General features: G+C 42.7%; 1 protein-coding gene across 2 annotated transcripts; it reads right to left on the reverse strand.

Annotated features, from left to right (window-relative positions):
* Positions 1-4621: 4621 nt before the first annotated feature.
* bcl11aa (BCL11 transcription factor A a) lies at positions 4622-59574 on the reverse strand. 2 transcript variants are annotated; one of them, XM_084376356.1, is made up of 3 exons: positions 59232-59574; positions 54722-55171; positions 4622-10489 (listed from the first exon to the last, which is right to left on the reverse strand). In XM_084376356.1, the coding sequence occupies exons 1-3, from the start codon at positions 59284-59286 to the stop codon at positions 8238-8240; spliced, it is 2757 nt and encodes a 918-aa protein (XP_084232482.1). In that variant the 5' UTR covers positions 59287-59574; the 3' UTR covers positions 4622-8237. The 2 variants fall into 2 exon arrangements, with proteins under 2 accessions (XP_084232482.1, XP_084232481.1); XM_084376355.1 differs by having other exon boundaries at positions 54722-55174.
* Between the last annotated feature and the right edge of the window lie 1374 nt (positions 59575-60948).

Below are 60948 nucleotides of genomic sequence, written 5' to 3' on the forward strand. Positions count from 1 at the left end.
ATTTTTTATAACGGTAATGAAGACATGTGACTCAGTTTATTTGGTCCAAGTCTCAAGAAAGTCCCAGGTCAAGTCCCAGGTCAAGTCAAATCATAAAATTAAGCGACGTGATTGTTTTGGGTCTGAATGCTAAGTTAGCAAGACTTGTTCGGAAGGGAAAACAAAGGCAAATGGTAATATTGTTACCGAATCCATCACAGTTTGTATGTTCAGCTTTGACCTACCATATTTGCCATAGTTTTCTGCACAAGCTTAACGAGCTTAACACAAACTGTTGGCTTGTTTGTGATTTGTCTCATTAGATTTTATAGCAGTGGTGTCACTATGCTGTAGATCTCAGCTGTTACTGTGGTGAGTTGTAGCATCTCCAACAGAAATAATGGCCAAGAGCAGCAGTTGCATTGTGGGTAATGTAGGCACCAGGTTTTGATAAGGAGGAAGAACGTGTGGAGAAAAAAAAGCTGGTATCTTTCATTCTGCTGTTTTGATTTTGATTTTAATTTTTAAACTGTCCATAATGACTCCTCAGTGTTAGGGGAGTAAAGGGCTAGACCAGTGGACTGCTTTTCAAAACCTGTTGCCTACACTACCCACAATACAACTTACCCACTGAATTCCTCCAGTGACATAACTGGAGGGAATTTCTCAGACTAAAAGCAGTTTCCTTTGGAGCCACAAAAGGCTTTATACTATTTTTTTTTCAAACCTTAAGAAAGCTTTTTCAAATCTTGTGGCAGGCAAACTTTGGCCCGCAGGCCCCCCTTTGGAGTATAAAGAATTACTTAAGCTAACAAGAAGTATCATTGCAGGAGCGCTGCAGATTTATTTTTTTTGTTATTTGTGTGTTTGTTATTTGTGTGTTTGTTCCTTACATGTTTCGACTAATCATATTTTTGCCAGTATTGTAGGCCTTCTTAGTATACAAACATCAAGCTTTTTCAAGTTAAACGGCCTTGCCACCATGAATTAATACCAGGTCAGAGATAAACTTTTCTTTCACCTCGAGTGATTGCACAGAGTTTCAGTCCGTGGTTCTGAAGTCAGTGTCTTACACTGCAACTCCTACGCAGGGGCATTAAGTGCGTTGCGGGCAAAGGCAGTCAATGTCCGTGCATTATTCCTTTACTAGCTTTGACTGAATTTTTTTACATCCTTGACTGGCCTTGTGGCCATTATATGTGCTAAGTAATGTTCAGTGATTGTCCATTACAATAAGAGGCATTTACTTTGCATCCCCGTTCCTATAGACCGCCGTGGTCAGTGTGCATCAAACCACTCAATATATATAGAAGTAGCTACTCCTCTGTATAGCAGACGGAGGCTGGCCAAGACAAAATGCACTTCTGTGGCATTGCACAGTATGTACACAGATACCAAAGTACACTCAGAAGGAAGAAAGACAGACAAAACACACAGGCTCGCACACACATACATTCCTTTCCTTTATCTAGATTCCATTGGAACAGTGTTGCGTCAAGGCCATACGGTGACAAAAGCAGTGTGAAAACATGCTTTCTTCTGGAGAATCTTTTATTGTTAAAACCCTGCAGGCCAAAGACAAATCTATGGGAGTTTATGGCGGACTCCAGGTCATGGTTGTATAGATTTTATAACGGTGACAAATGCATTATGCTTTTCACATAAACCAGCACAGGAGAGCCACAGTAAAGCAGAAAAGGCCCGAATGCTTCACGAGTTTATAACACAATGAATTTATCACAGAAAGAGAGAGAGAGAGAGAGAGAGAGAAAGGGGGAAGAGGCAGAAAGAGAGAGTGAGAGAGAGGAAGTGAAAAAATATGGTGCTGATTTGTTTTATTTGCCCAGGCGGTGCTGCTGGTGGCTGGTCACATTGTTTAACAGGGAGTAAAGAGGAAACTGCTGCCACTTGTGGGTCCTAAGGTGGGAAATAAAGTCTTGCAGTCCTCCCATGTCAAACACACCTGAACCTCTCGCAACACTGAAGCTCCTCAAAGTCAGTAGCTCTCGGGGCATCAAGGTAGTTTGGCAGTCGCTTAAATGAAAAGTCACCGCTTTGAATTTGGATTATACGTGTCCTTTGTGATCTTTTTATAGCCTTTATTCTTGCAGGGTAAATTTGAGTTCTGTGCTCTTTTTAACTTGAGGTTTAAATTCAAATGTGCATCAAATTCACGTCTGGCAGTCGCCCATTACACTCTCTGTACGGCTACAAACCTGCTCCTCGGCCCATCTAATCTCTCTGTACTGTGTCGTCAAGTAAATATGCCATTTGGAGTTGAAGTTTGAAGTGACAACAGAAATGATTTTAAAAGTAAAAAAAAAAAAAAAAACACCACTTGAAAATATGGCAGCTGTGAGCATAGTGTATAAGCAGATAGTAGCGCATCTGAAGTTGTGTATTGTGCTGTTTCATGCACCCGCATGAGAATGTGCATTCATGTCAGGTGAATACAGAGCAAAGCTTTGAAGGTTTTGTAAAATGTTCACTCATGCACTTCTTGTTATTGGCCACTTGCCACAATCTAACACACAGTAGTGCTATTTTTGAAGGTATTGTTGAAGGTTGAAGCACATATAGCTCATGTTTTTGTCCCAACATGGATGGATTATTACCAAACAGAGATACCAGGCGCAGGCCCAGTGGCTTAAAGGTCCCATATTATGCTCATTTTCAGGTACTTTTATTTGTGGTGTCTACTAGAACATATTTACATGCTTTAATGTTCAAAAAACACGTTGTTTTTCTCATACTGTCCGATGCTGCAGCACCTCTACACATCCTCTGTCTGAACGCTTCATTTTAGTGCCTGTCTCCTTAGAGACTGTGAAGGCACAGTTTCTGAATACAGGCTGTGTGCATTTCTCTGTGGATTGAGCATTTTAATACTTTCACAGCTGTTATGTAGCACCTAGACCTGCTTTATAATTGAAAAAGACATGGAAAACTCACTTTCTACAATGTGGGACCTTTAAGTTGTTGGGAGGGGGGCCCTGAACTAGAGCACGCGTTTAACCTTTCTTTTTGCCTTTTTCTTTGAAAAGTCAAGTTCACTTCTGAGCTTCTAACAAAGAGTCTGATCTGACATTCATTGTATTATATTTCTGTTGCTGCTATAAAACAGCTGCACTGTGCATACTTACACAAAGCCTGCATTCAAAATGGTAAGGTAATTTCAATATGTTTTACAGCAAAGTAGCTCTGCTTTGTGAAAATTTAGCACACTCGTTTCTTTTGTTGTATTTCTACAATATGGTGTATATGCTGTAATAGTTTGCCTAATATTTATGGAGTGGAGAGTCTGTTTGGATCCGTTGTGACTGGAAAGGAGTCCAGCATGAACAAAATACTCAAGGTCAGGTGCAGTTTTTTTTTTTTTGTTTTTTTTTTGCCATGAAAGTTAAAAATACCAGATTAGATTTTAGATTTCTGTGTTATGTTTTTAATCTCAATCCAAGTGATGGTACTTCACATTCTTTATGTTCTTAATTACATCCACATATGTCTTACAATTTGGACCCATGGCAGGTGTATTGATGCTTCCTGAAAGGACTTAAGAGTGCGTGAGAGAGCTGAACAGAAGGGCGCAGTGGTTGGAGGACATGGTGCTGATTGATCTTGACAGCTTTATGAGGCTTTGTGACTACTGAGCAAACAGAGGGACATAATGATATTTACTTAAGTACATTCTGTGAGAGGAGCAGCATATATGTCCATATACTCTGTGTGTGTGTGTGTGTGTGTGTGTGTGTGTGTGTGTGTGTGTGTGTGTGTGTGTGTGTGTGTGTGTGTGTGTGTGTGTGTGCGTGCACGTGTGTGTGTGTGTGTGTGTGTGTGTGTGTGTGTGTGTGTGTGTGTGTGTGAGACTGAAAGACTGATAGAGAACTTTTCAGGGCTATTATCAGCAACAGATACTGTACTGTACTTTGAGGAGTGACATGTGTAGTGCACATATGTGCTCTGAGATAGCATGCAAGCTAAGTAAAAATGGTGTGATGCACGCACACACGCCTACACACACAAACAGTCATACGCTAAAACCAGCTGAGCTGTCCGGATCAACAGGTAGGATGACACTGCAGACACACAGGTGTCAGGAGTTTTAGAAGTTTTCATGGACTTGAGCCCTCCCACTCCTCCTGGGCAAGACAATAACCGCTGACATACACACACACATATATACAAGTCATAAAGTACATATAGTACAGGGCCAAAGGCTAGGGTGGGGTTGGGGGTGGAGGTCTGAGTTCATTGGGTTCAAGCAACAGTGCGAGACACTGAGGCCTCATTAGAGAAAGCATGTTAAGAACACGCCCTGAGCAGGTCACCACTGACACCTAAAACACACATATATACACTTAGGGGGGAGAACCATGCCCTCTGAACTACATGTCTGTACATGCTGACTTGTGAAAACTCCTCCATTTGAAGTGGTTTATGAGAAATACATATTTTTATGAGAAATATATTTAGATAAAAAAAGAAAATGTAATGATAATTATAAAAAGGTGAGGCCGACAGCTGTGCAGGTTAAAGATACCAGTGAGCTCTAGGATGGGAGTTAACTACACACACACATACCCATGCACACACACTTGAGTCAACTTGACACACACAGAGTGGAGATAAGCGACAAGTGCCATTATACTTTCATTTTTTTTATTAATTGTTTTTCGATAAAGGGACAAAATGGGTGTGTGAACAGGATTATGCAGACATCTGCCAGAAAACACAGACAGTGGTTTTCCCAATACAACTGAACAGAGACCCCAAACAAGTACAACAGAAATTAAAGAGCTCGGTTTGTCCAATGACCATCGGCCACCATTACAAAAGAAAAACAAAAATCAAAATTATATAATAACCGAAAATAAAAAACAAAATAAAAAGAAACCAAAAATAAGGATCCATTCCATGTCTCTGTTTTGAACAGAGCATATAGGTAATAATAAATAGTAACTCCCATAGTAAAAGATAAAGTTCAAGTTCAAGTTACAACAAACAGCTCTCAGAATAGGAATAGAAAAGGCTGATAACAAAATATTCCGCATTGCCATTTACAAAAAAGTCTCAACTCAAGCAGGCTTCTCCACATCCCCCGGGTCATTTTTAAATATGCTTTGCATATGAAAGTATACCCAATCTAAATATAAAGCACCATTTAGTATTTGGCAATGAAAAAAAACTGCAAAACATTTAATTTCTTTTTTAAATGTATTTATTTTGACGCTTTTTTTTTTTTCTCGTAATCCATGTACTGCATATGAAGTTTTTTTTTTCTTTTTTTCCTCTCTTCTTGATGTTGGAATGTAGTCAGGTGGGAGGGGTGAGAGAGACAGAAGCACACAACAGAACAGGCCGACGTCAGCTTGCATTACTGCATACAAGAATGGCAGCAGGGGGGAAGGAGGTCCGAACCAAAAACCAAAGAAGATATGTACAACCATCTCTGTGGACAGGAAACAGAGCGGCGGCCATCTGATGGCCTGTGACGCCTCCCAATGCCACATACTTTAGCTGCTTTTTTATGGGGTTTTTCCTTTTATTTCTTTAAACATACAAATAATTCGCACTATATTATCCTGCCAAATTAAAAAAATATACCGTGGCAGCTTGGGATTTTTTTCCACTACCAAAAAAAGGTATGGTAAATACCTTTAGAGAGAACAAGCAACAGTTAAAAATACGAGCCTCAATATAAATACTATAGTGCCTACTCTAAGTGAACATTGAATTCAAATACAATTCTAGAAATACAGAAAAAGTAGACCATAAATGTGTTTAAGCATAGGAATCGACATGAGTGTGCATTTTCCTATATTTTAAGTTCTTTATTATATATTCATATATAATCTTAATCCTTTCCCCAATGCAAATTGTATTTCAACCTGAAGAGCTGTGAAGAGCCAAGGCAAAAAAAAAGAAAGAAATACAAAACCATCACAGAAATTTTTTTTGCTTTTTTCGTCTTTTTTTTTTATCATTTCATATATACTGTGATCGGAGTCTTGAACACCACCAAGACGCTGAGGAAAAGAGAAACGACAACAAAACTTAAATACAGTTTCCCCTTCGAGATAGTGGAGTGTTATTTGCAAAAAAAAGGACGTTTATTTTCATATCTATAATGAAAGGAAGATTTATACAAAAACTGATTCTTGCAGTGTGAGCAACAAGATTTGAGTGTCTGTTGTCGAGGCAGCAAGGTCTATAGATTATTCCGGTGTCAATGACAATAATGTTACAGTACAGCTCCTTGTAAATGTGGATGTTTGGTGCTGCAGTGGTCAATGAAAGCTGCATCAATTTTGTGACCATGAAGGAGCTGTGTTTACTTACGTAACTCACATCAAACATTGTAATTTACAGACCTTGCCGACAGGATGAATTTTTCGCCCAGGCAAAGCACTGGGGTTTCTCGGGGTAACAAATTGACAAATGGTCAAAGGTGAAACGGCAAGGGTACAAAGGTCAAGGTTCATGAGGCTGGAGTTGCTGGCAACAGATTATGTGTCTCATCTTTTACTGCTTTTAACAATGGGAACCTCGTCATCTGACAGCATTTCAACAACGTTTTCCCTTCAGCGTAAATTTGTAAACTGGGAAAATTGAACAGTGCACTTCATGTCCTCTATACGACAATCTAGCTTTTAGACTCAACACATGTACCAACATTGCATCAGTGTGGGAAAATGCAAGCAAAACGTCGGTACTTACTCTCAGTGACAAGTGCTATACTATGAACAGCTTGAATGGGAAAAAAAACTCTATTGGGTTCAAAGGCAACAGAAAACAAAGAAAAAAATGTGCCCTGCATTAGCCTATGCATACTGATTCAAATTAATGCATTTTACTCTTTTTAAGAGCCTTGGAGTACAGGTATTTTTTGCAATTCTTTCTTCCTTTTCCCTCTGCAATTCATATTTAATGACCCTGTTTTGATATTAGAAATGTAAAATGAAAGAGATTGCCTCTTATCCCCATATTACATACGTAGCTTTGAGTTCTGTGTAGCTTTCTGTCTGTCTAGCTTGTAGTTATTTCAATGCTCTCAAATAAAGTTAGCCTTACTTGGAGCTCATATATTACTTTATGCATTGTTCCACACACTGACATATCGAAGCAGCGTTGTAGGTTTGTGCTAACGCAGATGCATGACACTTCTCAGCCATGCGCTGTATCCCTCAAGTTCAGGATTGTACATTACAGATTACCTTTATCTCAAAAGTACCTCCTTACCAGAAAAAAACTACAAATAATTCAGATATACACAATACTGCTTGTACCATGCTTGCCATGAAATCCACATATTAAAGAGATAGCCTATTGAACATGTAATAGGTAGCTAAATGATGATTAACAAGAACTCTCTGATCTTTCATCATGAGTTGTCACAGTCTATTTTGAGCAGTCAGGTGCTTGATGCAAGGACCTTTCCTGGGTGGCTTAAACCTTCTAGCTTTATCTAATGTGACCCCAAACTTATACCAGATAAGATTATGGCCAATGCAGTCTTGAGATATCAAAGGCACTCTTTCTTATTCTACCAAATGATAGTACAAATTCAATTCTAGCACACCCTTGTCTTTTTGAAAGAAATTTGAAGGCTGTCGTTACTTTAAGTTTAGTCATCAAGCCAATGCAATTTTTATTTTATTTTTTAACCCTGTGTGAACATGGCATCTTTTAGAAAGATCAAGATAAGTGCATTTCCAGGGTTGTAAGAATTGGGTCAAATCAAAGACTGTTCACTTTCCATGTTACAAAACAAAACTGTACATGATATGTGTTACAGAATGTATGCAGCATGGTATATCTTTCTTGTCTTTTCTCTTTTTGAAGAATAAAAAGAAAAAACAGAACAAGAGAAAAACAGCAACACATTTACTCAACAACTAACCAACCAGGGACAAGTTCTTTTCTTTTTTTGATTAGCAAAAACATACTATGCATGCTGACTAATTCTTAAAAATGGAAAAGGAAAACTCAAAAAAGAAAATAGTACACAACATGTAAATTATTGCACAAGAGAAAGGCTCGAAGTTTTGCGTCAATGCAAGAGTATTGCCCCGATACAGATCATGCATTCAATGGGTAATGGAAACGGGGTGTGCTGGTGCAGAGCACATGGTCTTAAGCCTTCGCCAGACTGACGAAAGTTGAGTGTTAGGATTGGGGCAAATCTACAAGGGGCTGGGAATAAACAGGGGACTAATGGCGGACATAGCTGCGGGGAAAAGGTCCCATAGTTCGGCCTTCTACTCTGACTTTATTTCGGCACTCAACGGACGGTCACTGTGCCATTTTTTCATGTGTTTCTCCAAGGTGCTGTAGACACTGAAGGGCATCTGACAAATTTCACACTTGTACACGTCTTTGCCGATCTGACCGTGGGTCTTCATGTGGCGAGTAAGTTTGGAGCTCTGGGCACAAGCATAATTGCACAGCTCACACTTGTATGGTCTCTCCCCTGTGTGGCTGCGCCGGTGCACTGTCAGGTTACTGCAGTTCTTGAACACCTTGCCGCAATACTCACAAGTATCACTCCTGCGGCTTTCCTTGGAACTGGGCCGTCCAGGACCCCCGAGGTGTGGTGTGCTGCCTCCACTGCCTGTGCCACTGCGGCCTGACATCCCACCATCCAGTTCCCCAGGAGGGGTCGAGAAACGCAGACTACCATTCTCTGAAGAATGCTCGGACGAGGAGGCGAAGGGCGATTGTCTGGAATCCCCAAAGTTCAGAAAAGGGTCCTTGAGTTGTCGGGAGGCGGCATAGCCAGCCAGCCATTGGGAGTAGACGTTTTCCGTGTTAGGGATTGTTGGAGTGGGCAGGTCAAACTCTTTTTCCAGCTTGATGCGTTTGGAGAAAGGACTGAGTGGACTGGGGCTACCCAGAAGCAGTTTCTTAGAGAGGCCAACAGAGGCAGATTCATTAGGGGATGCTCCTCGCCCATTGACTGTTGAGACAGAGCCCTCCTCCCCACGATCTGTTTCCAACACCGAGTTTCCATCACACATCTCACGATTGTGGTGATGGTCTCGGTTGAGGTGGTGATGCAGGTGGTTCTCCTGGGCCATGGCATTCCGTTTGTGTGCATGGAGGGCTTCACTGAAGTGCTGCATGCTGGCAGCCAGACCCATCCCCTGCATCACCTCAGGGAGTGAGCGGGGGATGGACCCCTCATCAGCTACTGCTCCCAGTCGGCTTCCTATACCACCGTTGTTTTCATGCTGACGTGTCGTTTCAAGGTTCAAACCAAAGTGATGACCAAAGCTGTTGTTTCTTCTGGCTGTCCTCTCTCCATTATGCTCTTCTTCCTCCTCTACTTCCTCTTCCTCCTCCTCCTCCTCTTCTTCCTCCTCCTCTTCCTCTTCTTCTTCCTCCTCTTCTTCTTCCTCCTCCTCCCCGTTCTCACGTAGCATACGGTTATTCTCACTTTTCAGCTTGGCCACAACTGACTTAAGGGCATTGCTTGCACTGGCCATGTGCTCACTGGTACCAGGCTCCGGAGAGGAGGCTGTTGAGAGCCCATCTTCTGACTTGCCAGTGTTTGGCGAGGAGGATTTGTGCATGTGTGTCTTCATGTGGCGTTTCAGTTTGCTAGCCTGTGTACAAGCATGGTCACACAGGTTACATTTGTACGGCTTCTCTCCTGTGTGGCTGCGCCGGTGCACTATTAGATTACTCTGAAACTTGAAGGCCTTGCCACAAAACTCACAACACTTTGATTTCAAGGGGGTGGTGGAGGAGGGTGTGGCTCCTGCTGAGGGGAGAGGGGTGGTAGGAGTGGTCTGAGAACCTACAGGTGACTGCATGGATCCTGGAAGAGGGGGTGGGGTGGCAAGATATGGAGGTTTGCTGCCCCCTGCACCGCCTGCACTTCCACTTCCTCCTCCTGTCTGGAATGGCTGGAGCAAGCGCTGCATGGGGCTTGGCCTGCTGGGGGATAGTGGGGGAGTGGACCCTGAGGTGTTGCCCGCCAGCTCCCGTAGCCGCCGTGAGAAGTCCATTGTCGGAGGGGGGTCCAGGGGCAGAGGAGGATTGAGGCGCAGCACCCTGTCAAAGGCACTCGGATGGTGGGCTGCCAGCGCCAGCTCTTCTGGGCTCAGGTGGTGGGGGTCCAGGTGGTTCCTTGGTGGGGGGCTGAAGAGGGGTGGCGTGGGAGGGAAACGCTGATGATGGCCCCCACCAACAGCACCACCGTGACCAATTCCTCCCCCTATTCCGACACTGTCCCTTCCACCTGAGCCTGAGCCAGGGATGCGGAGGAGGTTGAAGGGGCTTGCATCAGGAGGCAGATGGAGGCCGTGAAGAGGAGGCTGAGAAGGGCAGTCTGCACCCCCGCCAAGGGAGGAAGGCCCACCCATCCGTGGGGTGAGAGGGCTGCCATGTTCACTTTCCAGGTAGATACGGAAGCCATGGGTGTTCTGAGCATGCTGCAGCAGGAACCAGGCGCTGCCGTATGACTGCTTACATGTAGTGCAGGTATAGGTGGTTGGCTCCTCCTTACCTGTTGTGACAGATAAGAAAGAATTGGGTTAGGAAGAATATTTACTTAAAAAAATATTGAACACCATTAACAATATCCAGACTATATGTTAGGCATTATTTCTGAATCAATCAGACAATATAAGAGTCTGTCAAGCATTCACTGTTCATTTGGAAACATTTAAACAGTTGTACATAAACAGTGCTGTGTCCAGAATGAAATCCATGAAGGACAACTGTTTTTAACTTGGCTGAACCAATCTTTTATTTGAACCCTAGGCCTAACTCTTAAAGCTTTTAAAAGTGGTCGGCACATGGTGTTGAGGGCTTTGCAAATACAACAGTAGCTCTTATTGAGGTCATGCCCCACATGAGTAGCATGTGAGAAGTAGTGTGTGTGTGTGTGTGTGTGTGTGTGTGTGTGTGTGTGTGTGTGTGTGTGTGTGTGTGTGTGTGTGCGTGTGTGTGTGTGTGTGTGTGTGTGTGTGCATTTGTTCTTCTCCCAGACTGCTCTGGGACATAATTTCTCCCTTTAGACTGACTGTGAGTCCTCCATTGTCAGCAGCAGAACAAAGAAACAGGGCTATCCCGGCGGACTACCACTTCCCACTGATCTACCAAAACAGAGGCCCGCTGACAAACACACATACACACACACACACAGGAGAGGCAACAGAGAAGAATCCTTTAGACAAGTAAGTTACTGCTTCCTCATTACTGTAGCAACAGCATAGATACTTTAATAAATCAGGCAAATCACAAATGTTTTTGAAAATACAACTGAAAAAAGGTTTAGACTGATGAGTTACTTCTTTAAGGTATAGCCCTATCATTGAGTACAATAAAAATCAAATCTGTGCAAGTTATTTCATCTACACTGTATTTTAAAGCCATTTTCTCTTATGTACTGTTCATACTCCGAACACACCACAGACAAATGCACATACACACTTTCCATTCACGCAGACAGAGCACCCCAGCCGCCTGAGGAAAGTAAAACAGTAGGAGTGTAAAAACATTTAGGCTCAAACTGAACAAAGAAAAAACTCTTTCAGTCTGCCTCAAAGCTTCTTCCATCAGTAAAGCGTGCAGAGTCACTTTGAGATGGCAACGAGAGGAACATTTAAAACAATAATTGCCTTTGAATGGCCTCGGCGATGATGACCCGTGGTGGGACCCGCAGTGTATGTGTAATCTCATTAGGGAACCGAACGGACGGCCATCAGCTCGTTTACAAGATTAGATGACAGACGAACCCCCATTGCTGCCATTCAGAGCCTTCCACTACCAAGCACAGTGCAAAGTGGTTGCATTTGACGAAGCAGAGATTCATACACAAATGGATATACACATAATCGAACAAGAAGTTTAGACATTTATGTCACACTCCGGGCATTTAGATGACACTCTTAACTATTGCCATCAACAATGCAAATGAACTACAGATAAAGGTTACCATACATGGGCAAAAAGCTAGAAAACTGACTGAAATTAGATCTCAGTAAAAAGGTTCAAGGGTAAAATGCTGTTGTAAAGGAAGGCAACTATGGAGTTTTAATGGACAATTGTTGTAATACCCCAGACTTCCAAAAAATGTCTCCAAAATTATCTAAATGGATCAAGTTTGTAGCAAAATCTAAATATTTAGGTTTATTTTACTATCACATTTCAAATTCTAGTTAAAGCTGGCACAGTATGTGACAATGCAAGGTTATGTTTTAGGTGAGGATAGAAATCCAGTTATTTGTGGGATAGCAACCACAACAATTATAAACAACATCCAAAAATGTCAAAAGTTGCCACACATAATAAACTGAAACATGCTGTAATATTGTTGCAAAATCAGAATAAATAAACAGGTGTCATTCTAGGGGTCGTAACATTGATGCTAATTATCTCCGATGACTTTTCGGTAAAAAGCTATTTTGCTGTAACGTGTCCGGACAATAAATCCCAAAACATCCCATTAACATGTAAACAGGTAAAGTGGTTTGTAAAAATAGACACAGATTGGGATGTATAACCTGCTAATTACCGGCAGAATGAATATGACAAATTAGCAGTGAAGCTAAAAGGATGTCATGGTTTACAGGGAAGCTTTTATACATCCACACGTTGCAATTTGGTTCTAATAGCCAGAAAGAGCGAGTCAAAGAGGTTGCAGTGAAAAAAACATATTCAACACATATCTGTGAGGGGAACATTTTGTGTACATGCTCGTGGGAGTGTGTGTATTTTAAAGAGATGTAATTTTCCACACACTACGAGACTTACTTCACAACATACATAAATGCACATTTATGATGCTGAAGTGTGAAAGACAGGCGTTGTGCCTGTGTGTAGAAAGGGTCCGTGTCAGTGTGTAGGGGAACATTCTTCCCCCTCTTTTATGTCCTTCCTCCTTCTTATTGACCATCCCTCCCTTCCTCCCCGTCTCTTCTTCTGTACACACACACTCATCCCACATGACCAACAGTTTGGAAAGGCAGCTAAATTATGGATCATTAAAATCGGCACAAATTACCACTAATTGTGGCCACCTGCATAGGATCTAACCTGTGAATATCATTTGCATTATCAAGACCAGGGAGGCTTCATTTATTTATTCATCTTTTTTCCCTCTCTAATCCTGGACACAGCATTCACAATAACACTGCACTTGTTCCCTCCTTGGTCGATCTAGGAGGTGGTTTATCCTTTTGTACACATTACTTCCCATATGGGAAACAAATTTATCCAGCATGGGGACAGTTCTTTCCTTCATTGACTAGGGGTGTGAGTTCTGCCTCTGTATTTTTGATTATGAAAAATGTCTCTTTCACTAAGGTGACAGTCTGATAGTGACAGTCTTGTACACACAATTTAGACAGGTCAAGCAAGCATTTGTGGGACATAAATGTGAAGATGGAAAAATATCACAAGATTGTTTTTCCCTTTGAAAAGCCACAAAATGTAAGTTGGTATTGTAAGCACCCTAAAAGATTTCTCTCAGTAGGCATTCATTTGGGGTAAATCGTTAACTAACTAACCACAGAAGAAGCCCAGATTAATTATATTAGTATTGTTGTTTGCCAAATAAAGTTTGACAAGCTTTTCTTTAAAAAAAATACATATATATTGGAGCCTCTCAGGAGCCCTATCTCCCTTGAATGGTGCACATGGTTTTATAAAATAGTTCCCAAATTGGGGCCAGGACCTCTACAAGGGGTCACAAAGAAAATACGATGAACACAAGATTATCAACAAGATAAGGAAGCAGATAAATAACATATTTCTAGTACACATAATTCTGTTCTGTATTTTTTTTTCATATTCAACTCTAATCTTTCCTGTCTTACTGGGTAATTTCAGGCTTTTTTGAAAAAAGTCCTAAATGTCTCAGGGATTCGGTCATTTATACATGCAGGAAAATTGATGTATTATAAGAGGAAGGAGACCCACTGTGGCTGCCCAGATATTTGTGCCTCAAACTCAACTACATCTGCTTTAACCAAAAAAAAAAAAAAAAAACTGCCAGCTAATGAAAACTAAGCCTGTGAGTTCGTGGAACAGCACAATGATAAAACAGTAAAAGGATTTGTGTTTTCAGACAAAGATGTGAGCAAAATATTGAGGAAAACAAGTGTGAGGCACAATAGTGTAACTCTAAAGCTAACACGCTCCTCTTTGACTCGTAGCTCAGACTTGTCTGCACGCTGATTGAAACTGTAAGGTTAATGGATTTTAGAGTAGGCGACCGCTCCACTCTGTCTCTCTGTAATATACTCCCATCAGCCACTTCATTAGGCAAACTCTCCACCACTGGGAGGTAGAAAAATGAAGAGAGAAAGCAGAATGGAGACTAGGAGATGAAGATAGATAGAGTCAGAGAGAGGGAAAGAAAGAGATGAGATGGGAGAAATAATGCCTCTGGTTTAAGTTTAGATAGAGGTGACAAATACCTGCTTCAACTTTTAAGTCCAAAGCAGGAATGTTGAAGGAGAGAAGAGGGAGGAGGGAGGGAAGAAGGGGGTAAATAATAGCATCCGGTTCTTTACCTGGGGTAAATGTCAAAGCCATACAGCCACTAGTGAGACTCCAGAGAACACACACGCACATTTCAGAAATGTCCTAACACTCAATACCAGCCATGCTACAGTGACAAGCACAGGCATTAAGCCCTATTAAGCCAAGGGCATTGCCTGGACACTTATGTGGTGCTAGATGGGAGAGGGAGGCAGTGAGGCAGCTTGGCTCATGTTTCACGACTCCTTTGTGTGTGTGCGTGTGTGTGTGTGGGTGTGTATGTGTATGCATGCGCGCGTGCATGCAGCAGCTTCCCCTAGCTCTATCTATCCCCCTCAAAAGGAAGTGTAGCACTCTGATCCAATGGCTGTCAAAGGAGCTGAATAAAGCCAGTGCACCAAACTGACGAGACACACGGTACGTCCAGAAATGGGGATTCGTTCGGGCCAAAACGCACTGGAAATATGAAGCGCAATTTTGAAAACATTATATCAATATCCAAATGCAAAGGTTTCTATCTGACTGTTTCTTGCCGTTACCCAAAACTTTAAACTTTTTTTGTTTAAAGTTTCAGTGATCCCCACTTCTTTACATAGGAGAAAAGACTTCCTTTATGATGGAAGCACTGGAGGATGACTGTCAACAACGGTCCACAAATGTCTGCTTATGTCCATAAACATCCTCACACTGCATCTGAGAAGGCTGCACATATGAAAAAAGCACAGTCGAAAAGCCGTCATTTTGATTTCTGGTGTGCATGTTCAGAACATGTCCACATATAGAGACAGTGAATATGGTATATACAGCACCGCGTGTGCATCTGCTGTGTATCAGGCCTGTTTGAGGTACCGTATGGAACACTTAAGAGTGTACATTTAAGTTGGCAGCGACACATTTACATTATAGAGACTCTCTGTAATGAGTCCACCTCAGAATGTCAGCCTGTATAACTGTCTGTTCTTCAGCCAGTCATTCTGTCCTGTAAATTAGCTGGATTGCCACCATTACATCCCTCTCTGACCAGCTGGGAAACAAAAATGGATGCCAGGTCTTGGCTACCAGCTAGAACAGACCGACCACTATCTTACTGGCCTTATATGAATTTTATCCATCCCTACATTCTCAATTTGTTCTCCTTTTATTGTTTATCCCTTTTGTTAATTTCTCTCTACAGCTTCATCCCCTCTATCTCTCCGTCCTCTTCTTTCTTATATCTCCTCTTCCATGCTTTTTTTCTTTGTACTATACAGTACTGTCTCCTTTACATCCCTCCCTCCCTACCTCCTCCATCCTCTCCCCCTCTCTTTCCACCCATCGTTGGCTCTCCGGTGGTGTCCTTGGCTGGGTCCACCTCTGGGTGAGATGATAGTAATTGAGGTAATGGAACATCGCTGAAACAGGATTAGGTACGCATACTGGGAGTGAGGGACAATGTCCCTTAATACAATTTGGGATTTCTATCCGAGCCTCAGGCTTTCAGGATCTGCTGCTTATATTTACATCTGGGCATCGCCGCTCACCCTCGATCACCTCCTGCTTTATCTATAAAGGCGTCCCTGGACATTTCACTAGAATTTTAGCCTTCTATTAAACTGCATATGTTAAAATGTCTGAAGGCATTTTGTTGCATATTTGTCACGTTAATCAAATAAATGTATGTTACAAGGAAACATAATCTTGGCCGACTTTGGGGCCAACATTGTTATTCATATCATAATAAAGTTTTTATAACGTGCCATTTCACATTTACTTTGAATGTATTTGAACTGACATACGTGACACGACATGGAGGAGAGTGTGGTGGCGTCACAGCTGGATGAGACCACTGTTCAGGATGGCATTTCATCATTTGAAGCGTGAAACCACTGGATATCAACAAGAATGTAAACAAGACGTCGGGACAATTTCCAAATGTGTTTGTGGCGACAGAACCAGGTAAGCAAAAACATTGTCTTTCCCTAACCCTAACCAAGTGTTGTTGTGCCTCAACCAAACCACACCACAAGCACAGTATTGTCATGAAATAAAACTGAACTTTAACCTAGAGAAAGTTAAAGTTCCAGCATATCCTTAGTTTGCAGAACCATACACTGGCAACATTTAGTCTCACAGTTGGTTTTAAATATCCCTTTAAAATAAGACAATTTAACAGGAATCAGACTATATGGACTACAATACCATAATCACATTTGAACCAGCAGTATTAATTTTACTGCTTTATACAAAGTGCTTAAGGCAGTTATAATGCACAGTTTTTTCTTTACTTGCCTGGTCAAAATTGGAATTAAATCTCACTTAAATGGTCGTGATATTCCTTTTAATTGAAGGCAAATTACCAGGACTTCACAGTGTGTCATGTGGGCACATTTGACAGTAATTATGCTCGGAAAATAGGTGAAACTATATAATGAATGTGATCATGGTGTGAAAATTAATTCAGTTCACTCTGTTCCACTCTCACCTTCCCTTTTCTCTCTTTTATAATCCATATGTACTTTCAGTGACAAGGAATTGCATGCAGACCAACACTCAGATACCCATATCTCGTGACTCCCATCATACATTTGTGCTGTAACTGATACACTGCCCTTCTTAAATAAAAAACTCTGTCATGCCTCTGGGAACAAACCATACCAGTGAAAATGATTTTCCAAAGGGTTTTGCAGGACATTATCGACTCCACTGTCATAACCCAGCCTTTCTCCCTGCCATCCTCCCTCCATCGTCACCCACTCAAGTGCATCAGTTGTGGCTTTCTGCTTTGATCCCGACAGTCATTTTTACTGCCCAAAAGCACTAAACCATATCATTGTTGTCATGTGAAAATCTTGGCGCCCTAATTATGGCTCTTTAATTTCAGAACTGCATGTTCTTGTTTGAGCTGGGGAAATTCAATGACCCTTGGGCATATACTGTACATGAAACCATTTTAAAACCCCGTTGGTTAGACTCAAAAATGCATGGTGGTCAAGTTCAAAAACAAGACTGTTATGAAATACAGGGATACCAACAAAACTAAGAACAGTGTTGTGTACTTTAGTGGCATCCTATTAAATTGTCACAAAATTCCTGTAAGTGCTATTTTGGCTTCAAAAACTGGCACACCAATGTACTGGGATAAATTCTCCAACTACTTCCAGTGTGGTCCAGAAAGAAGCTGCACTTTCCTGCTCTCCCCCAATTATTCTCCCCTCTATGCTCAAGCCTTCTTGCTAACTGGACAGCAAACAATTGGAATGCAAACAGTGGCAGCTGGTGTCCTGTCCGCTCACTGAAGGGAGCGACACAGTCATATAACAACATGACTGCAATTGCTCAAAAAGGCAGTGCTCTGCTTGGAAGGAAATCAGCCTCTATTACTGGCTACAAGTCGCCGGCAAGATCAAAGCAACTTCATCAGATATTGCAGTTACAGAAAGAGTACGCCAATGCTGATGCAACGAATGGTTGTATAATCGCGGAGGGTGGACAAACTACAGACACAACATTACAACAGATGAATAAGGAATAGGGGACCTGCCCAAAGGAAGAGGTTTCATTTCTGCATCCCATTAATGTCAGTGTTGTGTCCACTGGCCCAGGGAGGTCTTCTAGTTGTTCAAGGAATCATTGTTGGCGATGTTATTAGATGACATTATAAGGGGGAACAGTGTTTCGACATGCTTTTCAATAAAGTTGTTGGGAGCTGCTTTTGACAATCTACAATCTGCTTTCAAGGAGGACTGTCCGAAAGTGTGCACCAATATCCAAAATTATGAGAATCGTTGCTTCAAGACTACGAAGATGATCAAAAACACAGAGTTCTTGGAGATCAGGAAGGTAGTGTACTAACGCAGCAAGTCTATGACAGCAGGTTTTTCACCCTGCCTTCAAGTTTGGATGATACTCACAATCTATAGTTCTTTTAAAGCGTGCTGAACCCTTAAGGTGCACCATTGTCTTAAAGATGTGCTTAAAGATGATGTTTACATGGGACACAGAGGAATCTGGTGTTTCATCCTCCTTGTTTGCAAGCTTGTAATAATACAGGTTTGTGATTATCTGCATCTGTAACACATTTGTTTGACCTCCCCAACGACCCAACAACTGTTCGTCACTGTTTCATGTATGCTCATATCCCTGTTATCTTCTTCACGTCTTTGGACATGACTCCATTTATGACTCCATTTATTTTGTGTCAGCTTAGACATATTCATCTTATCACTCATCTTGATGAAAGATAATGAAAGATGAAAAAAATGAAAAAAGTAATGACAGATAATGATAGAATTTATCAACCAAATTACCAGTGTCAGGGTTACACTTTCACTCTAGCATGTGGATTATCATTTACATGGTTTATTATCATCATCAACTTTGTGACTTAAATCAAAGACGTCCCTGCATTAATAAGGTATTTACATGCCAGATTATGCATCAAATAATCCAGCTAGGATGTTTGGAATTGATCAAAAGCAGGGTAATGTCTTATCTAAGTTTCTACGACCACACAAAGCTTAAACAAATAAACAGGATCTTCAAAATTCTTGATCCTCACCAGAATACTACCACACACGTTAGCGTATTGACTACTGACTGAGAGTGTAAGCTATTCTTTGCAGCAAAATAAAGTTCTTCAAAGTAAAGGCTCAAACTTTGGGAGAATGAAAAACACCTTTTCATCTTAAAAAGGAAGCAGTTTTCTGTGATCGACTTTAAAGTTGTCAGATTTACAGATATTGACTATCAAGGTGAAAAGCAAAAAGCACATTGTGTCACTGGTAAAACTCATTTCAGTTCAACTCGAAATAGCTCTACAAAACAACTTTTTGCAAATATAAACCTCCAGGCCTGACAATAATGATCTGGTGTTTTAATGGAAGACAGAACTATGAACGAATTTGAATTACTAAAAACAACAATGGATTATTGAGCCTGTCTGATTGCATGCTGTGTGCATGTATGTGCATTAGAATGTGTGTATCTGTGTGGTCCCGCTGAACAGCCACACACTCTCGGCTGATGAGCAAAAATATCAATACCGTCTGTCCCTGTGTGTGTGTGTGTGTGTGTGTGTGTGTGTGTGTGTGTGTGTGTGTGTAGGATATATCAATACCTTCTGTCTCTGTGTTTGGAACCCCTGCTGGGCTACAGACTGTGCTATCTGCAACTCTCTCACCAGTAATCTACTCGTGTGTGTGTGTCTGTGTGTGTGTGTATCCGTGTGTTTTTGTATGTGTGTGTCCATGCCCGTGTCCATCCAACCACCCATTATAGCTGCCATGTGACAAAGTTTCCTTTTCTTTCTCTTTGTCACACACACAAACACACACGCTCCCTCACACACACACACACACACACACGCACACACACAGTAATGTATCTCGTAAAGTCTGCTCTAATGACACAGCCAGGGCCCTTAAACTGTGTTTATAAATGTAATTAAATGGACCGGGCTTTGTAGAAGCATCCAAGCGCACTGTAGCAATGATCCAGTGTGTGTGCATGTGTGTGTATAAGTGAGTGTGTGTGTGTCCGTTTGGAAGACCGGTACTCATGATGGCAGGAACAGCCTCCACTTAACCCTAAACCACCATAGTGAAATTACAGAGCATCCAAATTACAACACTTATGTGAGCAGAGAGAGAGACAGACAGGCAGAGAGAGAGAGAGAATGGGGTTTCAAAGAGGAAACTTGGTCCTGACACACACACATACACACACAAACACACACAATACTGTATGACTCAGCTTGTGGACTTCAACTTGAAACCCCAGTATGCAGAAACTTTCTTTCAACTCCTAATCTGTTGCAGATTGGTGACCCTTAATCACATTTTATGTTGTCATTTAAGGTTGTTTTTTATGTCGCCTTAATTGCAGGACTCATGCATCAGTTTGATTGATTACATCCTTTTGAGAATCATAGTTTACTCTGTAAGATGCTCTATCCTTTGCTTTAGGTTCATTAAAAACAATTGTCCAGGTGTTCTCCGTGATGACAAACTTATTTTTGGAATTTAATACGAAGATTTCATGCAGAGACCGTCAAATGTCACTGGTTAGCAGATGTGCAACAGTTAAACATATCATAATGCTTCAATCATCAGACAACAATGCTACCCCTTCATTCATTTCAAGAGCTGTGGCATGGAAAGACAAAGCTGTCTGGAAAAAGTTTTTGGTCCTGGATCAACTTTTGCTGCAGAACCAAGCGAAGTCATGTGGTAACGCGATGTCAAACACATGCAGGCACAGAGTCTGTGTAGATTACTTTGTGACGTGGATGTTTTGTTGTCAGATAAGCCTTCCAACTTGTGGCTCTATCACTCAAACTGACCTCTCTGGATCACCTCTCAGTAACTGAAGCAACGCACACCCTCTGAAGTACTGTTATATTTGCCTGAATTATTAGCTCCGCCAAGGAGGTTATGTTTTCACCCTGTGTCTATTGTTGGTTGGTTGGTTTGTCAGCAAGATTACACAAAAACCACAGAGCAGATTTCTATAAAACTTGGAAGATGGCAGCCCAGAAAAGACCCCATTAACTCTTGGTGCAGAGCTGGATAAAGGGACGGATCCAGGAATTTTTTCTTGCTGTCTTTAATATTGCAAGATATTGATTTCTCAGGAAATAATGGATGGATCTTAATAGAAAAAAATCTTTTTTTTTTAAGTTGCTGGTATCTGTGAGTGAGTACAAAAGGAGACTGTTGGTAACTTTTAGTATTGTTGCTCTTGTCAGTGGTGACAGGTAGGCATGGTCAGATTAACCATGACACAAAGTATGTTGCTCTCTGGTTAAAAGACTGAACCGACATGCACGATCATGACGCAATAACAATGGTAGGATTCGCTCAAACTGTTCAAACCAAACCGCAAAATGAACTGAAGCAATACTGAAGAAGCTCCATTACATCCCAGCACTGTGAACAGTAACGTCAAAGGTGATCAGTCAGTTGAATTTGAAAGTTCATTCTTGGTCACTTAGTCCTCATACAATACAATGCAATACAATACAATGCCTGAAAGCAACAGGAAAGCGGATGCTGAGTTTAGACTTTTCTTAGAAACTAAATATAGTCAGTGACGACAAAACATTGTGCTGAAATCAACGAATGAAGTAAATCCGCAAAGTGATTAATATGTGTCATCTAAAGATTTCATTTGAACCGTTTGAGTGATTTAGTTAAATCAGAGCTCAGTGTCCAATTGTCAAAGTTCAAAAGACTTTAGAACAAAGTGAAATTATATAGATTTATTATAAATGTGTAATGATGAGGATGATTCGAGCACACGATTGAATAGTTGAGAAAACAATAATAATATTCCCAGTCAGCTGTTCAGTCAAAAGTGTGAGTTAGTACTTTTAATGTCTAGTTCACATCATTACTAAAAATACATGAATTTATTGAATATATTTTTTTTTTGGACACACACACACACACACACACACACACGTGCTTGTGTCCCAAATCCCTGATGAGACAAGAGCACACACTGAGAGGAAGCAGATTTTCTTTAGTGCCACAAGCAAGAGGTTGGTGGTCACCGACACACACACACACACAGACACACACACATTTATACACAAAGCCAGCCTGGTATTGAGTGATCTGCAGGGACCTGCAACAGCTGCCAAGCAGGACAATTCAGTCATCACTCGGTGTGTGTGTGTGTGTGTGTGTGTGTGTGTGTGTGTGTGTGTGTGTGTGTGTGTGTGTGTGTGTGTCTTGCAGTGACCACAGTGGGAGATCACTCTGAGCCAAGCAAACACCTCAGCTGGCCGGAGGCCCACACACACACACACACACACACACACACACACACACACACACATACAGCTCTTTGCTTCCTCTCTTCATCTAATCCCTCCTCCGCCCAGTTGGTTTCATCCCTCCATCTGTCCATCAACATTGCATACAGGTGGCTGTCCTCTCTCTCTCTCTGTCTCCTTTCTATTGCTCAATCCCTCTTTTCTTTCTCACATTCCATCTTTCTCTCTGTCTTCGTCTCTTTCACTGCCTCTTTTCTTCCCGGTGTTTCGACGATGAAACAGAAAGGTGAAGGAGACGAGAGGGGGAATCGAGGAGGGGGATAAGGGACAGAAGAAGAGCACGATGAGAGAAGATGAATCACTAAAATACAAACAGCCACACACACCCTAACCGCCTACACACACACATTTATGGAAACATGTGGACAAGCTGCGACTCGACCGGAGGAGCCACACTGCTGCCAAAAACCCTTTTGCCCGTCTATTCTTTCACTCCATCCCTCCCTCCCACTTTCCCTCCTTGTTTTCCTCCCACTGATCTTCTATCCATCCCTCCCCTCTTTTAATCCCTCCATCTTCCCCTCCCAGGTGGGAAGCACTCAGTGCCGTCTCTTTAATTGTATTCATCCGACAAGGCCAATCGATAGAGGACATATTTAATACAAATTTATGACTATTAGCCATCAGCGATAAAAAGCCTTTTTTTTCCTGGATAGCTCTCGCTTGTGGTGAAAGAGGGAAGGAGGAGGAGGTGGAGGAGGAGGAGGAAGGAGAGGAAATACAAGCCATCCTGCTTTTAACACAAACAGCCTCCCACAGTCTCACTGTCCGACCTTGGAGAGATACGGTTTAAGCTGCAACAAAAACACGAGAATTCAAGATTTTTTTCTTTTTCTTTTTAGACGAGGCTTCAACTTCAAGCGGGTCTCGGGTGTATTTGGGAGGTTTTTCAGGCATTTGATTTTAGTGCACAGTTCACAAGAGGATTTCAGTATGGACTCCGGCACAGCAGCAAATTTTGGCAGGCATAATAAATAATTATATAGACCGGTTATTTTCACATGTGAGTGAAACACTGCTTCTCAGCTTGTAAAAAAGGCAAAAGCTGAGGCCATTAAGATAGCAACATGATATATTAAACATAATGTATATAATCAGGTTTGAATAATACGTATTTTAAACGGCAAACATACACTATTTGTTGTTGTTTTTTTCCATAAATCATCTTCCTGCTAAAAGGCAAAAGAGGCGAAATCTTACAAATGTGAGAGGCTTAATATTAAATTCCTATCAAAGTCCCAGATTTGCTTGCTGTTCTCTTAGATACAGGAACAAACAGCAAACGAGATAAAGCACAAACTCCCCTCCAGCACTCCTTCACAACCTTGTCTACTTAACAAACACATAGGCTTGATTCATTAGAGCTGCAGTCACTACAGCCTGAGAGCCCTATCGATCCCCCAGACGTTTCCTACAGACTGGGGAAAAAACTGAGAGCAGCTAGAGAAAAAAGGGATAGATGGAGAAACAGAAAAAAGGAGGAAGGAGAGAAGAAAAAAAAGCCAGAGAGACAGGCTGAATATATGGCTCTGTTAATACGAAGCGAGCAGCAGTTTACCTGTCTCTTTAAATTCATTCTAGTGTGCAAGGCGACTGTGACGGCTCCCGGAGAGAAAAGCCCCCCCAACTCATCGCCAAAGGAAATCTTTCGCCCTCCAAGAGAAACAAGGTGAGCATGAGCTGGAACCAAAGTCAGATGATGGAGAGACTTTTGGTTTGTGTGAAGCCACCAGTCAAATATATTGGAAAGACAGAGAGGTTTAGGTCATCCTGGATGTGAGAGATTTCATCAAGTTAACCCGGCAAAAGTCACTTTAATGAGTTTTTTGTTTGTACATCTGATTTCACCGCGTTTATATAAAATGTCATAATCAATAACGACAAAAGGAAAATTTGTGGCAGCTCTGATGTCAAATGCAATAACCCTCTGCTGCTCGATTTATGTTTTTTAGGAAGGAATATTCTGCTCTATTTTTTGGGGGTGCTTTTTTTTTTAAAGTCTTCTGATGATATAACAATCATCCATCCAGATACTTTTTGCGGCCTCAAGGCATCAATGTACCGTATGGGAATAAAAACATCAAGTTGCATTCTAACATTGTGTGTATCTACATCAGTGTGTGTATGAGAATATGTCAATGCCAAAGTGTTTTATTGTTTGGTGTGTCTGTGATGATGTGACCTGCTGGTAACTGGCTTCATGTGTGTTTAATCAAGCCCTTGATGACTGACTCGGGGCACCTGTAGAGTATATAGGGTGACCCAGTCTGCACTGAGGACAGTTCAACATGGACTGTTTGCACTTCTGTCTTTACAGCCCTGTAAACTATGAAACAGAGACATTGAATCTATTTTTCGTTCTCTGTGAGAGTCCTTCCTTCCTGCGCAATAAAATCAAGACATGTTTCAATTCCACAGAACAATTTAAGGTAAAATCAAGCTAAATGCAGTAATAAATCGTTTGTTAACCAACTATAATGGAGTATATAGCAATAATGGTTTATGACATCAAGTAGACAGATATGTGAGAAGTGTTTGTTAACGTCTTTGTCAACAATTATAATTCCTCCATGAACAGATAATCCCTCTGTCGATCATTTCCAGTGGGAGTTAGTAGAAATTTTTAAAAAAATGACCAGGCAAATCATTTTACATCATTTTACCTCTGCTGTTGTCATAATAAGTGGCCTAACTGCACAAAGTTGAAGCAGCAAATGTAAAATCACAAATGTAGACACAAATAAAATGTGTCTTTAAAACATGTTGCTTGTACCGGGGCTGCACAATATGGTAAAAAATAAATCATATTGAGATTATTTTGACAGATATTATGATTGCAATGTGATTCACAATAAGTGGGAATGATAATTTGGCATCACAATTTTCCTTTTCGCCGAAAAGAATTTAAAAAAAAATCATGATGTGATATTTGTTGGGGTCTCTGCCAAACAAACATGTTTTCTTACATCCGGAGAACAAGATTTGAAGGCCATGACATCTTTGATGTACTACAGTGCTTCATTATGATGCTGTTTATTCACACATTTTACCTTTTATCAAAAAACTGCTTCTGTGATTTCGATAATTACAATAATTACTCGTGCACCGCTAGCTTGTACTTTAGATTTTAACAACAAGTTGTCTTGATTTAAGGGTGGTAAATAGTCTTCTAAATAACTAAATAGGATGGTGTGAAAGTCAAAATACTATCTTTTGCTCTCAGGTCAGTGATTTTGCAGTAGAGGGTTATGTCATTATAAAAATCACCCAAAATATTATCCAATAAATACTTAAAAGGTGTCAAATGGAGAGTGCCGCCACCACCTCCTCGGTGTGTTCCCCCTGTGGTTGTGACAAACGGTTTCAGTGAGCCTGTGACTGGTCAGCTCCTGGACGAGCATATGGTATAGACAACGTTTTATCTGAATGATAAAAGACTTGTGATGGATGTGAAAGCCTCCTCTGTTTGTGTGCAAAGCGGTGTTCATTTCTGCATACACAGAAACACACACACAAACACACACTGACATATGCCTGGGGCCTGGCCACCAGCAGACGACAAAAAGGCCAGTAAATAATTGAGAAGTGTGAAAAGCAACGGAGGGGGAAAAAGAGAGGGAGGTGGGCGGTGCCACAATGCTTGCAGGTTGTTTTTTGTTTTTTTCTTTTGGAGCATTTCTGAACTTGTATACACCTCTAGTATTTACAGAAATTAGTATAGCATGGGATATATAATCATTCAAATGTTTGAGCATCTACATACATGTGTGAGTATCTGTGTGTGGGTGTGGGTGTGTGAGCCCAAAGATGCTCCATTAGTGATTTGGAAAGTGGTGTGGGGGCCTGGCATTCCCATCAGGCCCAGTATGGCCTAAGTGCTGCACCACACACACTCCCAAACCCTAACCAACCCCACCCTCATAGGCACAGCCTGGATGCCGCCCCTCCTTCCCTCCCTCCAACCCTTTACCCCACCTAGGACAACCTCGTAGCGCCTCTCAGCCGGGTCCAAAACACCACACACACATAAGCACACACACGCACTCATGGTCCACTAATGACCAAACCCAAACAGCTCCCAAACAACTCTGAAAAGCTATTAGGAGAGGGCATTTTGATGGGGAAGTGATTTTTTTATATGCCATTAAAAGCCATGGATAAAATGGGCGTTCGCGTAAATACAGCCACAGGTCGGAAGGGGATAGCCAAACAAGGATAATTGAGAAACCATACTTCCCCCCTGGGATAAAGGTAGAGGAGTGTCCACATGTTGTTCTCTGTCAAAGTGAAGTTGTATGTCCAGTAAAGTGTTGTCGTTTCAAGACTGCACTTTTTAAAGACTCTTTGGGACATCCTTTGCATTTTCTGTATCAAAAGTTCGCAGACTGTATTATTATTATTTTTAACTAGATCTTTAAATATTTGTTTTAATGCTTTATAGTCCAGTGGGATAGAAATAGAACTACTGGGGCAATGTGAGAGCGTGGACAACATCCCCCTGTCACCAGGATAAAATGTTGGCAGCTAACATTTCACAAACCATGAATAGGTTCACATTTGTACGTGTCATAGGCAACGTACCATATTTACAATTCCATAAAATGTGTCATATGACATTCACTTCACATGTTTATGATTTGACTTTCAAATCAGTTGGTGGAAGTGGAGTTACAGGTGTGAAGGATGGCAAGCCAGTGACTGCAGGTCAAGACAATGTTTTAACATTTGTAAGTGTGAAACCGCTGGACAATTTTGACGCGGGACCACAACGTTCAAACATTTGCAAGCGCGTCATATATAGATATTTTTTAAAAGACCTCGGGATCAAGTGGGTTTTTGTGCCTAAACCTAACCAGACCATAAGAACAGCGTTGTCACAACAAATGCAAAGTTTCACATATCGTGGTTTCCAAAAATGTGCATTGCCAATGCTTATTTTGGCAATCGGTTGGACTCTGGCTGTGGACTTTGTGCGTTGTGTATCTCTCTCCCCATTTCCTGTCAGCTCTCAAATATCCAATAAAGACAGAAAATGCTTAGGACATTACAGGAGCAGGTGGGTAATAATCTTTTGCCCTGGGGGCACAGAAAAACTCTGCAAGAGCAGGAATAATTCTCTCTTATCTTTTAATTGTAACACAAAACCAAAACTGTTAAGTGAACCGACAAAACCCAATAACCGAATGCAAAACTCAAAGGAACACAAGGTGTCTCTCTGGACTGGACTTAAATTACTGTTTGTGAGGATGAACAAGTGCACAAAAACAATACATGGGTAATGGCAGGGGCTGTAATTATTGCAGGGGTTGAGTCTGAAAAATCAAACGTGTCTCTTTGGATGGGATTAAAGTCACTCACCAGCGTGAACATATTAAATTCAATCCTCCCTCCCTCGGATTAAGTCCCATCCAAATGGGGCTTACGTCCATACACACCTGCGCTGGACGCCATTACTCATTTTTGAGCAGTTTTCGGACCAAGCGTTTGTCTCCCTCACACGTTTTTTTTGGACACGCTTTTCAAATTCCTTTCTTTCATTTCTTCTCTCAGACTGTGATTCAGATTGTCAGCCGCAGCTGCTTATGTTAGGTAGAACTGTCATTTTCAACACTCTCCTGAGTACTTTTTAAACATTGAGATTTGAACGCAGGCAGTGAGACTATAGAGGCTCCTGTCAGGGAGAAAATAGTGGCTGTTCCAGAGTAAACAGGGTCCATTCCTTGCAAGTGGAGAGCGCTGGGAATCACGTCAGGTCAGGTTCAGACACGATTTAGAACCGAATGCGCACTGACGCAACTTTTTCCTAGAAGGAGATGGCAGGCTTGGCATTCCTGTTTATTCCCACCTCCTCCCTCTCCTTCCTTTATTTATCTACCTTTTTTTGAATAATTTTTTTCCCTCTGTCTTCTTCGGAAACAGAAGACGGTGAGAGAGACAAAACATAAACATCACTCAATACGGAGCAAATACACCTACACCTACGCACACAAACACTCCCTGACTCAACCTTATTCAGCATCAACAGCAAATCATTCAGCACTTCAGCAGAATTTTGATGCCTTCATGATGAAAACGAGTGAAAGAACAAGCGTAAGGAAGAGGAAACAGTCGGGCACCCTTAGGGCCCGACACAAACACACGGTTAAGGTAAGGTATCCTTCTCCTCCTCATTAGCTCTAAACAGCCCAGAAGGCCATCATATTGATAACAGCTGTTAGGCGATCTTTTAAAAATGTTTCCTAATGAGAAGGTCACCCAGCCTATTAGAAAACCTGTCTGTGTTGGCTCTTAATCCTGCATAACCTGGGAGTGGCCACACAGGGTAACAAATATTTTATTGCCACAAGTTGCTACATGACAAGGTATGAGTCACCACAGCGTTGATGCTATGGATGCTAAAGATTATCTCATTTTCTGCTAACTGACTTGTTTGTACCTTCATTTGAATTTTTTTCTCAAAATAATTTCAGGAATTATGTGATATGACATGAAGAGGAAGAGTTTTCTGCAACATTTTCAGTCTTGATGCTGGCAAAGTCACACATCAGCTTTCACACACTATATATATATATATATATATATAAAGCACCATATTTAATAACAATCAGGATGTGCTAATCAAGGGGTCGGCCAACCATTTAACTGCAGACAGTGAAGGTCCTGGAAGCTCGTATGAGATATGAGCATATTGTTTTACTATTATTATATTTTAGACTAAGTTAATGTATTATTTTTACTCAGTTTTTTTTTTTTGTTTGTTTGTTTGTTTTTTGTCACACTTTGGTTAGGTTAAGGTTTAGGAAAAGGTGTTTTGGGTTGAAATACACTTTTTCACAATGTCTTCCCCCCGTGTGAGTATTTTCCTGGACTTTTTCGTCACACATTACAAAAAGACATTGTCAGTTGCAGTGATTGCCTGGAATCGTACACTGTTTATCTATCGTGTGACAGACACCAACAGTTAATGTCGTCTGTCATTAACTATAACCACATTATTTCCCTAACCGTAGTTGTACTGTAGTTGCCACAGTCAGTTCATGTCGAATGTTGGCAATGAATTGTCCAATAAAACTTCTCATTTCTTGCAATAAAGTTGTTTGGTTGACTTTCTACTCTGATTAAGTGATGAAAGCACAGACACCAGTGTCATCATCAATTTGTTCATCTCAGCGATGGACACATAAAAACCCAAACTATCTGCAAGGCTGAATACCACAGAATATATGTATTTTGTTATTCGGGTAGTTCGTCCACTTTTCTTATGTAACCCACACGCCTGTTTTGTATATGGAGGTCACATATAATGTGTCAGCTTCACAAATTAATATTTCCTCACCACAAACTGCTCTTTTCCCTACAGGGCAGCTGCTCCTGGACCCTGTAAAACCCTGCACCACTTGTGTTTAAAACTGTTATACAACAGCTATACGTCTTCTTTTCCTCGACCTGCTACCTGTTAGCTAAACTCCCCCATCTCCCTCTCTCTCTCTCTTCTCTTCCTCTCGCTCGCTCTCCCTCTGTCTGTCTATGCCCCCCGCCCTCTCTCTTTCTCCCATTCCCTGCAGCTGAGCCCTGTAAATCAAGTTGAAACATAGCTCTGCATATGTGTGTGTGTCTGTGTGTGTGTGTGTGCATGCGTATATACTGTATGTTGCCTACTAACCGCTGCCAAAAAATGCGTCCCAACTGCCCCCTCCACCCTCACCCCCCCCGTACCTCCCTATACGTCTACCTATAGGAGGAGGAAGAGCCAGAGGGGACGAAGGCGTGCATGTGAGTGTGAGTGTGTGTGTGGGATTAAGTTTGGTGCTGTCTGTCAGGGTCATACGGGTTGAAGGAACACATCCTGGACGCTTATCTCAAGAGGTGCAGAGAGAGAGAGACTAACCACACTATGGGGAGAGAGAGGGGGGGAACGAAAGAAAGAAAGAAAGAAAGAAAGAAAGAAAGGAAGGCTTGGAGCTGTTGACTAAAATGCAGAACATAGAGACAATGAGTCTGTCATGATGCCTGCTATACAATGGGGGAAAAAATGTATCTATGTTGATCTAATATATTAACATTTTAAGTTTTTTACAATGTTTCCCAATATTTTCCCCTTGTCAGAACTTATTACACTCACATGAAGAGTTGACACAGGCTTCTGTTAAATGTTGAAATATATATTCAGTAATACTTGCCATGTGTTTTTGAATATATCCGATGATATATACTGACAAATGAACTGAAATATATATTCTCAAAATCTATTATCAAGTAATATATGCAAAACATATATTAGGTAATACTTTTTTAAATACGTGTAAGTCAATATGTGGAAATTTCTATTCAAATGTATTTGACTTTCAATGTAATTTGAATAATTTACATTACATTTGTCAGTATATGTGAATATAAGAGAAGAAATACAAGTTTTCCTTCTGGTCAGTGGTGCAGCAGTCATCACAGGACAATAATAACAATGCGATAGCAACATAACATAACATAACATTGAGGGTTTGTGTGTTATATGTATATAATCTGCATATACAATTAATAATCAATAATTTGCTAATGTGAAATCCCTTTTTCTTCTCAAATTCTTTGTTTTCATGTCTGTTCATCACTCACTTTGGTTTTCTCTTGTACTGTTAAAGTTTAGTACACTGTTCAAACTGTATATACATACATACAGTATGTGTATAGATTTCTGCACATTATAATTATCAACACCCATCGTGAGTACAATGCTCATTTGAATTTGACAGTTGAGTCACTGACACTGGTCCTATTTTTACTCATACAGTCAGTAGTGTCAGTGTGTCACAGTTACTGTTACTGTAATTCACTACAAATGTATTCATGTACTTTGATGTGATATCAGCCTGCCACTCTTGTGTTAAAATATGTTAAAACAGCAAATACCAGTGACTAATTTTAACCTGCGACTTGTGCTACTGACTCCATGTAGTTGAGTAATTTTTTTTACAGAAACAGTGTGTGAGAGAGGGAGTGTGTGTGTGTGTGTGTGTGTGTGTGTGTGTGTGTGAGGGGAGAACGTGTCAAAATCATGCCTTATTTAGGCCAGACTGGCACACAGCGAAGACACAGGCTAACTGTTGCTTTTCACACGTCGCACCGTCTCTTTTTACCATCTGCCCTCCCTCTTTGTCTCTGTGTGTGTCTGTGTATCGCTCTCTTTTCTCTCCGCCGTTCCTTCCTAAACTGTCGCTCTCTACCCCGGCTGATACAGGCTTATGTATAACCTCCCACCACCTTCTTTCTTCCTCTTCTCTCCATTAAAAGTGCCTCAAGGTCTCAACAAGGCGGCAGCATCATATCTCGCATAGCTCACCAAAACCCCTGACGGCCATCACGGCTCTGTAAATGCAGTTTCTGGCCTTAAAATGGCTCCTATTTAAATCCTTTCCACTCACAAATGGTGTAATATCAGGAGTGAAAGGCAGCGACAAAGTGGCAATATGTGTCAGAGGGCTGGTGGCCCACAGAAAAAAAAAAACAGAGAATCTTTCTCATGGTCCGCTGGTATATTTAGACGAGACAACCAGAGAGCACAACACAAACCACCATGACTCACATGCACAGACACACTCATTCATACACAAATCAGACTAAAATCAATCCCATCACAGGCAGACACGTTTCGCCTCAACAGCCATTCACATTTCTCACTACCTGTTTTTGACAAGCCTGCAGCCAGATGTGTGTGTGTGTGTGAATGTCAAAGATGAGCGAAAGAGGAATAGTTGGTAGACACAGGTGTCTGCAGTCAGCCCTATCACTGGCATTAGCGTGGTAAGTTGAGGCGACACAATGACAATGGAAAGTGAAGCTTTTAGGTGAGAGTGAAAAGGTCCTAGATTTCATCAAATTCAGTTTTCTGGTAAGTTATCAAAAGGGATTGGTGTGGACTGTTGTGAGGACAAATGTTGCTGAGTGTTGAGAGGCAACTAGTCCACTACTATATATAGTACATACTGTCCTCTTAACACAACGCCCTGTGTACAACGGCAATCCGACTCTCAGCTGGGCGTGCTCTTCTTGTTGCCTCAGACACAAAATTACTTGATTCCCTGGATTTGAATTAGAGCCAAATATATTGGCTGATATGAAAACACATAATATAAAATAGAATGACACTCAGTAGAGCACATATCCTCGTCAAGGCCCCTTTAAAACACTGAAGCCTAATCCAGTATCAAACTCGACAGCCCTGTATCACCCTGACTTAACCATATTTTAAGTTCACCAGACCCAGGATCAAACTGTACTCCCTCGTAGACATGTTTGTGAATCAGACAGATCATTTTTCAAGTTAATAAAGTTGCTGTTTGTCGTAAAGATAGTAAAATACCGTTTAGTTTTTGTATAAAACTCCTCAGTGAACTATATCGTCTCGCTCAATATATGTCACCAGCACCAATGTGGCCGTCACCTCGGCACAGTAAAAAGCACAACGGTCAAAATCACAATAAACCTGTTCTCCATTCACCGTACATAGTGTATTTCTACCAAAAAACAAGTTTCCATGCTGGTCCAGAGGAGGGGGCGTGACTTCATCTCTCTATACCTTGTCTGTTAAATCCCCTCATCTTTCAAGACCCACACTCACGCTTTGCAGGTTTTCTGTCAAATGTCTCGAGCCTAACTCAAGATAACCCCGATGACATCACCGGGGTTACATTCTCAGTCTTGACAAAGCTCTTCCACAGCCACCGATGACAGCTGATTTCACAGCAGGAGCAACAGTCCCCATGATAAGTGAACCCTGACATATAGAGGTGTGAAATAAGTGGAGTGCGACTTGGAACAGTAAACTGCACGAGAAATTTGATTCAGTAACAACTTTTAGAAAACAACAAAACAAAAAAACCCACAGATATATAGTTTGACAACAAAGCGTTGAGCTTTGTCGTCACATGTACTCAACAAAAATATACTAGAAAATGTATATAAAAAAATGCACTGTGTAGAACTATAATCAACTTTTGAAGGTCTAATAAATTACAAAGGGCCATATGTATATTAAATGATTACCTGTAAATTATTTTTCATTCTGACACAATTGTGTACGGCTGATTTTTGTTCCTCATTTGCTAAATGTACACTGATTACCATCTCTCTGTGAAAGACTAACATCTGTCATTAGACTGGCCTCCAACTGTACTCATATTACTGCATCTTTGAAACCTGAAAGTGTATATGTAGCTCATTAGCACTAGCAGGCTCCAGTTTGACCCCAGTGGCTAAAAACATTAGCATTCCACACGCAAACAGCTAGCACTCCTGTAGCCCGGCCTGAGACCGACGCCCCTCTGCTGTAGCCAGGGTTGGGGGCCGTGTTGAGCTAATTAACCCTGTTAATCTTAGTGGGCGCTGGGTCAGTTTTTGTGTATGTGTGTATGTGTGTGGCGTGTGTGTGTGTGTGTGTGTGTGTGTGTGTGGCTTTAGCTGGCTAACCCCAGCAGATGAGCCTTCACCCCAATCACAGCCCCCTTTTTTGCTGGCAGCCTGCCGTCCGACTTGGCAGACACACACTCGCAAGGGGTCTGGTGTGCACGTGCGCGTTTGTGGCTGTGTGTGCATGCATGCATGTGCGTTTGAGCCTGTGTGTGATTGCACAAGGGAGGGAGGATTATAGATGTTGAACATACACACGCAAATGAGCACAGGGCCCGACTGGTCTGCCTGGTGTGTGCGTGCGACTGTGTGTGTGTCTGTGTTGTAATAAAGCCAGCAATGTTTTACTGGCCCGCTGACACAGTGCATAAAAAGATCAGTGGGCCAAATCCATTAGTGGTATAATTGCATTACATGGTAAATATTCCTAAAAGGTCAATATCTCCATTTGAAACATCACCATCGTCAGAGAGCGCTGCAATAGAAACAGGAATTCTGGGATTTTATAGAAGCCAGAGGTACAAAAGATAATTCCTAGGTGTCTATTGTAGCAAAGATTTGGCCAGCAGGACGGATTTTCCACCTAGGAATGAGTCAGCGGCAGCTTGTGGTGCTCCAACACCACAAGCTGATTCTGAGTTTAACTTTGATGCCCTGAAACAGTAACTTTCTGTCCATTCCCGTCCTGTTCTTTTCCAACTAAAATGCAGCCACTCGTCTTGCTGAATACAATTGTCAAAGTAAACCAGAGGGAACAGAGAGGAATCATTTATGTTTAAAAATGACACCTGGCATCACCGCTGGCTTAGAGGGAAACATCAGTCTCAAAGTCCTCAACATCCCTTTCAGACTGTCACAGTGATATGCGTTGAACCAGCTTTGCGGTCGATCTGAAAGGGGTTAGCCTCCGCTCAACCTGGCTCAGGTCAAACTCGGCCTCGATGACCATTACATGCAGGGAGTAATTATATCAATGAGATGTTTGTCTGGCAAACAGGCAGCGACAATGAGAATGCACGTGTGGCGAGCGTGCAAGGAGAACTGAAAATGCAACTAACTTTATTTGGTACTTATGTAAAGCAATTCTGTGTAAATCTATTGTACAGCACTGAAGCATATCGAACGGACTTAACTCTGCGTGTGCAGTGATGACACGGGATTAAAAAAAAGGGCTTAAACACGGGTTGAATGTGCAATCACATTGACCTGAATCATGATCGTGTACCCTGAATGACAGACTGAGGAAGAAATTTATACTAAAACCACAATTTGAAAATGTATCCTGTTCGTAGAAAAAAACATTAAGTACGTTTATTTGATAAATGAAATTATTAGGAGTCAGTAATTTGTGTGTAGTCATAAGTGAGACGCAGAAAGTATTTATAGGGCACTAAAACTATGCTAATAAAACCATTCTGTTAAGTGGTTTCACAGCTCCTAAAGGCTCAGTTCACCCAAAAACAGACATTTTCTTTTCTATCTATCCAGGCAAGTACTGTAGTTTTGGTTTTACTGTAAGTGTAAAAGGTTTTGTGAAAGCCATTTCTTAGATTTTTTTGTCTCCACTCCAAGTGACACACAGGGGAAGAAAAGCAAATTCATTTTGTTGCTCTTACGGTGTAAGAGAGAGCACATTTGAGGAACATTATGCAGGAAAATGTATTTCAAGAAGTAGTCTCTGTGAAAACTGTTGACAGTGTGTTCTGTCTGGGAACATGCGTAGCTGCTGAATTTTCTAAATATCATATTTCAGTGCCTTGAACGCCACAAATTAAATTTTATTCAGCCCCATTGTATCGAGGTGAAGGCAGATATCTCAGAGATAACCTAGACAATTGAAACCAAAACTATGTGCATGGTTCGATATCACTGGAGGGAAGTAAGAAAATATGTTTCTTTTCTTGTAATTGAGGTGAACTGACTCGTTAAGGCAGGGCACACTAGCTTTTTATAGACTGATTTAAACAGACAAAGACTGACTGAGTAGCTGACGCCGTCTATATTATGAAAAGACCAATTAAAAAGTCAATAAGTGACACAGTTGTGTCACCGACCAAAGAAAAAGATGGAGGCTCAGAGAGTGGAGGCAGACTGAAGGAAACCAAAAAACGGGAACACACAAACACACAGAGGCAGCAAAGAAGACAACACTTTTTGTACAGGACGTACACACACAAACACACACACAGCCTCCAGGCTATTGTCCTCCACATTTAGGTCAGGCCGAAACTAACAGCTTCACACACACACACACACGCACACACACACTCCCCAGGAGGCTCTCCTCACCTGCAAAGAGGCCAGTTTGGACACAGTGTCAAAGATTAAACCTGTGTTTTATCTCAGAGAAGGGGGCTGCTTGGGGGAGCGCGTGTGTGTGTGTGTGTGTGAGTGTGTGTGTTCAGTCAGTCCTTTAAACCAGAGGGCAGAGGGTCACTGGAGAATACACTGCTTCACTCACACATGCACACACGCAGCTGCCCTTCTCTGTGTGCGCGGTCAAGTAGAAAGGTGGATCTGTGTCAGGTAGCAAGGGTATTTACTGTTACTGAGACAAGCAGGCCGAGAAAACACAAACACAGCAGAGGGAGAGGGAGAGAGAGGGGCGAGAGAGAGGGGCGAGAGACACAGAGGGAGAACACAAAGAAAAAAAGAGCAGAAATTGAGACAGAAACCAAAAGGTGGAGGAGGAGGAGGACGAGTATTGTACTTTGAAGGCCTCTGTGGTCAACAGAACGCAGCCATGTGCGATGTCAGACATGCAAACACACACACACACACTTTGAGAAGGAGAACTGGGCATGTGTTAAAAGGGCAGAAACAGAGCTGACAAGTTTGTTCTGCGAAACACAACTCACACATCGGGCCTGCGTACACTGCAGAGGCTTCTTTTGAAAAAACCTCTTCGTACGTGAACACAAACGCATGCAATCATGGGTGTCAACAGAAATAGATCAGAGTTGGTGATGAAGAGGACGATGAGTTAAAAGTTCAAAGTAAAAAGGTGCGAGTGCAAGTGTGCGAGGATATTTTTGCGCGAGGATGACGAAGCAGGCTCCATCAGAAATTAATTGGTGCGACCCAAAAAACACAAAAGTCATGATCCGGTCACACTCATCCGGCCTACATATCCGAATCATCAGTGACCAGCATGTTACGCAACGACGATTCCACCTCGAACACACACTCTTTTCCTGCTTTCAACACTTAAACTCTTGAACAAGATTCTCATGGATTAAAAACTCTTTGTTCCTTACAGTGATTATGTTATCTCAATCTGTGTCTATAATGTCCACGTACCGGTCGGACAATAACCTGCTGGTTCAGAGCAGAAGGACGCTGAAATCTCTCCTATCTGCCGTTAAAGAACTTCATAAGCAAATAGATAACGGCGGCAGCTAGAAGATAAACTGATGACTAAGTGTCCAAGAGCAGTAGACTGACAGAGGGTGAGCGAGGTAGACAGAGAAAGAGGGAGAGAGAGAAGGGCACCACGTCTGACAGCTCGCAATTTTGCAATAATTTTGATAATCAATTGATTGGGTCATTATTCGGCAAAATTGCTGAAACCAAAACCCACTGGTTCGAGCTTCTCAAATTGGACCAATTGATTGTAAAGTTAATATCTTTGCTGCAACTAATGATTGTTTTCATTGTCAATTAATCTGTTGATTATTGTCTTGATTAATTGATTACTTGTTTGGTCTGCAAAATGTGAGAAAATGGTGAAAAATGTGAATGAGTGTTGCCTAAAGCCCAAGAGGACGTCCTGAAATGTTCTTTTTCTGTCCACAACTCAAAGATATTCAGTTCACAGTCACAGAGGAGGAATGAAGCCAGAAAAGAAGATTTAAGAAGATGGACTCCTTAAATATTACTCAAAACTGATTAATCAAAATAGTTGGAGGTTACTTTATTTCTGCAACTACAGAATTAATCTATTAACAGCTGCAGCGCTATCAGTCGGACAAAATATTTTTTTTACAACCTTTACTTCAAAAACCAAAGAATTAATCAATGAATAGAGAAAATTATCAGCAAATGTATCCATGAGGTAGTTACTACTTTAAAGGACTCCAGACTTTTTGTGTCATTAGAGATGTGTTGAGCCAAAAAGGCCAGAAGTCACGTTCATATTCTCAAAATGGACAAAAGTAAAAGTAAAGACAGGACGTGTCTTTTAAATATCCTCCATAAATCTTGCTTCCTGAACAAACCCTGCAGGGGAAAAAAAAGTCCCATCCTTAAGAGGCCTGTTTTGTTTATCTCTCACTTTGCTTAGTTTATTTATTTATTTATCATTCCTGCTCTCCTGCCACACGGCCGGGGGAGCGAGGGACCACAGGTGCTCGGGTGAATCCGATGGACATCCGCAATTTATCATTCATACGCCGGTGACGGCAGGCCAGGCCGAAATATGGCACGGTAAACACAAACCATAGATCATTCACGGACACAGATACACACAGACAGCCGCAGACGCAGATAAACACACACGCGCACACACACATACATAAAATATGTCTTTGAAGACAGATGCTTTTATGCGTACATGGCGCTGGACATGGGTCACATCACAACGTGCTTCTTTCAGCGCGCTGCAGATATCTTTTTCTGTCTGTCTCTTTATTCCACTTTATCTTTGTCTCTCTTTTGGGACGCTTGTTTCCCTCCTTCCTCTGTCTCTTCTTCGTGTGGATTTCTGGCAGAGTAGACACTTCAAAGAGAAGTGCTGCCATCCTCCCATTAATGAAAAAATAGATCTGGCTGTCTTATTTGTACTATAACCCTTTGTGCAGATATTTGTTTCTCCTGAACAATTATAGCTTTCTCCTCCAAAGTCTGACCACTTTCATACAAACCACCCGGACTGCAACCGACTTCAGACCTTAGCTCCCTCTTTCTTTTTTCTCAGGTATAAATACACTGAAGAGATGACAGCTGCCCCCCTCCTTCCCCCTAGTCCCTACATAAACTCCCCTCCCTAAATGCCCCGTGCCTCGAAACTTTTAATCTGGGCTTTAGAGGGATGTATCACAGTGGGACATCACTGCTGGCCTGCATCTGCCAGAGAGAGCTGGGAGCTGATTTCTATGTTTACATAAGATTAGAGCGCGGGGAGAAAAGAAGGTAGCCGATATGGTAGCTCCAAGCCAAGCGGCTCTCATTTTTAATGCAGGAAATGCTGCCACAAACAGCCTGCAGGAGAGGGGCTGAGGAGAGATATAGCCAAAGGTAGCAACAGTAAGTTACACCACTTACAGGCCTCGGGGGTTGCATGCGTGCGTGGTATAATATGGGTGCACTGCAGCAGTGGTCAGGGATCTTAACCACTGACACATACACTACTCTCATTGTCTAATTTGGCCGATACCTCGATGCAAATGCCCACATGAGAGAGCCTGTAGCATGAAAATACGTCAACTGATCAGGCAGGATTTAAGATTCCAATTCCTCATAGGAGCCTTATCATGAATTTTAACGTTCATCATTGAGGGCAGAAGCTAGGTACTGTGACTGCCCCCAAGTGGCCAAATGATCGATTAATGCTCCTTTAAAATTAGCTTAAAACACAGTACGCATGAGCCTAGTGACCAGTGTGCAAATCGACTGTAAGTGATGAATTGACGGGACTGAGCTGCGTCTGTTTGATTGGACCTCCAACATGGCCGCAGGAGGGCCTGTTACATAAGCTGACTGTGCCATACTCACTGCATGTGTTTCAGTCTGTACTTATAGGTGCAGGTCACGGTGTCCAGTTCACAGTTCATGTTGCCTACACTGCAAACATAAAGTCCACATACCACCTGCCCTATCATATGGCACGCACACTCACAAATACAGTACATACAGAGTACACCCGCTGACCCTTGGTAAATGACATAACCATGTGACATCTGTGTGCTGTAAAACAGCCGAGCAAAACGACTGTAAGTCCACACTCACATATACAGTTACAAAGATGCTGTAAAAAACACAAATACATTTATATTGTCTTGTATGTACAGGGCCTCTTTTAAACTTTCTATACAACGACAGTATGTTGGGCTTTACGTTACCTCACACATTTGCACTGTAACCCAGATTATCACTCTTATGTGTCCAGTTTAACTACACAAAGATGAATTGATGAAGATTTCTTGTGTTTTTCAAAGAAGTTCGACTATATGCAATGTCCTGACTTACGATAATACTGTTTTAAAATAATATTTTCTCCTCCAATTACTAAATCATCAGCACATTATGCACTTGCATACAGAAAAACAAAACTATTAGATAACCCAGCCATCTTGCATGCTTTGCATTTGTGAAAGATCAGCAAAAGATATTAAATATTTCCCTTTCGAGATGTAAATAAAACATTCCTGTATGCCACAATACACAATATCCCACATTCACACACTAGTTTTTATGTCGTTACGAGCCATTTTTTATGGCTGTGCAACCATTTTGGTTGATAAACTTAACAGGAACCTTCAGTATTCAATAAATGTATTAATGCTTTTCCGACTTCCTCTAATATTAATATAAGTAGGGATGAACCAATTAGCAGTCTGACCAGTTATTGTACCAATATTGAGCATTTAATTACCGGTTATCTAATAACCGAACCATATCAGTCGATCTCTAGCATGTACAGTATGTATGTATGCATGTGTGTGAGCCCCAGACTGGTAACTGCAGACTTTATGGCTTATTTCCTACATGCTTACAGTCATGTTTTAGTCATGCAGCCCTCCACATGCCACCTTTGATCTTTATTACAAGTGTAAAAGACAGTGTGTCTTGTACAACATGATAGAGATGAAGAGCACGTTTTATCACAGGGCCAGAAAAAAATCAAGGTAAAGTCCAGTGTGTTTGTGCCCATGACACAGTCCAGAAAGGGAGAAAATGTGTACAGCTGTAAAACACAATCTACAGACAGTGAAACAGGAGCAGAACGTAGGACGAAACTATAATAAACGTTAGTGTCAGAATACCTATGAGAATGTCATGACAGTGAGAAGTGCACAGCTGAAACTCGACTCGTCGTACCCACTTTTCTACAACCAGAAAGTCAACCGACATGTAAGTGCCCTTACGCAAGGCATCAAACTCACTGAACCTGCTCGGCAGCCAACAGTAGCTGTAGCAGCAGCAGCGGCGGCGGATCGGCAGTGTAAATTTACAGAAAGTGTGTAACCCTCCCTCCTTTTCTGCTGCACCTCCTGACCCTGGCTGTTGGTGTAAATATAAATGTGCTCCTGCACTGTCAACTCGCACTCGGTTACACAAGCAGCAGTTCCACAAAGGTTAAAAATATGTATATTTTACTTCCTCCTGCTTTTCTCTCTGCTTTTGTCTATCTAACTTTCCCTATGTGCGAGTTTTCTGCCTCTTGAAGTGGAGGGCTCTGCAGGTCAGGGGCATTAGTGGAAATCTGCCGTTATTTATTTATTTTTATTTTCCTGTGTGCGTTTGAACTTTTTTGTTGTCTTTGCCTTCTTTAACCCTCCATGGCATGGTTTCCATGCCAGCAAACTAGTCTGAAATGGTCCTGTTGACCCGTATGTGTGTGTGAGAAAGAAAGAGAGGTGTGTGTGTGCAGGTAGATAAAAATGGGAACGAGAGCTTTACTCTGAACGCTAACAGTGGGTTAATATGCAGAGCCGAAGCGAGGAAAGATTGTGTGTGTAATTGTATGTGAGTGTGTGTAGCCCCCACACCCACCCATCCACATGCACACACACACACACACACAGCCAGCCCTGTGACACCCGTCTCATCAAACAGTTGGACGTCTGCCAAGTTCATCTGTTAATGGACAGCCACCGCCAGGACCCAGCCTTTCCTACCTCGCTCTACCCTCTCTCTCTCGCACATCCCCTATCCCCCTAGGGCGCTCTACCCCTATGCCCTCCTCTCCTCATCTCCCCGTCTCTCTCTCTCTCTCTCTCTCTCTCTCTTTCTGTCTTTTTCTCCCCCATCCCACCTCTCCTAGCGCTGCAGATTGGGGCCTGTATTTCTCTTGTACAGCAAAGATAAACAGTGTGTGCATGTGTGTGTCCCTTTGTCTGTCTGTCTGTCTGTCAGCAGACGGTGCTCGGGGTGTGCAGCGCGCACACTCACACATTATTCTTAAGAGAATACCTTTGAACAGACGCTTTTCAACAAGCCAGAAACAAAAAAAAGTCAGAAATCAAACAAAGGCCAATAGACGGGTTAGGTTCCATTAAATTAAGGGAGATAAAAAAGTGTGTGTGTGTGTGTTTGTGTGTCTGTGTGAGGGAGAGATCAGCAGTGTTAACTACAGTCCAGAGCATGTTGAAACACATCTGTCTTCCAACGGAAAACTGCAGCAAGGGAGGAGGGGGGGAGAGAGATCGACAAAGAAAGAAGGAAAAATGAAGGGAGATTCATAAAGAGCAGGTGAAGGTGCTGGGGTTTTTTTTTTTCTTCGCTTAAAAACACACACTCACACAAAAGAGTGGCTTTGCTCCTGGATTATTTGTGGCGGGGCAAGAGTTCAAGGAATTACAGTCTCTTTCACACTTCCATGTTTATTTAACAAGACATCTTGATTTTTTAAATACGTGTTTTTTTTTCCTCGGGTTGTGTTTGGGGGGCAGGTTGAGTCGAACACTCGAGGGGAGGTGAGATGAAGCAAGTGTTAAATATTGCCGTCGCCGGGGTAATTTCGAGGGCAATTTTGTCATTTTAGCTGCGGCTAAATTATTGTGGGACTCGGCTCGAGGTTGGGGAAATTGCACGTTTTTATAATGTCAAAAAACACTGTTGATTTTCTCGCGTGCCACTGATGCATCAAAATTAACAATAACCTTCAAACAGCTGAAAACAGAGGATGAATTAGTGACTGTTACTGGAAAGCATCGTGTTTTTTTAAATGTATTTCATTCTCATAGCACTGGAAATCATATGTATAATAAAGCGACATTAAATGATTCATGTCAGCATGAAAAACTGGCAGTTTTGGTGAGTTTACCTTCAAAAAAACATCCCAAAAATGTCAAAATCTTAGTTTTTTTTACCCCTCAGCAAAAATATCAATTACCTTTTTTTCCCAGACTGACCACACACAGCTCAAATATTGTGTACTTTAGTGTACGACTAAACGCACAGGCACCACAGACAAAAAGAGCTATAAAAGTACATTTTAGCGGTACTTTATCCGTTTTGGGGGAATAAATTATCCATTAGATTTCATCATATCTTACCGGGGCAATTACATCAAGAAAATGATAGTGGGCACGGGATCAATTATGCATGCCCTTGGCCAAAGACCAAGCATCGGGCAGAAGGAGAGGGCATGTATACACACACACACACACACACACACACACACACACGTGAAGAAGAAGAGGATCTCATAGATGTGGCCCATCAGTTCATCTTACTGCCTAAAAAGTTCATACGCTTAATAATTTAGCTGTGCTCTGGATACAGTTTCCCAGCTGAATATTAACAACTTTGAAGTGAGTAACAGCAGCCAGAGGTATATAGGGTGTGTGTGTGCGTGTGTGTGTGTGTGTGTGTATTTGTAGGGGGGCTAAAAGAGACCTCAGGAAACAGGCCTCGTGAGTCCCACCGGAGACAACCCCTCGAAACACACACACACACACGCACAATCCTTCCCCTCGGCTGCGTCCATTACACCGCCGTTTGTAACATTGCTCATTTCTGGGCAATTAAGAATTCCTTTTCATCGCTATGTAGGTTCACATATCTCCCTCACAGCACTTGTACACAAACTGGGAAGACGCGAGGTGTGTGTGTGTGTGTGTGTGTGTGTGTGTGTGTGTGTGTGTGTGTGTGTGTGTGTGTGTGTGTGTGTGTTGGGGGGGTAGAAGGGGAGGGTGGAAAGATGGGGAGAAAAGCAACAAAGGGAAGCAGAGAAGAAAACATAAAGATTAGCGCCTGTGCACCAGTTGTTCTGTTTGTTGTTGCCGCGTTTCTGTCTTTGTTCTCATTTTCTTAATTGTCCTCCCTCATTATTAGATGAAAATTGACTTATTTTATTGATTTCTTTCTTCTTTTGTCTTCCTCTAACAAAAAAAAACACTCGCAGAACAGGGCCTCTTTTTGAGTACAAAGGAAGCGTAAGGTGTGTGTCCGAAAGTGAGTGTTTACGCACAGGTGCCTCTTTTCTTGCAACTGCATGACACACACACACACACACACACACACACACACACACGGAGAGAGAGAGAGAGAGAGAGAGTCGCATTTCTTTGCCGAGGACAGAACAATGGAATTGTTATTCTTTCTCTCTTTTTTCACGAGTTTTCATCCATGTTTACAGAGAAACTCACTTAGGAAGACGAATCACTGTCTCCAAAATGGCAGCCTCAGATCGAGCCGGGGAGGGACGAGCAGAGAGAAAAGAGAAGTATCTGACATCTGTTTGTTCAAGGAGAAACAGAAAGGGGGGGTGACACTAAAAATGAATAGGCTGACAGAGAGAGAGAGAGAAAGAGAGATGGGCATTGAGAAATCATTTTACCATGTCAAGACAGACACGTACAGGAGAGAGCCAGATGGTTTGCATTGGGTATATTTTAGTTTTTGTGTGTGTGTGTGTGTGTTTGTGTGTGTGTCTTTGCTTGAGACAAGCAGTGTAATGAGGGAACAGACGAGACATCATGTAAATTAAATATGTCCAATCTCTGGCTCGCCTCTCAATCTTCACACAATTAAAAAAAATGCAACTTTCATTTATATTAGCCTAAAAAACACACCCAGCTCGCACACACACACACACACACAGATCTCTCACCCAAGGCACAAATGAGAAAATACACACACACACACACACACAAACACCCCTTGACATGCCGGCTCTGACAAGCGTAGCTGATGTGCGCCGCGAATGCGCATGGTAATAGGCCAATCAAAAATGCAAAACAATTGGCAATTACTGTGAGGACCTAATGGTCATTAGAATTTACAACTAGGTAATGAACTAAAGTCTGCCCACTGCATGCATATTCATAAAGCTATTTGAGCTTTGAAGATTAAAGTAGCGCTTAAAATTCAAATGAGCCTCCGCAAATTATCGGGAAAAGTCAGTGCTGCTGCTGCTGGTGGCGATGGGGGAGTTCCTTATATGTTGTGTTGTGTGTGTGTATGTGTGTGTTTATGCGTGTGATTTTTTAAGCATTATTAAATGGCGTATTCCTCGACATCTGAGGGCTGAACAAGTGTAATTACAGGGTGTGGAGTTTGACGTGACAATTGCTAATATCTGTGACATCATAAGATATAGCCGAGTTCTTTATCTCTTTTGTGAGCCGAGATTCCTTATGTGTATTTTTAAGTATTGCGGGAAACGTTTCCTCCAGCGGTGCGCTCTTATCGGGCTGGAAACACCACGGCGCACGCTGGAGGAACGCGTTAAACGCTGGATGATGATAATGATAAAAATGTGACGCTATGCTGAGCTCAGATCAAAGGCATTCTGTACAGTAGGCCGGTGGCTTGTGACCTCTGAGAACGAAGCAAGTCTATTAATTGTCTCCAACTGCATACTGGTTATGACCAAAAAGTGGCATTTTCCCTTTTTCTATTAGTAGTAAAATCGTTCAGTAATTGACCTGAAAGAAGCAAAGATTTGGGGGAAAATAAACCTAATGCGGTGCAGCAGAAATATGTCTTTTCTGTCTTTTTATCCTGTCTGGTGTATCTGGATTTGTGTGTGGATGAACCTGTAGATGTGCAGAGGATTCATGTGCCTGTATATTACATTTAATATCACTTCTTGCCCATCAGTCAGGATGGCGAGGTAGGTGGGAGGGTGGGAGGGTGTGAGGATCGGCGTGGGGGCGAGGGTAAGACAAACGATTCTTATTTTTGCTCACAGTATGATGTAACATGATGTCTCGACACATATTTATGCAACAGATCCAGTTAACTATGCATCTACCTGTGAATACAGTAGTGGTCATTAGGCTGTGACTTGTACATACGTACATACAAACAGAGAGAGAGAGAGAGAGAGAAAAGAGAGAAAGACGGATGTAAACAGCTTTTCAAAGACTGGACTCTGATGACCATGTGTCTCTAAAGTGTAGACTTTTCACCAGCTCAGTGTCGGTGATGCATTTTTGAAACGTCCCTGTGGGTTTGATATCGTTTTATTTAGCCTGAGAAGAAGACGAAGAAGCAGCATTTCAGATTAATCTGTAATTTTCTTGATAAACTCAATAACTAGTTTTGTCTATTACATGCATGAAAATGGTTTGTTCTGTCCGGCCAACTGTCCAAAACTCAATAATAATCCATTTACAAGAATGAAAAATCAGCAGATCCTCACATTAGAAAAGCTGAAACCAGTGATTTTTAGCCATTTTGTTTGGATGAATAAGGGAGTATTATTTTGGTTAATCAGCTGATTGTTTAATTGACCAATCATCTAAACTCAGGAGCAGGGTAGCCTAGACTTTTTCCCTGAAAAGAAAAATGACCGACTTCCTGCCCACCATGCTCGGATCATGAAAAATAATCAGTACGCATCCTTATTATTTAAAGAAACAGCATAAACATCATTATATATTTTCTTAATTGATTTGTTTTTTGCTCGAAGCATCTGGTGGGTTAAACTGAACCTTATGACGGGCCAATTCAGGCCCCTGGTCTCAACTTTGTGCAGCTCTGCTCTACAGCATTTAATCCTTTTTTCTTTTTTTTTCTGAAAAAAGAAAATCACCAGATTTGGACGTACACGTTTTCTTCTTGATGTGACTCACTGTAACACTGGCTTCACTATCTATGACATCATCGGTATGAATGATTGAGCTTGTTATTGTATCCTCTGCTGATCTGAGACCGAAGCAGCGAGAAAATGTTTTTCTAAGAGAACTAATTGTTAAACGCCATCAGGGCCTCGGTTGTCTCGTCTCACACGTTTGCAGCGAGTTGTTCATGTTAAAAAAAAAAAGAAAAGAAAAAAGAATATCGAGTGAGCTGCCTGTGATCACAAGAATTACATATGTTATCCTGCTTTGAGGATCACTTTCTTCGACACTAAACACGCTTTTGATTTGCCGAGAAGGAGGAAGTGAAGTGGAAAAGGTGGTGGGAGTGAGAGAAAGAAAAAAGACTCGCAATGCCAAAATCAAAGATTAGACCCACTCATATGGAGCTGTGCATACGCTGTACTGTATGTGCTCTGCTTATCGACACACACGCAGTTACAGTGTGTGTGTGCTGCTCTTCTGCAGTTGTAGTAGTAGTTCAGCCAAATGGGGAACATGAAACCAGAGCAAGGAGCCAGGCCCTTCCACACACATGCACACACACACACACACATGCGCACACACACACACACTGGCCACACACACACTGCCAGCTCAGCCCTGGCACACTTCATCAGGGGATGTCCTGCATTCACACTGCCAGCTCTCTCTCTCTCACACACACACACACATACACACACTCTTTCATGTTTATTCCTGACACACACACACAAACCTAGGCATGAAGTATTAACAGGTACGCACAAAGAGAGGCACTTACAAACGAACACATGTATATCCAGTGTAATGTGAATATACTGTATATGTATGTGTGTGTATGTGTGTGTGTGTGTGTGTGTGGTATATGTGTGTAGAGCCAGTCTGTAATCCAGTGGCCTATATAAATAAGCTTTGTAGTGTATAAACAGTTTTATGAACAGGCCTTCAACTGCCTTCAACATAATAAGAGAGCTGAGTTACATGTGCACCCCCTGAGCAGACCGAGCGCGCGTGTCTCTGTGCGAGCGAGCGCACAGGAATAAACACACGCACGCACACACAAACACACACACAGAGCGAGCAGCGAGGGAGCCAAAAACAGCAGCTTTCCCTCTCGCCGCGAAGGAGTAGACGTAGCGTGGATGTCGAATCGCTCGCATAAACACGACGAGCCAGATCAATAAACAATCCTTCATCAAGGGGAGCGTACAGTAGTCCGCTTGACGTCACACCGACACACTGTCACTGCTACAAAACGGGGAAATAACACTGGTCTTTTTAATGTCTTATTGTTCTCTGTGATTGTCATTGTCTCAGAATGGTTTACCAACCACGGTAATCTGGGAGATCTTTTGTTTTCTACAGATCTGCCTCCATCTTTGGTCATCGTCGCTGCGGTGTGTCTGCGCTGCCTTTCCCAGGGATCAGCTGTCAATCACAGTGTGTGGGCAACATGACGTCTTTCTCTTGGATTTTTTTTTTTTTTTTTTTTTACCCTTTGATGTTGATGTTGTTGTTGTCTGTTCAGCTGTGGTGGCGGTGATCGTGCCCTGCTCTTTTTATATCTATTCCAAACCCACCGCACATGTGAAATGCTTCACTTCCTGCGCAACCAGGCGATTTGTCTGAGGAGAAGGCAGCAGCTACCGTTGTAAAAATCTCTCACTGTTAAACGACAGCAGTTTGCGTGTTATTGCTGCGATGATGAATCTAATTTGTGCTGTAAAAAAAAAAAACTGGTGTTCGACACAACTTGCTGTAGTTATGCTGTGGCCTGTGCAGCATCCATCTTCAGACAACTAATACAATAATGTGAGAGTCTATTGCTCACAACAGGGAAACTCTCCCTTTTCTCAAAATTCACATTCAGCGCAGAAGTAGGAGAGCACTGTCCTGCTCAGAGGCACTTAACCCAGTGTCATTTAATGAGGCCATATGTAAGAATTTCAGTTTAAAAAAAAAAATGTTTTTAATTAATCAAGAAAATTAACAAGAATTTTCCACACAATGTGAACAAACAACTGTTTTGACAACATGGTGTCTATGTATGGCGTTGTAGAGATATCTACTGAAGTTAGCATGTTAGCCCTGGCCAGTCCCGGTCCAAGACTTTGCTATCGGTGTGCTACCTGGTCCCAGTTAGCGGTTACTGTGGTGATACGCTGCCCCCTATTTGCTTTGAGTGTGAATTCGACAGGGGCCAATTCTTGCGTATCGCACCTTTAACGGGGAACGCCACAGATTCTGCGCAGAGAGATCGGTTTACGGTAACACTAACCATCATTAATAAAAGGCAAATATATAGTTGAGTAAACTTTAGTTAATAGTTATGTCACTTTTAACAAACAATGAGATGTTCTATAAACCATTTGTTAAGCATTTGTTTCTCATGAAGTTGCTGATGTTTATAATGCTTTGTAAATGGTTAATGAATGTTTTTCTTTTAAAGCATTTCATTGTTAATTGAAGTTTAATTGACTATAAATGTAGAATTTAACAGTGATGGTTATTGTGTTACCCAGTTTACTTGTTTACTTGGTCTTGGTTAGGACTCCTCAGCCTGAGAAAACAGCTGCATGATGTCCTCTGTGTCTTTGTCAAGTCTGAGAAAATAAAACCTGGTGATGTCATCATGATGTCATCAGGGTTGTCTCAGCGTGGGCACGGAGACCACAAATTTATAACAGAAAGCCTGCGGTACAAGCTGGAGCTATAGAGTTTTGAAAGACGTAGGTGTTTACAAGGAAGAGAATGTTTTGAAAATAAGCATGCATTGCATTATGGGAAATGTAGGATCCAGCATTTTTGGAGCTTGGCCCATACTCGCCACTAAAAGTCAGGATATCTCAGCCTCGAATGCTTCAAAAATGACCATCCTTTTTTTTAATCTCTCTTATCTTGTTATCGGTAAGTGCAATATTAAATTGCTGGAGTGCCCCTTTAAATAAAGAGCCTGGACTAAAGCAGACTGGATTTAGTTCAGCAATTCATTGCCGCTGCACTAATACTATCTTATGTAACAAAATATGGGTGTGTGTGTGTGAATGTGTGTACCAGACAGGATGAATGACGAATCGACAGGCTCACCGGTGTGGACTTTCCCAGCACAGGCCGGAGAAAAGCAACTTTAAATTCACGTGAAGTGCTTGGTTTTCTATTTTAAGCATCACAAAGCACTTCTTTCCGTTGCTTTTTTTTTTTTTTTTTATCACTGCATCCAAAATGTGTCAGCAGTGAATTCCAAGTTTTTTGGTTCCGTCTGGATTGCAGACACACTTTGCAAACACACACCCACACGTTTAGAGCAAGACAATAATCAACAGTTCAGTCAATATGCAGTTTATAGAGCTTTTTTTTTCTTTCTTTCTTTCTTTTCTTTCTTTTTCTTCTTCTTTGTGCTGAATATAAAACACAACACAGCCTTTTGGCCTTGGTCGCAGATTAGTAGTGTTCCTAGTAAGGCTGGGCAATAAGAGGATATCACATAGTTATGGTGACACGTGACTATATATATCGTCCTGGATATCACTGCATGGCTATTTGACGTGAGAGTTGTCTTTGCCTGGTTTTATGATATTATATTTTCTCCCCAGCCTGAGAATTTGAAGGTGATTTCAAAATATCTAGATAAATATATCAATATTACTTTAAGGCCACACTGTCCAGCCCTAGTTTCCAGCTTTTTCCAGTGGCCCGAAGTGTGTGTCAGCCCACGACTGATGTCTCGTGCACACCCCAACATGTTTACATTCAGTAAGCTCATTCAAAACGCCGACACAGTGAGATTCTCGCTGCACTGGGAGAGAAAACGCTCGAGTTCAAACGCTGCACTTGAGTCCACTAAATAAAATCTTATGTTGAGAAAGAAAGAGAGAACAACAATAGATTAGTGATGGCAGCCAGTGTGTGAAATCTCTTTGTAGGCTCGCCGGGCTGAGCTACAGCATGACACACACTCACACACACTCACACACACACACACCAAACATACTGTAATTGATTCAGTATCAATTGGCTGTCCCGGATTTGCATTGACTGCTAATGTTGGAGGGAGAGAGACGGACGCATGAGCCAAAAGAGAAAATGAAAAAAAAAAAAAAAAGAGAGAGAAGAAGAAGAGGAGGCAGAGAATAGACATGAGATAGAGAGAGATCTGACACAGAGCCAGACAATGAATGGGTGTTAAAAATGCACTAATGTGTATTGAGGTGGGTAGCATTAGCCAGTGATGATAAGCTAATTGCTAATCACTAGATCATAGACTAACAATACTCATGTTACGAGGCTTCAAGCCAGGATGACTCTTCAGTGTGCTCGGCAATAAGAACGACTGGAAACCGGGTGAAAAATATCAGCGTGTCTGATAAATTAGCGTCTAGAAATTTTGGGATTTGTCATCGTGTCCGAGTATTGATGTACATCTCCGTTAATGAGCTAATATTAGCGTGCTAATACAGCTTATCGGCCAATATTGCTCAATAAAATCAGTGGTCAATAAGGAGGAATAATTATTTGCACTGGCCACGTATCAATTTCAGCTCATTAACACACATATTAGGAGTGATTTCCCATAGAGGAGAGGATTAAATTCTTGATGCTAATTATGAGAAATCACTTGGCAAACTGGACAGCAGAAATTGTATTTACTGTCGAAATAATCCACAAAGAATTCATTCTAAATTTCAATTTTCAGGCCAGGATTTTTTTTTATTTTTTTTTTCAATCATAACCACTTTTGGGTAAAAGGGGAAAAAAAACAGAGAGAGAGAGAGAGAGATGGCCATTCACACACATCAACGTACACACACACACACACACACACACACATGCAAGCCCCTCTCTTTTGAGACATTAGCGATGCTGTTTCTGAATGAGGGGCGCCTCAGGGATTATAATCAGAATTTTCATCTCAGTCAGGGATTAATAGAATAAATGGGCAAGAGAGAGAGAGCACTAACCATGTGTGTGTGTGTGTGTGTGTGTGTGTAGGTCTGCGTGTGTGGTGTGGGTGGGCGGGTATGCTGCCTTTTTGCATCGCTGATCGGCATTTTTCCTGTACAGTGCTCTCTCGCTCACACACACACACGCACACACACACACACACAGGTAATGCTTCGGTCGGAGCTGTTTGATATGTAAATAGCAGCGTTCCGGCACAAGTCCGACGCTTTGTGTTCCTCTGAGCCTCGCAGCAGCCAGAGGAGCTCTGTAGCACTCTGACCATGGACGCATATACACATTTTTACAACAAGCAGCCATACAACCTTCACATTATATAGGCAGATGCATGCAGGAAAATAAGCGACATATGCAGAGTTTAAAGAGAGCGAGGGCGCCGAAAAACGTTGCCTGGCTTTCTCAAAGAAGTCAAAATAAGATGTGATTCCAATTCTCATTAGAGCGGTAAAACCCCTAAAAGACAACATGACAAATTGGAAATGAAAATCCCTGAAGATTGAGTTGAAGTGTATAAAATGATGCGTTTACCAAATATATAATTAATGTTTTTGTCATTTTGATGCCTTATTGGCTGAGCAGAGGCCTCACATACTGTAAGGAAAACCTCCGAGACACACTGGAACACCCAGCCAGCATTTACAAATAAGAAACACACACGCATTCCTCCCTCGCCTCCTTTTTTTGTCATTAGGAATGCTTCTGGACGGCTATCATTGCGGTTGAAATTCCAGCAGATTTTTCTCTTTTTTTTTGTCTGCCTTTCACATATTTACTTCACCGTGACAGTTTGGGGTCAATTAGGATGAAAGCTGGGGTCGGGGAGGAAAACGCTGGCTTTAATTATCGGCTATCAGAATGGACGTGTTGCCTTGATTCAGCCTGCGAGGTGGTGTTTGTGCTGGTGAGTGTCCAGGAGCTCCAAAAAAAAAAAAAGCATCCATTAAAAAAAAAGATACATGTAAATAAACTGACGAATTCCTTGTCGCGGATTTTTAAGAGCTGGGTTTTTCCTCCTCGATTTAAAACATTTAATAACGCTCGCTTGGTCTGTCTGCTGCTCAGCTTGACGTCAACATCAGACAAGATATATAACGCTGCTGTCCTGTTTTCTCCTCCTGTCTGAGTGTACAGCTGTTCCTACCAAGACGTTCCCACACACAACGCTATTGAAGCAACCAGACGCCTGTATTATGATGTAAATCGCTCTAATAACCCAGTTTAGCTGGTGAGTGTCTGCGAGAGTGCGTGTGTGTGTGTGTGTGTGTGTGTGTGTGTGTGTGTGGGAGTGGGTGTTGAAATGTATAGTCTCTGAGGAGACGCAAGCAGCTTTAGCAAAAAAAGAAACTCCTTCCAGCTGACATACAGTAGACAGATTTGTCTCGGGCCAGCAAAGGTCAAAGGTCAAATGCATCTTCGACGACAATTTTGCTCGTCTCCACTTCCTGCAACCGTAAAAAATGTGGGATCGACAACGCGAAACGACAAGCGGCGCCTTTTAAAGGCTTCTCGTGCTTATTTCCTCAGAAACACAACCCAAAATAGGAAAACAAACTGTAACATTTAGGATTCCTGAGCCGCGTTCAACCAGCAAAGTGATAAAGTGTGTATTTTGCCAGTGTGTTTCCGCTGCTCTATTTCATCTTCACCCCCTTTTTTCCCTCCCTCTCTCCCTCTCTGTCTCTCTGCAACGGCTAATTTAGTACAGGCAGCCCGCCACTAAAAACTACTGCTAATTAAAATGCACGGGGAAGATAAAAAATGGCGCTGCAACAAATAATTAGTGGTGTTAAGACACTTTAAATAAACGACTTTCCCTCTAAGAGCAAAACTAAAACTGGCTTCTCCCTTCTCTCCGCTCGCCTCTCATTTGATTCTCGCACTGGGAAAGAAGATGGAAGGGGAAAAAAGAGATATAAAACTGGAGGAAAATTGAGTGTTTTACCTATGAAGTTTGGCGTGGAGGTAAACTCAGAGAGGATAAAGAGTGAAAGAGAGCCGGGCTGCATTTAGTCGGGTAAGATGTGGCAGTGGAAGGGGGGAAACCACACCGAGAGCAGGACACATCTGCTAGGGCCACATGAGAGTGAGGCGCGCTCACACACACACACACACACACACACACTATGAAAGAACACACATTACGCGCACCCAATCCCAGAAAGAGGCTGCAGTTACTCCCCAGACTGAAAGTCACACACACACACACACACACACAGTTTTCCCGGCATCGAGTTCAACCACTGATCCTCCTCACACACACGTTGTCTCACAAGTGTACTCGCACACTGACCAGTGGTAACACAAAGTCAAGGTCACACATGTCTCTTTGCCACTGGCCTGTGGGATTTGGGCATCATGGCCGAAGTGGGTATACTGGGAAAACACACACACACACACTCACACACATTTTCTGCATTGAATTCAGCGGATCAGTGGAAGGACAATTGGTCAGACCTGGGTTGATGATTAGATCCGTTCCATTGTCTTACACACTCTCTCTTTTACACGCACACACGAACATGCACACTGCCCTTTACACCAGTCAGTAAGGACAGAAGACTACTCACACACACACACACACACACACACACACAGACAGAAGGAGAAAGCCATCCTAAATCAAACCAGTGTGTGTGCCTTTGTGCCAGCCGCAGAAGACAACAGAGGCGTATTCTCTCGGGTTTCCTCCCCACCTGTGACGTCCCTCTGTTGTTGTTTGTCTGACAACAGCCAAGCCACCCCCCCAAAACAAGTCTCAGCCAATCAGATTTCTTGCCTTAAGAAGGATTGGCATGTGTGTGTGTCTGTGTGTCCCCTAAAATTCTTGTGCTCAGACTACTACAGCCCCCACAAGGTTTGGATGGAGATCATCGGCAACATGTAGGCTAGACTGTAGACGACGCTGGCTTGTCGTAGTAGAACACACACACACACTGTGTTGACGGGATTGAAACAAGATCTGCTGCTGCAGAAAACACCCACAAAATAACCCCATCTAGGGCAACCCACACACACACACACTGACAATGTGCCAATAAGTAAAGTAGAATCTGGAAAGCTACTTGCAAACTGGAGAAGATGTTTTATCCGTCGATGAATAATGTTTCAGAAATTGTTTAGAGGGAAGAGAACGTACTATTTTTAATATTCTGTTAGATTTGACCTCCTTGTTCACACTAAAGCTGATATATAGGCATAATCACATCCTCTACAGAGACGATCTGGCAGTCACTGCCTCAGCAAGCTGCTGCTTCTCTCTTAACTTGAGTACTACTGCAAGTGTGGTCAAATCCAGACAAAGGTGGTGTGTGTTGTTTGGTGTGGAAGCAGGTCTGGTTACCTGGGAGGGGCTCCTGTTTGGGGCAAATCCCCCGGGGCGACGAGAACCTGTCATCGTCGTCATCTGCCAGCGTGGCCTGGACGCCCACTTCCACGGGCCTCCGGCTTCGCAGGGAGCCCAGTGCAGGCGACGGGGTGAGGGCCAGGCCGGGGGAGGGCGAGGGGGGCTTGTCCAGCCCGCGGCCCACGGCCAGGCAGGGCGGCCCGTGGCATCGCTTTCTCTTGTGCTCTATGAAGAGCAGGATGTCCGCCAGGGGGAAGGTGGCCTGGCACTGGCCGCAGGTCAGCAGGTCCTGCTCCAGAGAGGGGTGAGCGTCATGACCCAGCCGGGCCAGCCGGCCCACGGTCGAGCCCGGGTGGTGCCCGTTGAGGCTGCCGCTTTCCTCCGAGTGCTCCGAGCAGCGCTCCGAAAGCTCCTCCGACGAGACGATGGCCGTGGAGAGGGGCTCGGCTGCTGGCGGAGGCAGAGGGGGAACAAGCACAGAGGAAGAAGGAGAAGAAGAGGGGGGGTGGGAGGAAAGTGAGCAAAAAAAGAGGAAATTAGAAGGTGGCAAAAAAAAATAGCAACAACCATATGTTTATGTTTCTCTTTTTCCCTCCTGTAATTGAAACCTATTGATACAACTGTTTGTGGGAAGAGATGACAAGAGCAGAGTGCACTCATTCTGTCACATAGAGGATCAGAGTTAAAGAGTCAGAGCTAAACACAAGCCTGGCATGTGGTGCACACAATAAGGGGGTGAGAAAATGTGCCTTGTAATGATAGAAATGCATGTAATGCAGGAAAAATGATTACAATGCAAGCTGATGTGGATCACACATCATAAGAGTAAATGGTGGGAAAGAATATCCTGAATAGCTGCAAAGCTCAAATCAGATTCCTCAAGGATAACAATTTCATAGCCAATGACAGGGGAAGCTTGGAAAATGATGGTTAAACACAGCACTCACCAAAAAACTAAATATGTGGATGATTTTGACTTGCCTAACCTTGTTTGTACAGCTTTTGATCCTGTAATCAGCCGAAGGGAAAACTGTGACAGACATGTCCAGCACATGTGCCGGGGGAAGGAAAGGGAAGGCAGGCGGCACAGGGAGTGTGTGTCAGGGAGAGGAAAACTCTTCCCTCGGCCTCGATTACATGTGCCGGACTTATAGTTCTTAGATACCAGCCGCTTGTACAGCAGGAAATCACCCCAAAATGAGCCGTTCAGCCCGATTCCTCACCCCTCCGAGGCCGGATTAACTCCTGACTACTTTTTTAAGAAGCCTTTTGTGGAGCTCAGACCGTCCTGCAGTGCAGGGAGAAGAGTGTGAAGAGAGCGGCCCGCTGAATTAGAGGAGCGAAACGGGAGAACATAATTCACTGTCCCTCTTTTAAAGAAAATCTTCCAGTCCAAGGTGAAGAGTCTGACTCTGTGCTAGCCGCCTAATGCATGTTGACCTTCTTTACTCAGCCGCCAATTTCACATTTTAATGAACTTAAAACCACTGAGAGTCAAAAAATAGATTTTAATTTTCACTGTCTGGGTGATTGGTACAGATTTTGTCTGATAAAAAGGATAGGGTTCCTGTGCATGCATGTGTAAGAGAGTGCGCGTGGGAATGCACAAGTCTATGGGTGTGTGTGTGTGTGTGTGTGTGTGTGTGTGTGTGAAGGAGAGAGAGAGATAGGGTCTGAATGTGGACTACATGCCCTCAAGGAAATATCATTTGAACGCCACGATCCTAAGCGACATCTGTGCGCAAACTGGGACATGGAGATAACATGATAAATTCCCCGTTTGCACCAACAGCACCACTCACTACCCCCCTCTACCCTATCAACACCCCCCCCCTCCTCCTCCTCCTCCTCCTCCTCCTCCTCCTCCCTCTCCTCTTCCTCCTCCCCACCCTTCTCTCCTCTTTGATTTAACTTCAGGTCAACACAACGCCACGCAAGTTACACAACAGCTCCCGGGGGGGCATTAAATTCACGGGATAAAACAACAACAACAACGCAAAAAAAAAAAAAAAAAAATCTAATGAAAGCTGCATAAGCCCCTCACCTCTTAAGTTGAACTCAAGAGTGGATATCCGGGGGTTTGAAAAAACATTTTGTTGGATTTAATGGAGCATGAGGAGGGAGGGTAAGAGACCTGGAATAGTTTTTTTAAAACACAAAGCAGGTCTGTGCACAGAGTTCAATTTCAATAAAATAGAACAAATCACTTATTTGTGTCTATTTTTAAGGCAGTGGACCTGCAGCAAGAGGAGCAGAGAGGAGGACAGTGTGTCTCTGCACTAGATTAATATATCAGAACATGCAAGACAATAAAACCACTTTTCCAAGAGGAGGAAAATTTCACCAAAATAAACGAAGGTATAAATAAACTCTCGGCTAGAAATCTTTTAACTGAGCTGTAAGTTCCACCTGTGTGATAAATCTATAAAACAGAAACAACTAGAAAACTTGACAGTGGTAAGGGACTGGCTCTGTGCCCCCAAATTTGGAATATATTTAAATGTTGGAGAAATATGGAAATTACTGATGGTGTAATTTAATCTGAAGGAGGAAATGCAGAGTTGTAACACTGAACAACAGAGTGTTGTTCGAATGTGCTCCTTAAATTCACCCTGATCGTGCCGTCACACCGCACACACTGGGAAGGGAGCACGTGCTAAACAACCCAACGAAAATATAGAAATGTAAGAAATAAGAGAAAATGAGAAAACGAGCGATAAAAACGAGGAATAATCGGGAATGGGTTGGACGGTTTCTGTGCTCCTTTAGTGACAAATGTGAAAACTGAATAAAATGTGTGTGTGCGGTGTTGGAGGGGTGTAAGAGGTCTGCAGGCATATCACAGCGTAGCTGCATATGCTGATTGCAGCCCGCATGTATGTAAAAATGTGATGCACAAAAAAAAAAAAAAATGAGACACGAGGAGAAAAGGTGATGTGATGAAGAGGAGCTGTGCGTTTGGGTGTGTGTGGGGGGGGGTCCTCCGTTCCCCCCTCCCTCCCCTGCGTCCCCCCCCCCTCCCTCGCTCCCTCAACATGTCTTGTATACCTTCCCTTTATTCTAAAGAGATCGCCAAATAGTAGCCCGTGTAGATAGGGGTGGCGGTGAAACTGATCAGGTTTAAGTTCAGCGCTGGATTTTCTGATCGCGCTCTGCCTCCTAGCGACGGCACATGGCCATGGTGACTGCGCTGTCACCCAGCCGGGGCCACACACACACACACACACACACACATAGACACACACTCCAAACCAAACACAAGCGACAGCCAGTCAACATACCGAAACACAATCAAGCACTTGCGCGTAAAGATGTCCAAATATCTTCTTGTTTTGTTCGCCGGACACTTTGAGAGCCGCTGAAAAGGCTGCGAGACGGCACACAGCACAGTGTGGCACATGGTGCGGTGATAAACGCCACTTTACTAATCGCCCCGCAGTTTTCCAAACACACTCATCTGCTCTCTCGTCACATATCAGACTCGTGCATCTAATAAAGTAAAAGAAATAAAGCGGTGGTGGTCAATAAACGCCGTGCGTAATTCTGCCGACTCAACTAAAAAATGTTGGAATCTTGTCGCTTTCCCTCACACGCTGCTGCTGCAACACACCAACGAGCTGATCTTTATGTCTTACCTTAACTGCACACGAAGCTCTAGAGTCTTGAATTGCATTATTTTATTTTTATTTTATTATATTTCGGTCGGTCCAAATTGCAAGGAAAAATAAGAAAAGCGACAGGAGCAGGAACGCTGCTGTCCTGTTGCTGTGTTTCTTGCCTGTAACTCTGAGCTGCAGCGGCTCTGCCGTGCGTTTTAGAAAGAAAGCTTCTCATCTAAACTAAACATCAATAAACAGCCTTTACATAAGAGGCATTAGGATTTTTTGAAGGTGGGTAAAAATAAATCGATTTGTGTTGTCTCTGCTGCCGAGCTGCTGACAGAGGGAGGCAGTTGTAAACAGTCGGACACGAGATTTTTCCCCCCTCGATCCAAAAATCCACCTCCAAGTTTTTTTTTTCCTGAAAATAATCCAAAAATAGAACGAGAGAGAGCAGATGAGAAACCTGCCCGCAGAGCTTATCACACAGCGATATTCCGGCGGGTTGATTTCTCCACGAAGCTCCGCGGAGAGGACGCGCTCTGCTACCGGGGAGCCCTGCGCGTTTCCACTGACCGGAGCGACCGTGAGGGCACCGGAGCCACAGCGAGTGCATTTACCAGCCTATGAATGCACAATCTCACCGTGTAACAGAGAAGCAGTAACGGCTGTAAATCGACACACAAAACTTTTTCTCTCTGTCGGGCTTTTGGGGATCTCCGAGCGGCTTTTACGCACGGAGGTGTCGCACTTTTTCTCCACGCTGTTAAGTCCAGTTGACCGCGGGTCCGAGCGGTGCGTCTGGTGTCCACAGGCTCCTGCTCTGCTGCCTTTCCCCCACCTTTGCTGAACGCTTTGAAAGGGAGCCAGAAGTGACATTTTTTCTTTCTTTTTTCATCTTTACTTACGCGAAAAATCCCGTTTGCTTAAGTGCTGGGGTTTGCCTTGCTTGCGGCGAGACATGGTGGCTGGAGGCGGCGGCGTTCAGCGCGGATCACATCGGGGAGAGCCGGGGTTAGAGAGGAGACTCCGGTGGGGCAAAAAATATCTTCATCCAACGCCTTTGACATCCACAAGAGAAAAAAAAAATAAAATAAATTAGAAATAATACAAAGATGGCGCGGAGGCGAAGATGGATCGCGGGATCGCCGTCATGGCTTTTTTGAGAAAGGAGAGCAGAGAAAAAAGAGAGAGAGAGTGAGAGAGAGGTAGATGGAGAGAGAGAGAAGGGGAGAGAGATGGAAAAAATGGCAAAAGCCCCCCCTCCCCCCCACCACCCCTCCCCTCAACCCCCCCCTCTCCCCCCCCCCCCTCTGAGCTGCAAGTTCAAGTGCACGGACGTGACGTTCCCGGCGAACTTGAACGTCAGGCGATGGACGGACACCCGACATACAAAAACATGGGCAGGGCCGAGGCACCCGAGTGGGAGTGGGAGTGGGAGGAGGGACGGACGGGACGCGCAATAACAACACCAATGGACGGTCATTAGAGGGAGAGGGGGGGTGAGGGGGGGGGGCGGAGGAGGGGAGAGGAGAGGAGCGGAGGGAGGGAGGAGGGAGGGAGGGGGGGCTGGACATGAGAAATAGACCCAGTGGAAGCCAATGGACACAGAGATCAGGGGGGCCGGACTAGAGGCACTTGGAGGGAGGGGAGGGAGGAGTGTGTGTGTGCGCTTGCGTGTGTGTGTGTGTGTGTGTGTGTGTGTGTGTGTGTGTATGCGCGCGCGCGAGTGAGAGAGAGAGAGGCAGAGATGTCTAATGAAAGCAATATGCAGAGAGAAAGAGAGAGAGAGAGAGAGGTGGACGCAAAACAGGGCAAGGGAAGCCGCGGACAGGAGCTCACTGGAGGGGGCGGATATAATACTGCTGCATATACTACTGAGCGGAGGAGTGTGTGAGCGCGTGTGTGTGTGTGAGAGAGAGAGAGAGAGAGAGAGAGAGAGAGAGAGAGTGTGTGTGTGTGTGTGTGTGTGTGTGTGTGTGTGTGTGTGTGTGTGTGTGTGTGTGTGTGTGTGTGTGTGTGTGAACAAAGTCTGTCGCATTCGGCGGCCACTGTTTCGGTGAGAAAAAAAAGCGCTCAGTGCCGGCCGCAAGTTCACCTGGACGCGCGCGTGCTCGTGTTTATCTCCGTGTCCCTAAAGCGCGTGCACGTAGAGGCTACAGAGAGAGAGAGAGAGAGAGAGAGACGCGCGTGTCGAAATGACACGACGAGCGCAGAAAAGTCTCCGGTCGCAGCGAACAGGACGAACAGGTTGAACTGCCAACAGATACACAGACACAGGCTATAACCTGGGTGGCTTCACATATGCTTTTACATACGCAGAGCGGACTGTGGGGCTCTGCTTCCAGGTGATAATCACATCCCGGCCCCGTAAAACAAAGAATGATTCCTGGTATTGTGTGGGTTCATATTAGACATGTCATTTTTTATTAAAGAAAAAAAGAAGAAGAAGAAGAAGAAGTATAAAGACAGTTTCCTATCAAAGCATTTATATGTTATGATGTGTTATGACCATGATATAGTCTGTACCACACAGTCGCGTATATTTATTCCCTATTATTAATAATAACTTACGCTCATACCAGAAAAGGGCTAGGAATGTGCTCTCAAACCTTCAAACATCTC

Source organism: Pagrus pagrus, assembly GCF_965226575.1.
Source record: "Pagrus pagrus genome assembly, chromosome: 15".
Taxonomy (NCBI): Eukaryota; Metazoa; Chordata; class Actinopteri; order Spariformes; family Sparidae; genus Pagrus; species Pagrus pagrus.

Excerpts from the sequence above, each read along its gene's own strand:
- bcl11aa (XM_084376355.1), bottom strand. The coding sequence starts at position 59,286 with ATGTCTCGCCGCAAGCAAGGCAAACCCCAGCACTTAAGCAAACGGGAT. Across the intron at positions 55,175-59,231 it reads AAGCAAACGGGATTTTTCGC|CAGCCGAGCCCCTCTCCACG; the intron begins GTAAGTAAAGAT and ends TGCCTCCGCCAG. Across the intron at positions 10,490-54,721 it reads CAAACAGGAGCCCCTCCCAG|GTAAGGAGGAGCCAACCACC; the intron begins GTAACCAGACCT and ends CTGTCACAACAG.